Source organism: Dreissena polymorpha, chromosome 10 (assembly GCF_020536995.1).
Source record: "Dreissena polymorpha isolate Duluth1 chromosome 10, UMN_Dpol_1.0, whole genome shotgun sequence".
Taxonomy (NCBI): Eukaryota; Metazoa; Mollusca; class Bivalvia; order Myida; family Dreissenidae; genus Dreissena; species Dreissena polymorpha.
The window spans coordinates 68,041,691-68,113,779 of NC_068364.1; the positions used below are offsets into that span (position 1 = coordinate 68,041,691).

The 72,089-nt window shown below is 34.3% G+C and overlaps 3 protein-coding genes and 2 long non-coding RNA genes across 10 annotated transcripts; all 5 read left to right on the plus strand.

Annotated features, from left to right (window-relative positions):
- The first annotated feature begins 1,395 nt into the window (after nt 1-1,395).
- Nucleotides 1,396-16,117, plus strand: LOC127847602 (coadhesin-like). Its single transcript, XM_052379623.1, has 11 exons — nt 1,396-1,534; nt 1,712-1,756; nt 3,131-3,210; nt 3,559-3,627; nt 5,272-5,401; nt 5,629-5,751; nt 5,936-6,106; nt 6,312-6,488; nt 7,546-7,713; nt 7,819-7,980; nt 15,685-16,117. Exons 1-11 carry the CDS (start codon nt 1,525-1,527, stop codon nt 16,101-16,103), a joined length of 1,554 nt encoding a protein of 517 aa, XP_052235583.1. The 5' UTR covers nt 1,396-1,524; the 3' UTR covers nt 16,104-16,117.
- Nucleotides 16,118-26,951: 10,834 nt separating this feature from the next.
- LOC127847605 (thrombospondin-1-like) lies at nt 26,952-36,476 on the plus strand. Of its 4 annotated transcripts, none has more exons than XM_052379630.1 (10): nt 26,952-26,969; nt 28,294-28,338; nt 29,192-29,295; nt 29,744-29,812; nt 31,255-31,384; nt 32,688-32,810; nt 33,008-33,178; nt 33,385-33,561; nt 33,671-33,832; nt 36,046-36,476. In XM_052379630.1, the coding sequence occupies exons 4-10, from the start codon at nt 29,759-29,761 to the stop codon at nt 36,258-36,260; spliced, it is 1,032 nt and encodes a 343-aa protein (XP_052235590.1). In that variant the 5' UTR covers nt 26,952-26,969; nt 28,294-28,338; nt 29,192-29,295; nt 29,744-29,758; the 3' UTR covers nt 36,261-36,476. The 4 variants fall into 4 exon arrangements, with proteins under 4 accessions (XP_052235590.1, XP_052235589.1, XP_052235586.1 ...); XM_052379629.1 differs by lacking the exon at nt 26,952-26,969 and adding an exon at nt 27,956-27,974 and having other exon boundaries at nt 29,192-29,291; XM_052379626.1 differs by lacking the exon at nt 26,952-26,969 and adding an exon at nt 27,958-28,048.
- Nucleotides 36,477-46,046: 9,570 nt separating this feature from the next.
- On the plus strand, nt 46,047-52,399 carry LOC127847612 (uncharacterized). Of its 3 annotated transcripts, XR_008034072.1 has the most exons (7): nt 46,053-46,190; nt 47,681-47,760; nt 48,134-48,202; nt 50,370-50,499; nt 50,835-50,957; nt 51,404-51,616; nt 52,324-52,399. It is a non-coding gene; the product is annotated as an uncharacterized LOC127847612 (long non-coding RNA). The 3 variants fall into 3 exon arrangements; XR_008034073.1 differs by having other exon boundaries at nt 46,047-46,190; nt 50,841-50,957; nt 51,404-52,393; XR_008034071.1 differs by having other exon boundaries at nt 46,076-46,190; nt 51,404-52,393.
- Nucleotides 48,182-56,879, plus strand: LOC127849201 (coadhesin-like). Its single transcript, XM_052381919.1, has 5 exons — nt 48,182-48,202; nt 51,404-51,542; nt 52,369-52,473; nt 52,580-52,741; nt 56,450-56,879. Exons 1-5 carry the CDS (start codon nt 48,182-48,184, stop codon nt 56,860-56,862), a joined length of 840 nt encoding a protein of 279 aa, XP_052237879.1. The 3' UTR covers nt 56,863-56,879.
- Nucleotides 56,880-67,567: 10,688 nt separating this feature from the next.
- On the plus strand, nt 67,568-70,703 carry LOC127847616 (uncharacterized). Its single transcript, XR_008034077.1, has 3 exons — nt 67,568-68,538; nt 69,511-69,698; nt 70,112-70,703. It is a non-coding gene; the product is annotated as an uncharacterized LOC127847616 (long non-coding RNA).
- The last annotated feature ends 1,386 nt before the right edge of the window (nt 70,704-72,089 follow it).

Here is a 72,089-nt window from a genome sequence, read left to right on the forward strand (position 1 = left end):
GGGGCGTAGGAAGCTGCAAATACCTTGTAGCCCGCGATATAATTTGTCTCTAGAAAATGAAAAAATATGAATAAATAATGTTGAAAGAAAAATCTGAAGCGGGATCCGAATCCATCTTTTATCATATGAGCCTCGCTCTGGGATAACCTTTCTTTATGCAACTGGATTTTAGATAAGGAGAGTTTTCACAGCGCGAGGCTCTTATACATGTGCATCTTTGAGATAAGGTCTGGGGAACAAGTCAGGGGCGTAGGAAGCTGCAAATACCCTGTAGCCCGCGATATAATGTATCTCTGGAAAATGAAAATATGTAAATAAATAATGCTAGAAATTTATTAAAATCTGAGACGGTTAGGGGTATGGGTTATACACTCGAAACTAGCAAGAAAAAAATAAAACATTCATGAGTTTTATAGACATATACAGTATATATGGTTGGTGACTTTTGAGATCATTTGATATCAAACGAGTTGTATATGGCCTGTTTAGGAGGAGAGTCAGATATACTCTATAAATGTTGCTATGTTAATAAATTATTAATTATGGTTTTTGTTGATCATACTGGGCCAAACAATATGGAAATATCAGCCATAATTCAACCTTTTCCCACATTTTCAAGTCCAGTCAGTAAATAAAACAGGAGTTCTGACATACACTCTGGTCCCAACATAATGTAGTTTTCTGTGCGGACTTGGATCACTCAGAAAAAATTTGAAAGAATTGACAAGTTGAATGCCTGATAAAAATTTGTAAATTAAAAGGGCTTTGTCAATAGTGCGCAAACTATCAGAACTAAAATGTAGCATATTTCTGAAATATCATTGTTGTGTGTTTGTGATTGGTTTAAAGAGAACTAACCCGCAAGTAAGAAGCGTATGCCGATAAGGCAATTAAGTTGGTTCAAACCCTTCTTAATTCCAGAATAACGCATAACAGGCGCTTACACAAGTTTATTCTCACTAGAACAAGACACATAGATCGCTCGTTCTTGTGCAAACGTTATTGTGCATCGGTAATATTCGATACTTGTTGTTTCAAAGAACATCTATACAGAAGCACAGAAGTTGCAGTACGTTCTTACAAAACTAATAATGTACCACAGTGCGATATACGAAACGGTAATAAGCAGCATTCATTTATGGTAAATCAGAGATAAGAAATTGTCATCAAACAACTTTAAATTGTCATCTGGCAAAATCTGTGGTCTGAAATATAAATTTGCTACGAGGTACCATTTGCTGCAATGATTGCTTAAGAGTCCACACTCATTTGAGTAAAAACAAAATAAATATTTCATCTCATACAACATTTGGTTAATACAAACTGACCTAACTGTAATTTGTTTTTCAAATTTTGCAATTGAAAGTCACGTTTGATAAGGTCAATCGTGACTTTGCTTCGCTTATTTTGTCTTCGGCAAACCAGATGACACAGTATCCACGGCATTTTGCGATATTCCTACAACCGTTGTGGCTATATATTGCGTGTCATTGTAAAACTGTCTGAACCAGCGTCAACACGAAAATGCAGATCTGTAAGTCACGTTGAAATCAATATATTTGCACTTTGTTAATTCTTCCTGTAAAGTTAAATTTAATATTCGAATGATTTTCGCAAGTACATATGTCATATTAACTGCCATAGTATTGAATGTAATGAATTCGCATTATAGTTAACACATATGAGTTTTCGAATGTGTTCACATTTACAGGTCTCTTCATTATTGCGGGAATACTGTGTTTAATTGGAGTATCAGGTATGTTAACTAGTCTTATGAAAGACAAATACATTTCTTCGGTGACTTACATAAGCAGCAACAATGTCATTAGAAACGTTTAGAAAAAAAGCTGTCAACGTAACTGAAACTTGAGTGTCCCCAAAAACACTGTCCCTTGGTGATCGATGCTCGTTATAAGTTTGATCATTCATTATCGATTCCCCACATTTCGCCTATTAAATAACTAAATAATATTAGTTTCCTTTCAATTTTCCATTAAAAGAATTGTTGTTTTTTTCAGGCGTTTGAATCTTCATAAGTTTATTTAAATATTTGTTAAGGTTTTTGTTTCAGCCACGCTAGAATGAAATCTATCTGTTTGTTCACTTTCCGATTTGGAGCATGCTATGTCGCTGATCTGTACGGTTTGTGTAGGTACAGCTTGCCTACCAGGGAGAGTTGGTTGCTTCCGCGAACCCAAGAAGTATCAAATCTCTGACGTTGGTCTTTCCTAAACCGAATCTACCTTCTGTCCCTGACCTGTCATGGTTGGCGTCTGGTCCATCCTTTGCGTTCTAGTCGCCCTGAACGTAGAAGATGTATGTCTTTCGGACATTAGATATGATGCGCTCTTACTCGTCTTAAAAATTGTTCACACTCCTCGTCTTTGTAGAGAGGTTTTGGTGCTTAAATAGATGATTATGGTATTGTCGGGCCGAGAGATGCATGGAGATGAACCTGCCAGAGACTGGGGCGCAACAGATTACTCTATGGACTTCTTCCTTCCTAGGGATGAACGTTACTCTCGTTGCGATGACTAGAATCGTCCCTGCTGAAACATAGCCACCTGAGTTTGTCTTGTTTGATGATATCCCGTTCCTATCGCTGTTCCCTGGGTTGCCCATTTGTTCGATGTCTAAGCTCCAGTAGCTAACTTGTCCTAGCTACCCTGGCTGTGGAATGCAAAGTCGTTGATATTCTTGGCATTGACGGATGCTTGGCTTCAGTCTTTGGCTTCGGCTTGTATTATGTTGTGATGTCCTCATCATATTTTTTCAATTTCTTTTGTCAATGTTGGCGGCATCCGTCTCCCTCGAAGACCTTGCAGCTATTCGTTCAAAACGTGCAAGCCCCCACGTGAATTTTGGCGCCCGCAGAAGCAATTACCAGGGCATGGTTGGGTAAAAGTCCCTTAACAAGACTTGATAGTTCATGTCAGGTGAAAATCAATGTATAAGTCCTCCATAGGGAGCTGTTTCAAGAAATCTATGTCTAACCCAATCTCAGACAACAACGCCAAACATTATTTCTTTTAAGATAAAACTGTCTTACTCGGGTGAGTGATTTCCAAACGAAAGTCTATAAATGGACACACATTCACGCGATTATAAACGATTCTTACATTTATTTCAGAGTGCCTTGAATGCTTCAATTGTCGGAATATCGCTGATCAGCATTCTTGCACAAACACTGTTCAATGTTCAAGTACTGAGGTAAGTTTCATTCGATTTATTAACCAAAACGGTAAGCAACTGATAAATGATTTTTAATGAACGGTAGTTCAGAGTTAAAGGTTAATTTCACTGTTTTTAAACTCTAAGTTACGTATATTAATTCACTGATATTTTCCAAAAACTTATAGCATTTAAAATAACAAAAACGGTGTTTATTCTTGTTAAATGCTTTGTAATAATAACATCGATTATGTATGATATTAGAGCTAAACAGATCACAAAAATCATATGTTTACAAACCATACTACGACTTGATTTAACACATCAATCAAAAATAAACAAGTTTATTATGAAATAAATTTCATTTAATATTATTCGTGTTAATAGTCCTGCTATTTGCAAACGCTTCATTCCGGCAACGAAGTACGTTACAACATGGGCTGTCAGAACAATCAGGTAATAACTTTAATAACAATCCACTCGTTTGTTTCAATCTCATTGTCCGTTCCGGCCATGGTGTTTAAACATTTATTTGTTTTAATAGTTATGTTATATTTTCGTTTACATTTAGACCGCAAATGACATTAAAAATAAAGATTTTTGAAGACATTTGCATAGATTTTTTTTAATTGAGAAAAATCTTCAAGAGTAGCTATTGAAAACATGTATTTATACCCCCACGTGCAACTTTGACCGAGACATGTGACAGTTTAACAGTTGATCTTGTAATATGATTAAAACGGTAGCGATTTGAATATTGTGCATTTAGTAATTACTTATTTGTGAAATTGTTATTTTGCAATTACTATATGCATGGTTAAGTTATATGATGAACTAGCCTAATTGTAAACAAAAATGTGCTATAATCTGGCTTTTACCGCCTAGTATGAAATAGAACGTACAAATCTGCTAACGGCGGTCTTTTCCGCACCGAATCGATAATTGTCTTGTTCAAGAGACGACAAGTTTTATTTGTTGATAAATTCATAGTCAAATTTCATGTTGAGATTGACAAGTTATATTTAAGATTAAAGTCTTCATCTTAAAATCAATGTTCCGCCGTGAACTTAAAGGTAGTAGATCTAATATAGTTCTTGCCGAAGATAATTTATCACAAATAAGTTAACATATGTGACAAGTAATTTTAAAACAATTCTATTTCAAATCAAGACTGATAGCCGAAAAGTCCATTTTCAACAGTTAAGTCCTTTTAGCCTAACCGTTTGATAATGAATTCAGCAATTATACCTTTGAGCTCGACACAATCCTACTTATGCTAGCACGGATAAATTATTTTTAGTCAGTTATTTCTTTTAAATGAATATAGCCGAATATACTCCGTATTTTAACAATAAAAATGATTGTCTGTCATTTGATTTCAATGTCATATATTGACCTTGACGGAAGACACATGGTTTTTTATCATGCGACACACCGCCTCATAGAGGTAAACACAATATAACGCTGATAGTCTTTATTGGACGCTAAAGTACCGTATGTTTACAAATGACCTCAAGGTCTGAGATTTAACTTGAATTAACAACGTTGTTTTTATGCGTGGCACTGTGTCTATTAGAGGTTTAACGTTTTCTGAAAGATATTCTGACACTTTGGAAGTTCACCTCAAGATAAGTTTCAGGACAAACGGACGGACCAAAAGTCATAATGACCTATTCTTAAATGACAATATAGCTCCCACCTATTAGTCAACAGAAAGACGATCGGCGTCGCACTTAATATTCCAATGCCACAGTCTTAAGAAGCTATACAAGAAGATAAAAATGATCGCTAACAAACGGGTCGATCTGATTATAAATAATATAATATGCGTATCATAGTGTAACTATGGTACATTGAAAGTAGGTGAATAACATTGGATATCTGACACGTCTAGTAATTCGACTTTTACGTGCATAACGACATTTAACAACTTTTTCGAAAAGAAAACAATCTTCTTGAGACGTTGATGAAAAGGTGCGATTAAAATACATTCTTAATGAAAAGAAACGAAACTTATTAAATAAACGTTAGATTCTTATAAAGCATATATCATCAAACTTATTCACGTTTCCAAACTCTTATGAACTTTTACATTTGTAGCTGTGCAGTTCAGTAGCTGTTGACCCCAACGGTATCATTGGTCGCTCCATCCAGAAGAGACAGCAGTACGTTTGTCATGAATGTTGCAGCAATAACCACTGCAATGAACAGCTATGTGCCCACAGAAAACGTATGCATAATAAAGGCGCATAAATAGTTACCTGTAAAAGCAACGTGTTGTCCAACTTATATAAAATATAAGCGCAACGAATTCATTATTATTATGTGTTAAGTACTCAATTCACTTAAAAATTATGAGACCGTTTTTACACATTGATTCTTTATACATATTACCTCGAAGAGTCTAATGAAAATAGTATACAAGTCATAATATATAGTTTGGACATGTTATTTTAGCAACATCGTGCATTGACGACGCAACATTTGACTGTGCCCATATGAACTCTATCCTCAACATCTGTGCAGATATTCAGCACGCAAAAATCATTTGTCCAAAGTTTTGCGGACTCTGTCAGCTCGGTAAAAATATTTTATGACAAAAAACATTCAAAAGAAACATTTGTTCGATAATAAAGATCTACACAGCGTTATGTATATATTTATATATAAATATAGATATTCCACATTATTTTGAACTGTTAAATATATTTTTATATTTTAATAAAATTAAAAAAAATGATCTTATACTAAAATATCATTTCAGTTGATGGCAACTGGGAAGACTGGGGTGAGTGGTCATCGTGTAGCGTTTCGTGTAGTAACGGAACTAAAACCCGCACACGTACCTGCTCGAACCCGCCCCCTTCCAACAATGGACTTAACTGCACCGGGCCGAATATTGAGTCAAAGATGTGTGCGAACCAACTTTGTCCGGGTATGAATATACTGAAGTATTGTTTAAAGTCAATTTTTCATTATCGATTCCATCATGTTTACAATTCAGTGTTAGTTAATCATTTGGCGATCAATTGCGATGGGTATCTTGTATAAAACGTTTGAAACCATTTTTTTATTTCACACATTTACTGAAAACACTTGACAACTAAGGCATCTACTAGGAAAATATGTTATTTTCCAAGTACATGGCAACTGGTCAGATTGGTCCATGTGGTCAAGTTGCTCAGCTACTTGTGATGTGGGAGTTAGAAAGAAGACAAGGACGTGTACCAATCCTAAACCAGAGCGGTCCGGGGACTATTGCGTCGGTGAACCTAGTGAATATACAGGATGCTTTAATGAACCCTGCGGCGCCAGGAGTAAGTATAGGATTTCAGTTGTATTATAATGTAAACTTAGTGGGAAATATGAACCAATCAGCTAGTTTCAACTTGCATAAAACACAAGCTTCACTCTCCGAGGAATTGGCATTTAATGACAATACAGCATGTGAATAAAAAGTTTTTTCAAATTTGTAAGAATTGCTTCAAGATTTGTGAGGGCGTCTATCAAGATTCTATTGCGTTTGTCAACACACATTGTATGTAAAAATTTAAGATCCCTAGTTTATACGTAGGGAAAATATATTATTTTAATTTAAAATTGCTGATAAACTTTATGTAAGTTAATTTGATAACAATAAATCGGCATTTAGGAAATGATGGCATTTTTATGACAAGCCAAGCTGCAACGCTCCGAATATAGTAAATGGAAGAAGAGATTGGTCAGGAGATAGACCGTAAAATATTAATTAAAGTGGCGTTCAGGTGTTAAGTGAGAAAAATAATTAACAGTGTCAAATATGCTGGATATTGGTTTCTCGGTGTTTTGACAACGATTTCTAAAAGGTTACATACAGTAATTACATTACATACTTAATTTGAACACTAAACGAAGGATGGTCTACAGTTTGGTATTAACATTTTGTGTAAATAATTTAATGGTACTGAAAGCAAAGCAATACCACAGTAATTGATGACCCTTTACGCAATTTCTTGCATGTTTATGATACGACAGACTAATGTTTGCAATGTATCGCTGTGACTAAAGATTTGCAAGACCGTGAATACAACAATTTAACAGACAAACCTTACCATTCAAACACTAACTACATGTATATTACTACAGATAATACTTCAAACGAAAATTAATTTGCGCGCATGGTATAATTCATTATTATACGGCCTGTTATTATACCGGACATCATGTATACAATTCGATGAAGGTTAAACGTTCGACGTTGATTTTATGCAATCAATTGCGATTAATGTCTGATGTGAAAATAATTAAACCAAAATTTACGTAAATACATTATCTGATTACTTTGTGAAACTAAGGCATCTATGCTTCTATGCGCAACATATGTTCTTTTTCAAGTACACGGCAACTGGTCAGATTGGTCCCAGTGGTCAGGTTGTTCAGTGTCCTGTGATGTGGGACTCAGAAAGAGGGCAAGAACCTGTACTAATCCTAAACCAGACCGAAATGGAGACTATTGTGTCGGTGAATCAACCGAATATACAGTGTGCCCATGCAACATCAGCAGTAGGTATCTGATTTTAATTGTATTATGAACCAAACTTGATAAATAAGAAAACAAACACTATGTTAATCCGGTATAAACTTTAACCTTTTTAATGATTTATTTAGACGGTGGCTGGTCGAGTTGGGGTTCTTGGAACAGCTGTTCAGTCACATGTGGAGTTGGACTGAAGCTAAGGAACCGAACCTGTACCAACCCGAGCCCCACATTGTACGGCAAGGCATGTGAGGGAAACTCCGAGGCATTTGACGTTTGTGTCAGTACACCATGTGAGTAAAGAGAGTTTTATCAAAGTCAAAGAAATACGACACGACTTGTGAGTGCGACTAGCAAGATTCTGATGTGTGCGACAAAACACCTTTTAGGTTAATGCATTTGATCAAGTTTAAAGCTTAAATATATACTATTCATTTTTCAATTGCATAAATAATTCATGTAAGCTTAATTGATAATCATACATCAACACAAATTGAATTATGTCATTAGTGTGATAAGCTTATCCGCTTTGTACGAAAGCCTATTAGTACCGCTTATAAATATTTTTTTTAAGTTCGAAGTCGTAATAACGCGAAAAAATGCATTATTGCGCAAATAAACACACAATAACGCAAACAAACGCATTATAACTCTAATAAAGGCGTAATAACGCTAAAAAGGCGTAATAACGCCAAACTTAAAGGCGTAAAAACGCTAAAAAAAGCGTAATAACGCTAAAAATGGCATTCTTTCGCTAAACAGGGCGTAATATTGCCAAACTAAAAGGCGTAAAAACGCTAAAAAAGGTGTTATAACGCCAAGCTAAAAGGCGTACACACGCCATTAAAGTGTTATAGCCCAGACTAAAAGGCGTTATAACGCAGACTAAAAGGCGTACACACGCCATTAAAGGCGTTACAACGCAGACTAATAGGCGTACAAACGCTTAAAAAGGCGTAATATCGCCTTCAATACTAAATAAAGTGATGACTTCTTTGAAGACCTAAGTTCGAAACAAAACATAATGAATACAGTTTAGTTTATTGGATTTGAAAAGACAAGTTCAGTCTTTCTGGAAATTATCATTGAAAGCCAGAATAGGCAACCGATATTTGTATGGAATCCTGTACGTGCAATCCCCTATGAATGTGCTGATTTTATTCGTATAACACGACAGTAAGACGATGTTGTTAGTGTAACCATTCACATAGGAAGGCGACAGTACGTCAAGTGAAGTCAAATGATAAAATGTACACGTTTGAATAATTTTTTACCCATGACTGAGATATTCAAGTTTGAAAAGTGTTGCGTTAGAAAAGTCTCCAAGTGTACGTTTACGACAACTAATTTGTTAAGGATTAAATCGTCTATAACGATATGTGAAACTAAATATTGCGATCTGGAAAAAAACACGCTTTATTTTCTATGACGAATCTTTCTTTTTTGCCCACTGTTAATTAATTCAAATGTTTGTAATAATATGGTACCTTTGCAATGTTTTAACATATAATAGTATAGCTATGTTCCTGGATGAGTGATTTAGAAACATAAATAGTGTTTCTTTAATTGGGCGTAGCAGTGTTTAACATCGCGTTTGAAGTTACTGTAGATGACTTGCGATAATTAATGCAGCAGTAGCACTGAATACTTATCTAATAAGGAAAATGTTTGCACAAAAGACAGGGTCATTAATATCAATATAAGACAAGTTTAATCGAGCTTGCAGTAATACAGTTAGTGGTATATACGCGATAAAAAACCTTAATGCTATTGGGTTGTTTTGTTGTTTTTTGCAAAATTGTCAATAATTATTAATTTGTAAAATGCATTAAAATACTAAAGAGCACACATTTACATGCTGAAAATGTGTTTGTTAAGTATCATCCCTCAAGCAAAACTACTTTTCGAAGTTACGTGGTACACAGTTCTATTGTCCTTTTTTGCTAAATATGTACCATAACTGTGCATACGTACAAATGAACCAAAATTTCCAAACGAGCAAGTGTACAAGCTGGTTAATATATGTTTATACAGTTTCATCGCTCTAGCAGCATTATGTATCGTATTACGAACAACGTAAGTTCAAATTGTTTTTAACTGAAAATGAGTCATCTCTGGTAATGTTGAGCAAGAAATACCTTTGAAAAAAAATATTTTGCGCCTATGATTTTAAAAGTTTGAGTTTCAACTGTACGTTTTTAAATAAATAAATTGACTACAAAGATTAAATTGTTGTTAAACTGCAAACGGGCAAATCCTCATATTAGTCGGTGAATCAACCGAATATGCAGTGTGCCCATGCAACATCAGCAGTAGGTATCCGATTAACGTCTTAAACGCAATACTCGATATTACTACGATGCAAACGCACAATCACAATAATGGTAGCTCGATTGCAATAACGAAAACGCGAAACTACGACGGTACGATCACGATAATGCGATAGAACTTCGTGTTTTCACCATCTTACTATCGCATTGTCACCATAATAATGTCGTATCACGTTTTCATTATCGTACTGTCGTGTTATCATCATCGTATTGAGGTGATATTGCGTTTTTATTATCGTACTTTTGCGGTATCATCATCATTCTGATCTGTAATCGACATCGTACTGTCGCCTTCCGGCGTGGATGGTTACAATAACTACATCGTCACACTATTGAGTATTCCGTATAATACCAATCCTTTCATGGGGTTGACAATTAGCGGATTCTGTACGAATGTCGGTTGCCTATTCCTGCTTTCAGGAACAATTTCCAGAAAGACTGAAATTGTCTTTTCAAATCCAATAAACTCAAATGTACTCATAACGCTTTGGTTTGAATGTCTTCACAGAAGCCATCGCTTAATATAGACAATGTGCTCATGATGAGCTTTTGTGATCGCCTTTTGGCCGTCGTCCTTCGTGCGTCGTCCGTCGTGCGTTGTGCGGCGTCAACATTTGCCTTATTAACACTCTAGAGGCCACTTTTATTGTCCAATCTTCATGAAATATGGTCAGAAAATTGGTGTCAATAATATCTTGGATGAGTTCGAAAATGGTTACGTTTGCTTGAAAAACATGGCTGCCAAGGGGCGGGGCATTTTTCCTTATATTGCTATATATGGCTAAAGTAAAATCCTGTTAACACTGTAGAGGCCACATTTACTGTCCGATCTTCATGAAACTTGGTCAGAAGATTTATCCCGATGATATCTTGGAAGATTTCAAAACTTATGCCGGTTGGTTGAAAAACATGGCTGCCAGAGGGCGGGGCATTTTTCCTTATATGGCTATAGTAAAACCTTCTTAACACTCTAGAGGCCACATTTATTTTCCGATCTTCATGAAACTTGGTCAGAAGATTTGTCCCAATAATATCTTGTTATCTCAGGTGAACGACTTTGGGCCTTTCAGGCCCTCTTGTTAGCTAACCTGAGCACAACGTGCTCATGGTGAGCTTTTGTGATCGCCTTTTGTCCGTCGTGCGTCGTGCGTCGTGCGCCGTCAACATTTGCCTTGGTAACTCTCTAGAGGCCACATTTATTGTCCAATCTTCATGAAATTTGGTCAGTAGATTAGTCTTGATAATATCTTGGATGAGTTCGAAAATGGTTACCTTTGCTTGAAAAACATGGCTGCCAAGGGGCGGGGCATTTTTCCGTATATGGCTATATATGGCTATAGTAAAATGTTGTTAACACTCTAGAGACCACATTTATAGTCCGATCTTCATGAAAAACGGTAAGACGATTCATCCCAAATAAATCTTGGACGAGTTCAAAAATAATGCCGGTTGGTTGAAAAGCATGGCCACTACAGGGGGGGGGGGCATTTTTCCTTATATAGCTATAGTAAAACCTTGTTAACACTCTAGAGGTCACATTTATTTTCCGATCATCAAGACACTTGGTCAGAAGATTTGTCCCAATGATATCTTGGATGAGTTCGAAAACGGTGTTGGTTGCTTTAAAAACATGGAAACCAGATGCGGGTCATTTTTCCTTATATAGCTATATATGGCTTTAATAAAACCTTGTTAACATTCTAGAGGCCACATTTATTGTCCAATCTTCGTGAAATTTGGTCAGAAGATTGGACTCAATGATATTTTACATGAGTTCGAAAATAATTATGTTTGCTTGAAAAACGTGGCTTCCAAGAGGCGGGGCATTTTTCCTTATATGGCTATAGTAAAATCTTGTTAACACTCTAGAGGCCACATTGACTGTCAGATCTTCATGAAACTTGGTCAGAAGATTTGTCCCATAAATATATTGTTATCTCAGGTGAGCGACTTTGGGCCTTTCAGGCCCTCTCGTTTTATCGTTTGTACGCCCTTTTTGTGCGTTATTACGCCTTTTGAATCATTTGTATGTTTATGTTTGGCGTTATTACGCCCTTTTTTAGCGTGTGTACGCATTTAAGTCAGCGTTATAACGCCTTTAATGGCGTGTGTACGCCTTTTAGTTTGCGTTATAACGCCTTTTTAAGCGTTTGTACGCCTTTAAGTTTGGCGTTTTAACACCTTTTTAAGCGTTTTTACGCCTTTTAGTTTGGCATTATTACGCCTTTTTAGCGTAAGAATGTCATTTTTAGCGTTGTTACGCCGTTTTTAGCGTGTGTACGCCTTTATGTTTGGCGCTACTACGCCTTTTTTAACGTTAGTACGCCTTTATTAGCGTTATAATGCGTTTGTTTGCGTTATTACATGTTTATTTGCGTAGTAATGCCTTTTTTCGCGTTATTAGTACGACTTCATACTATTTTTAGTATTTTTAGTGGTACTATTAATAGGCTTTCGTAGCTTTTCTTCGCATACAGCGAAATTCTATAGAACTAGACCGGGGTTATATCGTGCGATACTAATTGAAATGTCTTAGAGTAGTAAGAAAAATAGTGATTGTGTTTAAACTGCCGGATATTGGTTATTTTCTCGATTTGTTGGTCAAGATTTTTCTAAGTTTAAGATTATTATAATATATATTTTATTCAAATATAAAAAGAATGATAATTCACAGTTGCGTGTTTACCTTCGTTAAAAATCATGTAGCTGTTCTAAGACCAGTTTAATAGTTATTTAGACGTTTTTACGCAATTGCTTGCCTGTTTCCCACTTGTAACGGTATAAAGTGTTCAGGCAGCTTTTGTTGATGGTACAGGTCTAGTTGTTTTGCACTCTGCCGGTTTTGTCTTATAGTATTCGGCTCACTGTGTCAACGTTTAATGTCGAATCGGCTGAACATGTCTTACTAAACGTACGTAGAATTATGCTAAATTTAACTCTTTTTATTGGAAACCCTTCGCGGTGTTATAGTTTGAAGCCGGATCAGCGCTTCGTATCTCACTTGACGTTATATTTTGTTAGAATGATGCTTAATTGAACTCTTCGCAGTGGTTATCTCTCATTGGTTAAGTGTAGCCACAAAAGTGTCGCATGGACAAATCTACAGAAACAGTGATGATTTCCCTATGGCTTACATACTTTATGCTTAACTACACAACACAAATTGTTAATCATTGTTTGCATATTAAAATGTATTATGTTTAAAGACAAGACTGAACGTTTTCTGTTTTGCTTAGTTAAGGTTTTTTTCACAAATGCAAAAATGTCAGTGAGTCATTCGGGCCTTATGGCGGGAAATTTCTTCAATATTTTATTGACTCTTGGTATAGGTCAATAAGATAAAAACTGTGTAAGATACCTACGCCACAAACATTTATCAATCAAATACGGGAGTCCGCTAAGCATTAACATACGCTAATGCATTTATTAAAATGCAGTAATACCAGCTCCTACAGCGCGAGATGGTCTTAAACACGAACACATTAAAAAGTCGCCTGCATGGTAGTTCTTCGTTAGAATTAAAGCAGTATTTAAGCGAGCGCATATTATTTTTTAAATAATTGAACGGCTAAATTGAATGTGGTGTGAAGTACAAAAAAATTCATTTAGCATCAACCTCGGCGCAGAGGCACTGGTTCCAAGCATGGCTCTATCATATCTACTTGCACACCACGTGAGGATTGTCTATTCCAATAGAGTTTTATCGTAAATGTTTCAAGTACGTTTTGTATCATTTTCGTTCACTGTTTTTACTTTTAACTATACATACAAAGAATAAGTATGTAAAATAATGCGGTTTGCATACAATAAGAAAATTAAGAAAAGAAAAAAAACCATAGAAATCCATCCATATCTTTTAGTGAATACGGTGGCTTGTTTGTTTCTGAAATGTGTACGAGTTAGCGTGTCGGTATCGGCTTTGTGCTTAGAAAAACAAACGGTAAAACTGTAAAAAAAAGCAGTCTACTTTAGTTTTACTGCAGTTAACTAAAAATGTATATAAGTCTACACAGAAACAAATAAATGTACACTTTTCATTTGCAAATTAAAATCCAGATTTGAAACGAGGCGAAATACGAGATAAAGACCACTTGCCGACGGTCTTTAGGTTTATCGGCCAACACTGTCATAGAAACGTATTTGTAGAGTCGCTTAGCAAACCTTTAATTAATATATGGAGAAATCACAATATATTAATATCCAAGATTATTGTCATAAATACAAGTCTTCGTTAGCCGTATACATGCTTAGAGAAGGGTCTACGATAGCGCTGTAAACTAAGTTCGTATCCAGTTAAATGTATGTAAATGAAATACGAGCCCTAAGAATTGTTTAGAAAATATCCGCACCATCAGTCATAAGTCTATGATTACATTAACGATCGTTTACATTAAAGAAATTAAAACCATATCTTTTTAAAGATAGTTATTGTTGCTTGTATCTTGGTATTAAAAAGCCAATTGTATGTGTCGAACTGGAAGTGATCTTTCAACGATATTGTTTATTTGCATTGAGAAAGATGGCCTCATGTTCGAATAATTTCACTGTATTGACTGGAATCATAAGTGCAAACGCGATTTTAATAGATTTCCGAAAATCTAACTGTTAAGCAATACACACATACAATTAAGATTACCGGTTATAGTATGTATACCATTATTTCTACCATAAAAGACGAAACAATACACAAAGACTTACATTCATTTAACTCAGTTTGAAGAATAGCCACATTTAAGGGTCCTCTTTCAGGAAATTGTAATAAAAAACTATTAATATAGTTGCGTCATTCGGCAATAATTATAAAAAAAATCAGCAAAACTTTTAGGTTTACTATACTTCTCTCGGATTCTATTTCGTAACGGTCAAATGGTTATTTTATTTAGTAAGCATATTTGTCATACTGTATGTACATGTATCGTGATACATATAGAATCCAATTATATTTATCGTAACAGCCATTTAGAAATATGTCATTATTGATTATTGTCTTATCACTTTGGTATAATATGTGGTGCGTCAATATCATTTACCTGGGATATATTTACTGTATTTTGCAAAAGTATCGATACAGTCTCTCATAGCACATAGATCTGAAATTAGGAAAATCATCTTGAAAACTATAATCATCGTCAGGAGCTGCAACAATTAATGTTGCGGCATTCAGTTGCAGCACTCTTTGTGCGACAAATATCGTTACAGATACGACAAAAGCGTCGGGAGGTTTTGCGACATTAAAAGTTTGTTCTTATATTGAGTATCAGCCGTGCCACATTCAACGTTGCCATTAACATCGCTTCGCACACCCTTAGAAAGTGCATATAATCCATAATTGCCGTAACTAATTGCGAACGATAGAATCAACCGCACTCTAAAAGTTGTTCGGAACAACTTACAAATGATTGAATTCCCATAGTTGCAATTGTTTACACATGAATTTTATAAAATGTATTTGATTATAAAAATTGTCTTTTGTATATGTTTAACGTATTATGTATTTAATTGAGATATCAAAATTGCACATTCTGATCAAATAAAAGTAGAAAAACGACATAATTGAATACATTGAAAATGTAATACTTCAAACGAGTATAGTGTGTTGTGACTAGTTGTTTGTATTAATTATACATACGTTTAACATAAAGATGCACTATCGATATTATATTACAGGCCATTTGCTAGCCTTCAACGCTCACGGACTAAATGCGTTGTCAAATAATGTTAATGCATTTCCAACTGTAATCGTCAACGAAGGGAATGCGTACAATTCCACCACTGGACACTTCACAGCTCCTGTAGACGGAATATACTACTTTACAGCCCAAATCTGCACTTATCCCGAAAACGGTGTTTACTTTTACTTGGAAAAAGGTAGTGAAAACATGAGCGTCATGGCACGTCTTACAGCTTCCTATCAGGCCGAACATTCTTACGTAGCATGTACATCAGCCTCCAGCTCTGTGAAGCTGACCAGGAATGAGCACGTGTGGGTGCTGTTCGAAAGTCAATACAATGCAACACAGATAGATGAAAGTGGTCAAAATGTTTGGAATGCATTTACAGGAACGTTGATTCAAGAGCTTTCATAAATTAATGAACTATTGTTTTTGGCTTTATTATACCAAAGTCCAGGTAGTATGTAGAATACATTCAGTCTGAATTCGATTAATCGTCACTAAAAACTACATCAGTAGTTACAAAGCCCAATAAATATGAAACCCCCTTTATGAACAACTTTAAATGGCCATAATTCTGAACATCAGTTTGCATAAAAAGATTAAACACAAAGATCGTAACACGATTTTTTACATAAGCAAAGGTTCTTACTTGCATTTATTTATCCGTATTCCCGTACTCATTCAATGTCATGTATTCATTGGATGTATTCAGATTTTGTAACAATATTAAAAATTGTATGTCAGCTTTGAATTTACGTGTTGGTGAATTTGCATCTGACAAAAATCAAATTGACGAACGCAAACTATGAACCAGTAGGATTATTGCGAGAAATTTATAAAAAGCGACAACTAATCATTTTGAAAGGTTTGATTGTAAAATACATTTATTTCTACCATGTCTATTTTATAACAAAGGCATGTAGACATTCAATTTGTTTTAAATGAACCTTCATCAAAGACTTTGCGGTTACCATTACTTTTGATGTCAGTTAAACATGTTCTTTATTAAATTGGAAAAAAGTCCTGTAAATTTCTTCGCTGCATACGTTTTTAAGTGCACAAGCAAGTTATGAAATATTTTACGGGTACGTTAAAGTCGACTATTATAATGTCTAAACATTATTTATTTGTACAAATGTATAAGCATAACTAATATTAAAAAATCAATATTTAAACTCGAAACTTTCACATCACATACATATATACATTAATTGGAATACATTCGTAAAAGTGAATGTATGCATATACCGACAATCATATTATCTCTTAATGTTATGCGTGATTCAAATCCGATATGTACAAACGTTTTCTTCAATATTTTAAACTAGATCTTTTTCTTCCAACAAACTATGTCAAAATTGGACGAGAAACGAGGTTATAGAATAGTAATGGTCAATGTTTTATTTCCAGCAATTAATTACCCGCCTGAATGAAATATATCGCTTTTCCGAAAAATATCAATAACAAAATAGGCCATATTTTTAAGGCATTAACATCTCGCTGAGACAGTACGGATGTATCATGTACATTTACCCTTCGGAAATGTTGGTTATTCCATTATGCGTATTATTAATTAAGCAACTGATCTGACCAGGAACTCAAAGAACAAAATCTACTACTGGTGATAGTTATATAGTAACTGTCATATAAATACAGTGATAAAACCATTTATAGTTCGACGAGCTGTTGTTAATGATTACGTAATTCTTGTACATGTGATGATTCATTTACCGATATATAGTTAATGAAGAAATTTTCGGCTCTACCATATCTTCCATATTAAATGTGTTTTTTTGCATGAATTGTAACTTGACTTTTCATTTGGCTGAAATGAAGTTTATGTTTTATTAAAGCGAGCATTCCAGGGCCATTTAAACTTATTGAATTGGCATATGGAGCGTATACTGTCTATGTATCTTGCAATATTGTTGAAATCGTTAATAAAAGATATATTTTAGCAATTAAAAAACGGCTCCATGCGCTTTCGAAAACATGTAAACGTCAAATTTACCCCACTACAATCAAGCAATCAAAAGCGCGCATCGATACTTATTGAATATTGGCTTGAGTAAACTCATTGTTGTTTGCAAATCATGCCGGTACAAATATGTGCTTTTGCATGAACAATTCATTAAAATAATATCATGGGTGTTTAAAACATAATCATACAAGTTATTCTCGTTATTAACTAAAGCAACCTAATCATAGAAAATTGGTTGGGTGATATTTTCGCTCATTTTGAAAGACGACCGTTTGTTAACGTCTGCTACATGTAATTATGAATGATTGCTATTTTTTGCATATAAAAATACAGAACCCTTAAATGTATGGAATGCTTTTGTTTATATATTTTATTCCAAAAAAAGTAAATATTTTCATTCACAAACAATATATATTGTCTCCAAAATTATTCACAAAGAAAACAATTTAATATCCTATCTCATTCATTTTAGAAGCATAGATTAATAGTATAAATTACTTCAAGGTTAAGGTTGTATTTTAATGGATAATGAATGCGATAGTTTCGTGTCTAAATTAATGTTTATAAATATTCTTTATTCGGTGTTATAGATACGTTATCCATTATATTGTCTTCATGTCTCTTCGATGTTTACACGTAAAATCTGTAAGTCAGAGGCATTAAAATATTTTATAGTAATATTGGTTATGCCCGAATGGTAGATAAACGTCCACAAATTTTATCCGGCATTCAACTCGGTCTCGGCAGATTCCAAACATCGATAACCTCAAGAAAAATCCTTTAAAGAGCATACAAGCTTAACATGTTTTTAATGTTCCCGATGCTACTTAAGGTTTTAAGATAAATGTGCTCGTTTTTGTATTTAGTGTGCAAATAATTTTAACTATCAAATAACACGCTATAAATAATGCATTGCTTGTTTCTGTGGATCATGTTGACATCAACTGTTTTCGTATCAGACTTGCATTAAACAGGACTCATTTAAGTCGATAGCGATTTCTGCGACTCGTTATTTAGTAAAACATCGTAACTAGAAACTTACACATATTACGTTTAAATAAATCTATCTCGTGATTCCAGTTTTACTTTAATATAACCGTGGTATTGTTCTTAAACCAGCATCGCTCAATAACTAAGGCACAGTGTACCTTCTTGAAAATATTTTGCTGTTAAGGTTCTTGAAAATCCATCAAAACAATACAAAATATGAAACATTTGTTCGCAGACAATTGAAAATAATTCAAGCCTATGCAAAACAACTATAGCCATTATCCAGCCTTAAATCAGTAAAAAACAAGATAAGTATTGATGCAAAGCATCAAAGGGCGTCGGGAATTTCAGTGTAAAAGTCACTCAATGAAGTTACATGGAACGAGTTTTTTTCTACTGTAAATTTATATATATTGGCCGATTATTTTAAACAAAATAGAAAAAGAAACTGTTATAACCATTATCAATGATTTTGTGTTATAACCCCCAAATAACCATTATCTATGATGTTGTGTTATAACCCCCGAATAACCATTATCTATGATTTTGTGTTGTAACCCCCAAATATTCCATAGTTCATTTTATTAACATTTGTTTTCTTTTTTTACTAGCATCCGTGTGCAATTTTCATTAATGGAACAGAACTGTGTAGGTTTTAAATAATCTGCTTCATCTCACAAAATGCGCATTGATAGTGTCACCTAAAAAATTCCATACCAAAGGGTCCATTCCACCTGGATAGTAATACGTGTCGCGCTTCGCGCTAATGAAGGAACGGAAAAAGTGTCACAAAACGCGCATTCACAGTGTCACCTAAAAAAGTCCATACCAAAGGGTCCATTCCACCTGGATAGTAATACGTGTCGCGCTTCGCGCTAATTAAGGAACGGAAAAAGTGTCACAAAACGCCCATTCACAGTGTCACCTAAAAAAGTCCATACCAAAGGGTCCATACCACCTGGATAGTAATACGTGTCGCGCTTCGCGCTCTATTTGTGGTTCTTAAAAAAAAATCCGAGACGTGCTTGACTCTATGGAAACGGGTTGCTGGGACACAGCTCCTCCTTGATAAGCGGCTGCTTTCTTTATCACAACTCATTGTTACAATCAATAATACGTGTCGCACTTCGCGCTCTATATGTGTTAGGGATAGTACTTAGGGTCTATGAAAGACAACCATAAACAACAACAAAAATACATGCAAAAAACATGTGTTGTTTGCATTTATTTGTTTATATAAAAACACGTGTATTTTTATAAGATATTTAAGAGATGTAAGAAATTTTAATTAACGTTGTCACCACGCGGCATCCATTAATTTTAATAAAAATGTGCAACGTTGTATTTAGGTCGCATTAAAACGCAGTATTTTTAAATTCTTTTAAAAAAAAATATAAATATATAATATATATATATATATATTAAAAATATAATATATATAAATAAAATAAATCATATATAAAAAAATGCTCGCTGCCTGGGAATCGAACAACTTCCGATCGCTAGGCGGACACCTCATCCACTACACCACTGCGACTGTTGAAAGTTTCAGACAAATATGTTGACTATTTATTTAAAGTTTCACCGGTTCGCGTATTTGCCAAGTTCCTGTGATCTTTGATTAGTGTCCAGTCCCTGTGTTCAGCTATTAATTAAAAGAATTAACTTTATGTCATAGGGTAAAAACTAAGATGTCCTTTTACTATATAAAACATATAGTAAAACACCTCTTCTATTAGTTACCTTTCAGTATTCATTTGTGTATTCAGTATTAATTATGTTTTAGATTTTAGTTCAACTTACTTTGCTTCTAGTGTAAGAAGAAAGATAGCACTCCTATGTAGTAGTAAGAATAGTAGTTTGTAACCAATCGTTTTGCACGAGTACTAATACTATTCACCGCACTACTTTGCTACTTTCCCGCACTTTGTCAGACACACAAAGACAACGAACACGTACTGATCGTGGCCGTACAGAAAGTACAGATCATCTTTATCTGCACATTCAAATCCATTTTGTAGGGTTTTATAATAAACCTACAGGTAAATATTGTTAATACATGTCTATATAATTGCTCAAATTGTGTATTTGTATTTTGTATTTTATCATGTGAATGATGTTAGAGTTTCTCGCTCATCATACCGCCTATTTTATAATGCACTGTGATTGCCTTTTGTATGATGATTATTATTATCATTCTTATTCTTATTCTCATTATTATTATTATTATTATTATTATTATTATTATTATTATTATTATTATTATTATTATTATTATTATTATTATTATTATTATGTCATAAGAATGATAATTATAAAGATGATCTGTACTTTCTGTACGGCCACGATCAGTACGTGTTCGTTGTCTTTGTGGGTCTGACAAAGTGCGGGAAAGTAGCAAAGTAGTGCGGTGAATAGTATTAGTACTCGTGCAAAACGATTGGTTACAAACTACTAGTCTTACTACTACATAGGAGTGCTATCTTTCTTCTTACACTAGAAGCAAAGTAAGTTGAACTAAAATCTAAAACATAATTAATACTGAATACACAAATGAATACTGAAAGGTAACTAATAGAAGAGGTGTTTTACTATATATTTTATATAGTAAAAGGACATCTTAGTTTTTACCCTATGACATTTGCATTATTGGCAATAAATGTTGCAATAAATATCATAGGCACAAATTCAGTACTTATTTACACTAATTTACACAAACAATCACCACTATGCAAGATATTCTTAAAACAAATATATATATATATATATATATATATGTATATATATATATATTGATCCGTACAATAACTGCTCCTCCCATAAGCGAAAAAAACGCATTACATACTAGTCGCCGCACTCCAGTGCGACGCCAATAAAGGGTCTAACAATATGCACCAAGGCAGATAATACAAATCCAAATTGATGATATTTACTGCGAAATAAATCAAACAAAAACCGTCCTCACCAGCTCTTTGCTATAAAAACAATCTGAGACTTTTCCAACGCCCCACTTATCAAGTATATGAAATTCATAACATATAAATGTAAGTTCATGCGTGTGTGAAGTGTTAAGGGTTAAGGGTTCAATTTGAAATGTCTGAGTATAATTTTTCAATTGTAATGCTTTGAAGTCAGCATTATAACATAAGTTCTCAATTTTTTTATTATCTACGAACTGAGGCAGTGAAACGATTGGTATATTAATGTGAAAAGCTAACATTAAATTACCATCACTCACTTTAACTTGTTTTTTTATAGTTTTAACTGTAATTATTATTCATCATAAACAATAAAATAACAAAGAAAATAGCAAAATCTGTTTGCGAGATATAGAACATCAGTATCAACACAGGGAATGATAGCGAGATATAGAACATCAGTATCAACACAGGGAATGATAGCGAGATATAGAACATCAGTATCAACACAGGGAATGATAGCGAGATATAGAACATCAGTATCAACACAGGGAATGATAGCGAGATATAGAACATCAGTATCAACACAGGGAATGATAGCGAGATATAGAACATCAGTATCAACACAGGGAATGATAGCGAGATATAGAACATCAGTATCAACACAGGGAATGATAGCGAGATATAGAACATCAGTATCAACACAGGGAATGATAGCGAGATATAGAACATCAGTATCAACACAGGGAATGATAGCGAGATATAGAACATCAGTATCAACACAGGGAATGATAAATAATGCGCTTCTTACACATGCTTATTTTCGTTTAGAGGTTATCATTATTACAGATTGTATACAACATTAATCCAAATGTACGGCCATATATATATGCTGATATAAAACAAAGCATAGACTTTGAACAAAAGCAAATACACTCAGCGGGACGAAGACATTTGAGGCACACTTTGTGTAATACATACAGGCCTAGCACAGTAACTCTTTCGTGAGAAAGAACACATGCAATGCTTATTTATATATAAACAAGCTATAGACAACTTTATCCTGACACAAGCACATAGACAAACATACGTGTCAGTATTTGTGTAACAAAAAGAACTATGTAAAACACAAGTATGATTTAAAATATGCAGATATTATTTAGCTTTAGGAGATAGTCATTACGAGGAGCTTAACATTCATACAGTATGGTTCAAATTCACAAGCTACTTGTTTTTCGGCAAAGCTGTTAAACCCAGCTTTTCACCTTAGATGATCTTTGTAAGCGTCCAATGAATTTGGACATTAAATATCCCGTCGGTAGGCTTGAAACTTTTCGAAATAAAAACTTTGCAACCTACAATCAATGTGCATATTTAAATTCATATGTTATTCGATTTACTTTCTATTTTGGGGCAGTTCATGATATGAAAAGGGATTCTGCAGTGCGTTTTGCAACGATGTTATCTGCGTGTTCAGCAAGAAACAATTTTATCTCTAATGAAAAGGCTTAAGAGATAAAACAGTTTCCCACTCAACTCACGACGTTAATACAGTTTGTGTGTGACACTTTATATTAAGAAGATTGCCAGCGCCAAAGCGTTTGTACTTTAAGGCTGTGTTCTCATATTGAGTTATGACTACCATATTACATTCTGTTCGCTCGTTTATTTTAGATCATATAATTATTGTTGTTCCCTATCCTGATAAACTCTTGGAAAACAATCAAATCGTTTTCGAAATTGAACGTTAAATTCGTAAATGCATGCAGCTTCAAACAAGCCGTCGTTCCAGCAGTGGAATCGTTACCTCGCTTTAGTGCATTGCATTCCAGCTTGCAAGGTATCAAGGTCAGTTCGCGGTCAATAACAGAATCGTTATGTAAACGCTTTCTCGTCAAATAGGTGACCAGAAAGATCGTAAATGAAGATATTCGGCGTTATTATTATGGTAGATTCTTCATGTTTTTCAACAATTACATGATAAGTACCAGATCCGAATACTTTAATTAGAAATATTCCACCACATATACCAATTTATTAAGCATGAGCGCGATGATGCACGACACTATAAATACTATAAGCAATCGAATCAAATAACATTGTCCGACAAACCACTCAAAAAAGTCGAAAAAAGCGCGTATTGACATCTCAAATATGTACGAATGATTCGTGTGTGCCGATTGACTAGTATGCTATCATTTATTTTCATTCCTTTTGTGTTTTTTCTATTCTGTATATATAGTTATATGATCAATAATATCTATTAAACCGAAATAGGCCATGAAATCTGGCGGAATTAAATTGCTTGTGATGCAGCTGAAAACTGCGCAGAAAAGGACATTCGCCATCTTTGATTTCATTGAAATAACTGTTGGTCTTTCATCAACATCAAACCCAATCAACGCAGTATTTCTTTTTTCTATTCTGTATCTATATATATATATGATCAATAATATATAATAAAGCGAAATAAGCTACGAAATCTGGCGCATTTAAATTCATTGTGATGCAGCTAAGAACTGCGCAGAAAAGGACGTTCGCTTTCTTTGATTTCATTGAAATAACTGTTGGTCTTTCATCAACGCCAAACACAATCAACGCCGTTTATTTATTGTAATGATATTTCTTGTTTTATTTTAAAGGGATCTTTTCACGGTTCGGTTAATTGACAAAATTGAAAAAAAGTTGTTAAAGATTCGCAAATTTTCGTTTTAGTTATGATACTTGTGAGGAAACAGTAATACTGAACATTTACCATGGTCTAATATAGCCATTTAATTAATATTTTGACGATTTAAAAACCTGAAAACTATAAAGCGTTGCAACGCGAAATGATTGAATAATTTGGAAACTTCTGGTGTTGTCGGTTAATTTTGTGAAACTGCGGAAGAAACTACAGAACTTCCGCAAAAATAGTTCTGTACATCAAACGTTAGACTCTCTCGTAGATATTAAAAAAACAACAACACAAGAACACGAAATTCCGCAACAAATGATAAGAGAGGATCGAGTGTTCGAGAAATCGAACCATTTTGTTGTTTAATATAATACGTTCCCCTAACTGTGGTATGAAAAGCAATATTAAAAATAACCTATGATGCCATAATGGTTTTTCTCTCAACACGGAGATTATGTTGCATCTTTCAACAATATTTAGGAAGGCTGCGGTTAAACGTCTGCCCGATATATAAGTGTTGTATCCTTTAACGAGTGTAAATTTAATCTAATAAAAGAGGTTATGCATATCCATTTGCTTGGTTGATAACTAAATAAGGTAGAAAGAATTAAAATAATGGATATAACCGGTGGTGTTCATTAAAACTCTAAATGTGTTTAAAACACAGCATGTGCTGTTATGGAAAATGTAACATAGTTATTATATGTTTATAATGTTGAGGACGTGTTGTTTACCAGTTTTTAAAAATACCACATACTAATTACATCTATGGTTAAAATCACAAATTATTAATATCCTGATATTTTATGCATGATCAATAGGTTTTTAGTAACAGCATCGCTTGTTTGTTTTAAGCTCAAGAACATTGCACAATATACAACATGTTCTTGTTTTGATTCTATCAGAACATTTTACACATGTCCGGCAGCGTTTTGATGTGTTCTTAAATTGTACTGTGACTAATGGGACAGTAAAGATAACGCCAGAAAACTCACGATTTCGTGCATTAGACTATGATTAAAATGGATCTTTCTTGTCTTATTAGACTTGACTTTTGTTGAAAATGTTTCACCGAGGCGGCCATGTTAAGCGGTAGATTTGTCATATTTAGATCACGTGATCCCCCCATTGGAGTATTCATGTTCTCGCAGAAGATCCAAATCGGATTCTTATCCGGAAATTAGGGCACTTCATTACATGTTTGTTTCAAAACGTAAAATTGACATCTTTAAGCATCCTGCGTCATTTATTGCGGTTGAACATTAACGACCACATGTACCTCACAGAAGGCTGAAGGAATACGTCCGATTATGGCTCGTTGTTCTGGTTCAGACTGGAGCTTATCTAGCATGATGTTCTGCCCCTTACCCTCCGTCCCAACACCAGGTTGTGTCCTAGTATACACTTATCATAAGACACGATCATTAAAGTTGCTAGTTTGACCTCTTACAAGCGGCGAAACACAATCTTTATTGCGACACTTATTTCCAAACAAATATGAGAATGCATCAGTTAAGAAATGACAATTACTTGTAAACCTTAAATCCGATAGAACAAAGCGCATTCAGTTTCATTTTCCAAATTTGTCAATGGCTTCAAATTATCTCATTTATATAACGAACATTCTCATTTTACTTTTTAAATTACAATATATATCAACCAATACACGTGTCAAATTGATGCATCGTTTATTTGTGCTGTGTTACCCAAACTAACTATTGAGTCAAGTATTTAACAAACATGGTATTCATGTAACTATATGGACAGATACAAACTATTTGGTGGTCAAATACAAGCTCATTGTGCGTTTAAAGATATATGGGACTTTTTTTAATTTGTAAATATAAATAGTATTAAGTGTATAAGCATTAATAAATAACCGGTAATTGTTTTCTTCTTTAATATGTTGTGAGTAATTATCATGAAACACATCGTATTAAGTATATTCCCATATTGACAGGTTATTTGCATATGTGAATGCTGAAAACGTTACAACGCCAAGTGAAATAAGTGTTGTTTGCATTGATAGCGTTAACTCTTAATAGGTAGCTTTCATTTTGCAAAGGACTGAACATAAAACCAGCACACTACATTGAAGTCAGTACCCCATATCATCCAACAAACGCAATTTAAACGTATGTTTTAAGCTTTAATACAGTTGTGTACAAGACAGATCAGGTGTGTTTTTGTTATTAAGCAAAGCGCACATTGTATTATATATGATATTAGACTAATGGTACTCATTTTATTTAACAATAACTATGTCAACTTTAAAATGTTTGTGGCGAAACCCGGATCCATCGATTAGTGTGTGTGTACTTAAGAGATAACGTCTAGGAAACAAGTCAGATTTGTAGCGTCCTATGTCTTAAAGGCTGTGGCATACACGTGTATCTGATTATTTGTTTTTAATAACACAGGCAGGGAATTTACAATAACAATTACTTTAGAGACCTTGGATATCTGTAGTTTTCGTTGAAGCCGTCTTTCAAAAACAAATTCCACAACTTGTGTTGTTGCAGATTTGATCTGTTCTCGACATTGATTGATCAACAAAATAAGTCTGAATTGTAAAATAATGACTTGCCAACGCAATGTATGTTGTATATGCCCACGATAAAATGGCATGATGATACATTCCAATTAGAAATCGCCTTGTGGAGCATTTCTGACCAGAAACCACCCAAACTCCAAGGAAAACATCTGAACACGTGAGTGGAGTTTGTGCGAGCACTTCATCGCTTTAACAATAGGAATTTGGTATTTTGGAACACCTCCTTGGCGTTGAACTTAAGAGATATATTAATTTATCGGCGAGGCGTTTACGATCAACTCTATGATTTCTTGATTTATGTAGCCGGAAAATTGAACACACATTTAACTTGGTAAATTCTATTAATTTAGGTATTTCAAACTTACTGATTTTGGTAAACGTATACCAAAAGCGTTTGCGCCAGTCGTATGATTTAACAACTTGAGGCAATATTGTCAATACAAATGAGTTGTTTTTAAATGATTTACTTTGTTCAAACCACACAAACGGATACATCAGGATTGGCCCTTCAATTATCTTAATGCATTATTATAGAATGTCAATTCAACGGTAATATTTAAAATAACTATTTTCTCTGGCCTGTAGGCAATACCAGACACGAATGTTTGCAGGTTTAAAAAGCAAAAACACGGTAATCCACCGGAACGACCAATATACCCGCCAGAAAGAAAACATTTGTCGAAACGGTAAATGAAGGTCCTTATGCATTGCAAACCCGTCATTACAACAGACCATCAAATGAGAGGTGCCTTAAAACAGAAACTTAATAACTATTTGGAACTTGCAATTCTCTTGCAACCACATTATTGTACTAGTTGGCATTCCCTTCCATAGTAAAGAAAACAAACCGCTGCGTAATACATGTATATATTGTACAGCGCTTTGACAGATATTCCGACTGCACGTTGAACTGTCCACTGACCGCGGGTCAGAAACATTTGGTACGAGTTCACACTCGCTATGAGTGAATACAAAATCAAAAAGTGCATCTCATACAAAATTAGATTTCTATCAGCCGACCGCCATTGTTATTTGGCCTTTCGAATTTTGAAATTAAAATCCTAGGAGTGTTAAGGTCAGTCGTGACTTTGCTTAGTTTATTGCGTAATCAACAAACAAGATGGCACAGTTTACACGGCAATTGCGCAATTGCGAAATTACGGTAACCTTTGTTGCTATAAATTGCGTTCTATTTTTAAACTTTCTGAAACAGCGTAAACACGAGAATGAATATCTGTAAGTCACGTTTAAATAAATAAAAATATGTATTTATTAATTTATTATTTAATTCATTAATTAATCAATCTGTATTTATTATTTTCGTTTTTATTTATTTATTTGCACTTGGTCTATATTGTCTTTATTGATTTTCATATGAATGGTTTTAATGAACTATGAACATAGCAACCAAGCATACATGACAATCCAAGTAGTAAGAGCTACGTTAGGAACCGATTTATCAATTGTGTCCACATTTACAGGTTACTTGATTACTGCGGGAATACTGTCTGCAATTGGAGTATCAGGTATGTTATGATTCATAAATTGTAAGGCAAGTGTAACAAATAAACATGCTTAATAAAAATAGTTTCGAAAGTAAATAAAACGTGTTGTTTATCACCACTTGCATTAAGATCGAGTCATGCTGAATAATATATAATACGCTTTTTGAAGAGTGTCTATTCATGATATATGAATTTATTTGAATCAATACGACGAATTTCGACGAATTATTACAGTTATGTCGCAACAGTTTACGTAAAAGAATGGTGACAACATAAACATTGCATAACATCTGCTGGATAAGTAATGGCTTAATAAAACAAAGCGACATCATGTTTAACTATGAATGACTTACATGCTAATTAAATGCGTTTTCCTATACAATTCCGTGCGCTATTTTGAGGTTATTTGTCGCCACCTAGAATTAATTCTTGATTTGCAAGGTCGTTTACAACTGAAATATCATTGTTACACACTCATTATAGAAAATATAAGAACAAATTTTTGTATAAGCAGACTTTCCAATAGGAGAATTATGGCATCGAGTGTCACGTTTTAGAATAAATTAAATACTTGTTCTTCATATTAATGAGTATAGCATTCTGATAATACCATATATAATAAGACTTGAACACGAATATCAATAGTTCTAGAATATATATCGATAACATTTTGTTATTTTCACTTTTCGTTTACTGCTTATTTTAACCATTGTGTAAATGTTTATCTCAAACAGTTAGCATCATACATTTAACCGTTATTTTTTTGCATTCCCTAAAACATACAATTTGTCAAATTATTTTCCCTTTTATATATCTCAAGAAATCTATGCATTATCTCATCGTAGAAAACTTTGCCGAACAACGTCTCTTTCAGCTTCAAACCATTTCCCCTTGGTGAATAGTCTTTACGTTACGCGGGACACAACATTCGTACAGAAGGACGTCCAAGCATATATAAACGCACACACACTTACGTGGGTACAGAAATGATAATTGTACATTTATTTCAGAATGCCTTGAATGCTTCAATTGTCTTAACATCGCTTATCATCTGATTTGTACAAACACAAGTCAATGTTCAAATAGTGAGGTTAGTGCCATTCGATTTATTGACAAGATTGTCTTAATATGTCAACTGTTAATCGTTGATAGTATATGGTTGTACAGAGGTACACAATAATTCCGAATAACGTTTATTAATCCACTGTAATTTTCCCAAAGTGAATCGTATATAAAATGAAAGGAGCTTGTATGCAGTGGTCTCGCTGTCATACTTGCATCAATTTAGTATATCAAGTTACATTTGCATTTAGGGAAACGGATTATTAAAACTTTTATAGTACGACTTTTTGAGCAAAGCGATCAATAATTAAAGCAGATAATATAAAATTAACATTATTCAATATATTATTCTTTGTTTTAATAGTCCTGTTATTTGCAAATGCTCCATTCCGGCAACGAAGTGCGTTACAACATGGGCTGTCAGAACAATCAGGTAACTGTCATTACGATTAACTTGTTCGTGTCAACTCCGTTTTCTAGCTTTGCTAAAAAAATTGTACCATATCTTTTGAATTGTTTAAATGTTCATATTCTGTTATTTTTTATTGGGTTTGTCCATTATGTATAAAATGACAATTTTTTGAGTAATTTGCACAGTTTTCATTAAAATGAAAAACTATTTTTAACTTAAGCGTTTCATAACATTGATTAATACACCATCATGCCAGATTATACACTGACATATTGTCTTTTCAATAAAGGTTACATTTTGATAGTTAACATTCAAGTACAATTTTCACGGCAGCGATTCTTGTACGTGCAAAAACGTCCAGAGTAGTTTCACTGTCGGAAATAATTTAAAATCCTAAAATGCATGATAAAGTAATATGACGGACAAGTATTACTTAAAATTAATCTGCTGTTAACATTGCAGTTCCGCTTTGACCTTAAAGGTTGTCGTATTATTCTTGCCGATGTCAAACAATCACATAAATGTGAACATGTGTGCCATGTTATTTCAAAATCATTTCATACAAAGTAACAACGTTATAGAGCCGAAAAGCTCTTTTATAGACAATAGTCCTTTAAAACTCAACATCTAATCTTGATCATAATGGTATCCATGTTGTGTTTGTGCGCGAAACAGCCGCTTAAATTATATAGCATTATTTTGAAACCATATAATACATTATCAATCTATAGGGGCAGAAAAATTGAAACTAACAAGGAAGCACGGCTATATGCCGTCTGATATAGAAAACACGTGTTGCTGTTTTTAAAATTAAAAACTATTCTCATATGAACATTTGCGCAATGAAATTTAGAAATCCTTCAACACATCCACGTTTACCATTAAACAGTGTTTTATATTTCTATATTTTTTTATTTTATATTTTTAACATAGACCTCAAGGTTTGAACTTGACGTCTACTAAATATAAATATATTTGTCAAATAATTATGGCTGTTGAATGAAAATAGGGAATTTTCATTAAGGATAAGGATATTGAGCGACGCTAACATTGATTCCAACATAGCCATTGAAAAACAATAGGCTTTGCTATTAATATGTCTATGACAAAAAATAAAGAAACTACAAGATGATTGCTATGGTGACTTGTCGAACGGATACTATTCTATTCAATTTTTACGTAAAAGTCTAACTGTGCACCGGAATTCAAAATCAGAGAGATGAACAACATTTGGATATATAAAGAGAAATCTGTGACGTGTAGAACTTCAACGTTCATGTGCATATAGATGATATTAACGGTTGCAACAATGAATACCATATACTGGCCATTTTGAAGGAAAGATTTAATAACATAAATTCGCAATGAAAAGCAACAACAATTCAGATATAAACAATAGATGTTTATCAATCATGCATTCCCCACCCCTTCCCAAACTTATATGAAATGTTTTTCTGGTGTAGTTGTGCAGTTCAGTAGCTGTTGACCCCAACGGTATCATTGGTCGTTCTATCAAGACCAGACAGCAGTATTCTTGCCATGAATGCTGTAGCAATAACCGTTGCAATGTGCATCTATGTGTTCACAGTAAACGTATGTATAGTATAGGCGCATATGTAGTTACCTATAAAAGCAGCACGTTGGCTTACTGTATGAAATAGTATATTATTGCATAAACTCTATCTATATTGCCCTCTGGCGGCGTGCAGAAACTTGGCAAAAGGAGGGCTTGAACGGGAGAAATCGTATATTAACAAGGCGACGCACGTGCCGTTCAAGCCCAGTTATGTGTTTTTCATATCCATAAACTGGTCCACGCGCAGTTACTTTCCATTTTTCATTGGATTCAATGAAGTTATTATGAACTTTGTAAATAACTCTAGCCTTCGACGACTTTCCAAGCATAAATAGGGAACTGAATAAGCACCAGATTCCTTATGCATGCAGGGATAAAGACAATGAATATTTCAATCCACTCCCTTGACAACAGCTTTATTTATTGGCAACGTCAATGAAGTTGGTTATTTACTCAACACTTTTAAAAGACTATGCTGTAAATGTAAATGTGTATTTACCTTCAACGTTCCTGCTGTATGCTTGAAATACTACAGTGACAATATGTGGGCAGTATTTATTTTTAGAAAATTTAGTTGGAACGAAATAAGATAGACCTGTACGAATAAAACATCAAAGAAAACAATGACTTATTCTAAGAATATATTTATCCGTCACGACCAGTAAATTCCAAAATAATTCCTCATTTTTAATTTTGCGCGGCTGCATTTCAACTTTGCATTAATCCACTGTTTAAACACATTTTAAATCGAAAACTTCCTATCTGAAGGTAAAGCCTCGTCATTTATGATGATGACCGAGTGAGGCATATGTAAAACACAAATTTGAACTTTATGACGTCATATGAAATAATTGAATTATTTGTCGATGTCGAATCAACAAGACATATTATTCTCAATGTTATTTTAATTTATTTTGGTATGCATGATTTGTTTATGCAACAATAGCGAAAATACACATTTTCTCGGACATGATCATCTGCGGGCGCACTCGGGCAGGAACGGATTTTTCGAGCGCCCGCAGATGATCATGCCCTCGAAAACGTGTATTATCCCTATAATGTTTATCTAGAAGCTTTACTCTATGAAGTAAAAAATAAAATGTTGCGCAACGAATTAATTGTTGCTTTTTTGGACTTAATTTACTGAGCTGGTATAGGACCGTTTTAGCATAAATATCAGCTTAATATTTGATAGTCAATTGGGAATAGTTTGCAAATAATGAACAAAAGGTTCACTGTAAGATGCAATAAAAGTTAACAATTACTTCGTAAATTTCCGTACATGTTTAAACAAAAACATAGATTTAGCATTTATTTCAGCAACATCGTGCATTGACGACGCAACACTAGACTGTGCCCGTCTTAACTCCATCCTCAACGTTTGTGCTGATGTTCATCACGCCAAAACCATTTGTCCAAAGTTTTGCGGACTCTGTCAGCTCGGCAAGAATATTTAATACAAAAAAAATTCATGAAAAACTTGTATTGATAATATAAATCTACAAAACGCATATTTTAATATGTTTGTGTATTACTGACTATATTGATAGTGAGATGTAATTACATTATGTTTTGTTATGTTGAAATATAAATTAACATTTTAAGGAAATACAATACAATTATACTACAAATCGTTACAGTTGATGGCAACTGGGCAGCTTCGGGCGCCTGGAGTACATGCAGCCTAACATGCAATAACGGGACTCAGATCCGGACAAGAATCTGTACAAACCCGGCCCCTGCCAACAATGGACTCAACTGTTCTGGGCCAGGTGTTGAGTCGAAAATATGCACGAATCAGCTTTGTCCTGGTATGAACATGCTGAAGCATTTTTTTTTTTTATTTTGAAAATGAATTCCATCATTTTGCTATTAAATGTTTGGTTAACATCCGACATTGAGTTTATGGCGATAGTTTTAGTGTCTTATCAAACACTTTTAAAATGACATATTACATTGATACCTTATCTGAAACATTGTGTAAGGCATCTAATTGAAAAATATGTTTTTTTCATAGTACACGGAAACTGGTCAGATTGGTCTATATGGTCAAATTGCTCAGCTACTTGTGGTGTGGGAGTACGACAGAAGACACGAACGTATACCAATCCTAAACCAGACCGGTCGGGGAATGATTGCGTCGGTGAATCTATCGAATATACAGTGTGCCCAAATAAACCCTGCAGCGTCATTGGTAAGTTTTCTATTTCAATTGTTGTATAATAATGGAAATTAAGTGGGAAATCTAATACCACAACTAGTTCAATCAAGTATAAATTTCAAACTTCACATGTTTTACTTAGACGGTGGCTGGTCTACTTGGGAATCATGGCAGAGTTGTTCAGTAACTTGTGGAGTGGGTCAGAAGTTGAGGAGCAGGACATGCACCAATCCGAGTCCCACATTGTTCGGCAAGACTTGTGGAGGAAACTCTGAGGCATTTGCAGTGTGTGCGAATACAGCATGTGAGTAAAATAAAATATGATCAAATGTATTTAAAGTACACATTTGTAAAAGACTTGTGAGAGCAACATTAAAGATTCTGCTGGTCGTGCCAACATACCACGTAAGTCATTAAGTATGATCAGGTGTATACAAAGCTGATATATATTGCATATACATGTGTAGTATTTGTTACCAAACGTTGGTGTGTAGTTAAGCATTGAGGTTGTACGCCATTGGGAAACAAAACTTATTTCTGTATCTGTTCAAACGACACACATACATATATTTTGGTTCTGCAACGTGTACAATTAAACGCATCGTTATCAGATTTGTGCTTAGAATAACTAACTATTATATTATCGAAATGTCAACATCGGAACCTAATTTAATGTGAATGTCTGTTTGCAACAAAAATGTATTTTTCTCTTAATCAAACGTTTAACATGTAAAATATTCATTTGCATATTATAATCTAAATTTGAAAAGAGTAAAAATGCGATATAAAGACAATATGCCGATATGTTATGTTAATCGGCCATCGAAGTTATCAGTAAGACATATAACATTTATATCTCCAAGCTTGTTTATGAACAAAACTAATCGCCGAAGAGTCTCCGATAAGATTATAAACAACGTTCGTATTCATTTAAATGTAATACACCTAACAATTATTCAGAAAAAACAAACATGTACACGATATTATTCATAACTCTTTCATTGTATTACTAATCGTTTTCAACAACAAAAAGCAACTAACATCAACGAAGTATATATTTATTTAAATATAAATCGTCTTTGTACCTTGGCTTTAAACACATAAGTGTATTTGAGTTTGTACAACGGAAGTGACTGACCAGTGGTTGTTTATTTGCATTGAGATGGATAGTCTCATATAATCGTTATATAATCTATACTAGTATTACTAGCTTAAACGACGTAAACATACACATTCTGACCTTCGTTTAACTCAGTCTGAAGAATAGCAACATGTAAAGACCTATTTAAGGGCATTTTGTGAACGACTTATTAACAAGGTAAACAAAAAGTATATAAGAAAACTTTTCATTTTAAATAAACCCCAAGCATTCTTTTTCGTTTCGCTCGATATATAAATGGTACATTAATTAAGTCAACTGATCTTCAATAATGTATGCTCATGTTTCGTTATATAATTACAAAAACCTAACTTTAATGATAACAACACAGTATGAACACAAACGTTATAATCAAATTTCATAACGTATAATGTACAAAAACTCTAAAACTTAATTTGTATTAAACAAATTGACTTGCATTAAATATAATATAAGCTACACTTACGTTTGTGGTATGGGATGCGCTTTGCTCGGCTCTTCTTAGCGCTGTTGTTTTCTGTGAATACAATTTTAAACTAACTTATCTGTTTGCGCAATGAGGATTTGCGATGTTAAGCGTTGGTTCTGAACCACCAGCCATGCGACATTCCACTTTGCTGTAAACATCGCTGCACAAAACCTTAGAAAATGCCGATCATCCATAAATGTCATATCTAATTAATTAAGGACGCCGGAATCAACAGTACAATACTTAGTGCTAATATAAAATGTATGAATGTAGAATTTGACCTTCATTGTAGTATTAGTTTTTATGAATCACAAGTAAGAAAACGCACACTGGCACAAAACATTCTGACGCCAAACTGGCGCCGTTATGAAGCACAATCAATCTTTATTGTCAAATAAAGATGAATTCCGTATATAATTATACATATGTTTCCTCGTAAATTAATAACACAAATATTTAAAACTTAATCCTGGAACAAGTGTTTTTAGATTAAAAATGAAAGAAACTGTTGTATTCAATATAATAATGCAGTACAAAATAATAATCATGAGTTCCCACTATTCTTATGGTCCGTTTCTTTTAATACGTTGTGTCCCTCTCGCCATTATTAATGAGATGTGCTATCATGGACAGCTTTCACACCTGCTCTGTGTATTAACTTTAAAATATTTTATCAGGAAGCATTTTATATTAGTATGTTATATTTTGCTATTTATTTACATTCGTTTTTCTTTTATTGAGAAGCACAAACTGCACATTATCCCAAACTCCAAAACTAGACATAATTAACAACATTTAATATGTTACCTCTCTAGCAAGTAGAGAGTGTGGTTATAGTTTATTATATTATTTTCCTATTATATAATAAAAACGTCTAACAAAGAAAAACGCTATCGATATTATATTACAGGTCATGTAGTAGCTTTCAACGCGCACGGACTCCACGTGTTGTCAAATCTTGTCAATGCATTTCAAACTGTGATCTTCAACGAAGGGAGTGCATACGATGCCAGCACAGGACACTTCACAGCTCCTGTTGACGGGATATACTACTTTACTTCCCAAATCTGCGTTCAGGCAAACACAGCCATCTGGTTTTACATAAAAAAGGCAGTGCAAGCATGAGCGGGGCGATACATTTGACAGCTTCATTTCAATATAATTATGGCAACGTGGCATGTTCATCTGCATCCAGCTCTGTGAACTGACCAGGAATGAGCACGTGTGGGTGAAGATGCAATCCCAGTACACATCAACAGAAATATATGAATCGGCTACATCGATTTGGAATACATTTACTGGAACGTTGACCCAACAGCTTTAATAAAGTCGTGAATTATTTATGGTTTGTTTGTTCCGAGACAGTCCAAGTAGTATTTAGGATATAGAGAATACTAGGTAAGCGTTGAATACAGAGAAGTTTATGTTGCGAGGCCTAGAACGCCGGAAGCGCGAGCTTACAAATGTAACCATGCGTAGTGATATACATGTATTTGTTCTGGTACGCAAAATAGTCTTTAAAAAATTAACACACAAACTGTAAAACAAGTAAAAATATCACCATATGCCGACATTCAATTTTACGCAGTATGCGAATTTTAACACATTACGACCGCGAAAAGAAGATTTTACTTTACTATAATTTATTTTATTTTCGAAAGAAAATGATCAAAATCCAATATGGCGGCGATTGCTCCTGACAAAATGCTGTCGATGTCAACATACGTGTACACCATCGACGACCTAGTTCTGGCTACCATAACTTTAAAGGTCGCTTTTTATGATTTTTGACTGGCGCGACTTAGTACAGGTCTGTCAATAATAAATAAACTGTACGCTGAAGTTTCTTTAGCTATCGAAGACCTTGACAATTTTGACGAGTAAACAGACAATTGCAGCGACTGACACTTTATTTGACAAAATATACAGGGCAATACGTTTTCCGACTTCGGACGACGAATTTAAGGACGCGCAGAACGTGTTTTTTTATATAATGTTATGGGTATGCCGTGTGTGATCCGATGCATCAATGGCGCCCAATGTTAAAAATCATTTCCCCGAGAACAGGTAACGACAAAAGTACAAACAAAAATCAAAACACGTAAGAACTAGTATCTTACCTTTAATTATCCTTTAAAATCCATCTAATAATCCATTTAACTCAATAATTGACGATTTTGCATCTAGGGTCTTTAGTAAATATTTTAGCATAGTTAAATAAAGACCCTTATGCCATTCTATCACTTAATTCAGATGAGTTTATGAACGCGATAAACTTTCATCTTCGTCACACGCTACGTCATGTACTCTACATTACTGCTGTTCAAATGAACCGGAGCAGTTTAATTAATAATAGCCGTTGGTAAACTCGGTTGCATTTGCAGATTTCTGCATACAAACATAATTATGTTTAAACTTGCACAATGTTTTATTTATCTATGGTAAATGCCCTTATTGTACGAGAAAATAATTTAATATATAAATACACAAAGAATGGAAAACATTCCAGTACACAACAGATAAATGAGTAGAAAATATCCGTGTACAAAATGGGGCGTTCCCAATTCCAGTGTAGTGCTATTTTTACCATCTTATACTTTACACAGCTCTATGCCTAAAGTGAATTAAATAGGAAAGCAAACATAGCAGATTATTCATGAACTGTGCGATATGTGTATGGCTTGTTGTACATTCTTAATATTTAAGTTAAATGTCAAAAGTATATGCTTTGGTTATTAACAATGCACATTACACGAAATAAGGAAAATGTGATCAATTGACAATTCAGATATGTCGACATGTATACAGTACATGTAGAAAACATGTGAAATAAGTCGCGTTTATAATAAATCGTCAAAAAAATGGGGAAAATGACGCAATAAGTATGTCATTTTATGACGCCATCAATCAGCTGATTCATTATACGGATGGCAAAAAATTATGTCATATGACTAGATTTAAAGGTTGAAGGTCGAATAATTTTAAAGCTTATGTTGTGTCGACTTTGTTTCTTATGAAAATCATTCAGTGGTAAAGTAAATATAAATAAAAAAATAACAAAACAAAAATCGTGTAATTTTATATTTTATTTCAACATTTCTTTTGGTGAATATGTCATATATATATTTTTCTGAAAAATATGCACATTTTCTTCTAATGGGTGACCTTAAAATTCGATCAATGAACCAAACAATATCGACCTAATTTTAGCGCATATCGCATGACGTCATTTAAAAAGTAGTCCGTGCACGCGACAGGTATATTCCACAGAGTTGAATACAAGCAAGTATATTCCACAACGTGTTATACCGTCAATGTCGCGGTGAAAATGGGATAAAAATAGAGCCTGGTACCCGACCCATCGTATTAACACGAAGTCATAAGTATCAACATACACAAAATGTGAAACGTCTTTTATTTAACACTTGAATTCATCATAATTTTAAAGAAGAAAAAATCACTTTGAATACAACATTTTCATTCTATCATGTTAACAAGATATTTTCAGAATTGTTGCTTTATATTGTATGTTTTTATATCCAACACGTAACGCGATCACCTGTATTTTTTTATATGTATTACAAGTGTTTATAAATAACAAAAAAAAAACTCAGATAGCAACTGAATGGTGGGTGCTCTACATGCATCAGACAAAAATCAAGGCGATGAACTTAAATATGTATGGTTTATGCGATATTTCAGTGTAAATGCATTATAAAATATGGTCCCAATTCGACTAGTTCTTGATTCCTTATTCCAACAGAATAAGTAACTGTTGCTTTGTAACTAAATGACCTAATCCAAAAGAAAACATGCCGCTCAAACTTTGCTGGCTGTTTGCGCTATATATATTGGCCAAACACTCACCATTTCAATATATGAATGCATATCATAATCACGTCAAAACATATAATGAAGCATATTCGTCATAATTGCTGTAAGTTAGAGAGTGTATTGCGAAGATCTACCAATATTACTTTATTTTAGCCGTTTATTTAATCATTTGTGTTAATGTAAATACTTTAAAATTATACAGCAGTTGTCTTCTTGTAACAAATGCATCAAGTTTGCATTCACTAAATATAGAAATGTGTCCCAATTTGATTTTCTTCTAATTTTCTCGCTACATAAAGTATCAAATGAAAACCAGAATTGGCGTTGACAGTTGCTACGGAGAAAAAATTATTTCGGCTAATCAAATAGAGGTTTGGCAAATTTCTGTATTAATGTTCAATTATATTCTTTGCATAGCAAAGGCGGTAAGAACGCAAAAATTATAACAAATGCAGACTATTTCGTTTCCTTTCATGCCTTTCATGCCGACGGACCAAACATTTAGGTTAATCTCAATGCATTTTCAACAGTGACTTCTAAAATGCCAGCGCTTTAAACTGCGCAGCTCCTTTAGACGGCATATACCATTTTACTGCCCACTTATGTTCTTTCCCCAGACTCATTCTTTACTTTTACATTGGAATAAGCAAAAGAAGCATGAACAGAAAGACTCGTCTGGCGGCTTCATATCAATACAGTATTATTGGCCTCCAGCTAAGTGAAACTTAACATGAATAAGCACGTATTTGTGCAGTTTAATACATATCGGTTCATGTTTATAAAAAATAACTGTTGAAATATGTTTACTGGAACGCTGATCAAAGAGCCTTTTTATGGATGGTATTTTTTCTCTTAAAGTGAAAATAGTTTGTATAAAACATATAGTCTTTTAAAGATCCATCCTATCAAAACACTAAGTTAGTAGTTGCAACATCCAATAGATGAAACATTCTTCTGAACATACCAGTTTTAATACGAAGAATTTGAGGATTGTAATAACTTATTTTAATGTCCTGTATGCGTTATATGTGTTCCTACATTGTAACAATCATAATAATTTCAAGTCAGATTTCAAATGAGAGAGACAAGTGTAAATTCGTAAAAATGGTGTTGGGGTACGACCGTTTCCGGTAAATGTTTCATAATCGGCCAAAAGTTCCGATGTTGAAGCCTCGCCGTACATGTTACACTACGAGCATGATCTGCTTATATAAGAACTTTTTTTGTAACGAGCGATGTCATTGGATGTCGTTTCTCAACATTACAATAAAAATGTTTTTTTGAAAAGGTGTTGGTTATTTGCTTCGTTATTCTTTGGTAAATGGCGTCTCTCAGGAGAAATCTAAGATTTTCGAAAGAACGAACGACTCCCTTCAACTCGGTGATAGACAAATCAGTGAAAAACACATTAAAATCGGAATTGCTATACACACACGTCACTATAAATCAGAAAGCAATATAGTTTAGTTTCCAGATGGTGAAGGAAGATCGCCTTGTCTCGCAAGACAAGTAACAGGCGAAACAAATCGTGAACTTCGTTGACGGTCGGTTTATCTCGTGGCTAATAGTTTATTGAAATTAAGTTAACAACACTGGAAAAGCCCTTCTATAATTAAAAGGAAATACATGGAGCTAAAATGATGATTCCCCTCATAGTTTATGATGTTCGTGTTCAATTAGTCGGCATAATTGTCCTACCCTCGGAATCATTCTTCACCACACCACATGATAAATAAATCTGTAGAAAAATACATATTGCACTTGACGGGAAAAAGCGTAGGGGAGTTACATAAACTGTTTGTTTCATATTTGGTTACGCACATTCTTAATATCCGCTCGCATTGCTTGTTAAAAAAACGCTTTGTTTCGTAAAAGGTATCCTATATCGACACCCGATCATCGCTCACAAGGTATTTTGTATTTGATACTTTCGTTTCAACACCATGAAGTTGTTATATCAGTTATATGCCATGGTCTGAAAGAATACACGGATTCTAACGCTCAACGCACGATTTAGAGTTTAGATAATACACTAGCTTTTGATATTTTCTAATATGATTTGTGCTAACACGCGCTTGAACTACTTAGCTCGAAGCGTGATGACGCGATGAAATGGATATCCTTTAAACAAGGTGAAGGATCACGTGACTTTGTAAGGTCCTCCCTTTTAACTTTAATGGATGTAAACAAGACAGTATGTTGTGCATCGTATCAAATAACTTTTTCATTTTTTTTAAGAATTTTAACTAGTGCGTAAAAGACAGATTTGTATGTTGCTTATGGCAATGTGAAATACATCAAAATTAAATTATTTAAGAAACCTTTGTACTAAAATTCAATTTCGTCCGCATCGGTCTGGAGATTTCCGCCACACTCCGGATCTTTCCTTCACAGCCCGGAATGACCACTCACACGCCGCCATTGTCCCCCACAGTTCGGAATTATCTGACACAATTCATAACGCTTTTCTTAAATGTACATTAAAAAACTTTAATTAAACAATATCAAATATAATTTAATGTATTTGCAGGGACCTATACTACTACTACTACTACTACTACTACTACTACTACTACTACTACTACTACTACTACTACTACTACTACTACTACTACTACTACAACTACTACTTCTACTACTACTACTACTACTACACTACGACTGTTGCTGCTGCTGCTGTTGCTGCTACTACTACAACTACTACTACTTCTACTATTACTACTACTACTACTTTTATTATTACTGCTACTTCTACTACTACTACTTCTACTACTACTTCTACTACTACTACTGCTACTACTACTACTACTACTTCTACCACTACTACTGCTACTACTACTACTACTACTACTACTTCTACTACTACTACTACTACTACTACTACTGCTGCTACTACTACTACTACTACTACTACTACTACTACTACTACTACTACTACTACTACTACTACTACTACTACTACTACTACTACTACTACTACTACTACTATACTACTACTACTACTACTACTACTACTACTACTACTACTACTACTACTACAACTACTACTACTTCTACTACTACTCCTACTACTACTACTACTGCTGCTGCTACTACTGCTGCTGCTGCTGCTGCTGCTCCTACTACTACTACTAGGCTGCCTATTGTAATCACAATATGATTTTTTATGTGAAAGTTCTTGTGAAATCGTTTGAACATAAAAAACTCGTCATATTATTATAACATTATTAGCCTCCTTATCTTTAGTTTGTAAGTCTTCAAGCGATTTACAGAGACTGTGTTTATTAAATTTAGGTAAATGTGGTTAGGTTCAAAGGATTTTTATTGTTAAAATATATCTTAATCATGGCCATAAATAATACGTTGGTTTTCCATTCATTTAGAGCAGTAAATTTCTGCATTTTCTTTGCTGCACCACTTCGTACAATATTTCTATGAAGATGTTTCAATTTCCTTTACTCGGTTATCACAATCGATTGGAATAAGAATTCTATACTAAGGGACTCTGCGCATTTAATTTCTAAGGTTTTTATTTTGAATAAAATTAAGATCTCCAGTAATAAAATGACCAAAAGTAACTGGACTGTATACATATTTTGAACTAGATCAGTCACATGATGTAGGATAATTTTTTCTATTAATTATTATCTGTGGAAATAGCATTAAATTAAACACGAAACTTCTAACAGGTTTACTATATTTGTAGCAAATAAGTTGTGATTCAGTATTGCGGAGAAGAAGGCGGACGGTATCAACCGACGTACATTTGTATCATTAAATATTTTAGGAAGGTTACTTAAATCAAGACCTGTGTAGCAAAACTCAATTTTAATAAAAATTGTAAACTTCTAAAATGTTTAAGATAATAGTTAGTGTAAGATTCACAACCACATTCATACAGTGGGTCAAATTGAAGTACTATAAGTTAACATTCCCTATCAATATGCGCCAATTAAGAAGAAACAAAAAGAAAGCAAAGTGCACTTTATGTTAACCCCCAGTGTGTAATAATAACAAGAACAAAAACATTCAACAATCAGTTAAATTAACGTCCGTGCATTGTATCTTTTTAACAGGTATTTTTGTAAAAAGTGTTAATGTGTTCTTAAAATGTACGATGAATATTAGGACAGTAAAGATAACGCGAGAAAGCTCACGATTTCGTGCACAAGACTATGAATAGAATTGATCTATATTATCTGATTACGTTTGACTTTCGTTGAAAATGTATTCACCGTGTTTAGTGGTGTATTGGTCATATTCAGATCACCTTATTCCTCCCTTTTTGAGTATTCATGTTGTAGTTGTCCTTGAAGATCCAAAACGGAATTCTATCTGAAAATTAAGGAATTTCATGTTTTGTTTCAAAACGTCCTTTTGTAAAATTTACATCTTAAAGCGTCATGCGTCGTTTGTCGCAATTAAACAAGGTAAAACATTAACGACAACAAAAATTTTATACTTCCGGGAGGGTTTGAAGAATACGTCAGATTATGATGCCAATATGAGTGTCATAATTTCTCAATAATTTTCATAAATTCGTGGAGACGCTAGACAATGCATGTTCCAACTTTAGACATTATTTAACGATTGAAGCGCTTCATACTCAATATAGATGTCTCGATATTTCACTTATATTGTGTTAATCATTGACAGTCTTATCGAAAAGTGAGAGAGTGTTACATCGGCTCTAGACATAAGTAACACATGACAGTCATAATTTTTCAGGGACCTTTATGTGGAGTGAGTAATGCATGCATTATTTGACACGCCTCGTTGTTTTAAAGGAATAGGACGCGAGCTATCGATTAAGGGGCAAAAACTCAAAAATATTGTTGGAAAGTCTGTAGAAGAATTATTCGGGTTGACAAACGGACTCGAAATATTGCTCGGTTTTCGACCGACTGTGAGTTAACGGCTGGACAGATTTTTTTAAAGTGAACTTTTTTTGAAAGGTTGTCCAATTGTCCATAGGGGTTCAATGGATGCTTTTGATTAAAGCTACTTTTGACATTTTTGCGGCCCGCGAAGACAGGTCTATGATAAATTCTAGTTAATGACCTTGTTATGATTCCAATATCAGAGGGTGGGGATTTTTTCTTCATGGCTCTTTGTCATTTTTTTCTCATTTAACATAATTTTATATATTTATTTGAATATATTGGGCTCCTAAAAAAACAAATAAAAAAAATACTATCCAGGGTACGTTACTTCCACCTGTGCCTTAAATCAGATAGAAAAAAGTGCCTTCAGTGTCATTTGCCAAATGTGTCAACGGCTTCACATTATTTCATGTATTTATTGAAAATTCTGATTTGCTACATGTTTTTCTTTTTTAATTACGACATATATCAACCGATGCACGTGTCAAATTTTAGCATCGTTTATTTGTGCTGTGTAACCGAAGCCAACTATTGAGTAAAGTATTTTAACAAACACGGTATTCATGTTACTATGTGGACAGATACAAACAATTATGTGATCTAATACAAGCTTATTTTATTGTGCGTTTAAAGATATATGTGACTTCTTTAATGTGTAAATAAAAATAGCATTAAGTGTGTTGACTTATTAAATTACCGGTTATTGATTTGTTTTTATTTAATATGTTGTGAGTATTTATTATAAAACACACCTCATTAAGTAGATTCATATATTGACAGGTTATTTGCATATGTGATTGTTAAAAACGTTTAAACGCCGAATGAAATAAGTGTTGTTTGCATTGAAAGTGGAATAGTTGACTATAGGTAGGCAGCTTTCGTTTTGCAAACGACTGAAAATAAAAGCAGCACACTGCATTGAAGTCAGAATTCCATTTCATCCAGCACACGCAATTCAAACCTATGTTTTAAGCTTTAATACAGTTTTGTACAAGAAAGATCATGTGTGTTGTTTTTGTTAGGCAAAGAGCACATCGTATTACCCGGTATATGTGATATTAGATTAATGGTACTCATTTTATTTAACAATAACTATGTCAACTTTAAAATATTAGTGGCCCGAAACCCGTATCCATCAAGACCTTGGGTATTGGTAGTTTTCGTTGAAGCCGCATTTTGGAAAACGAATTCCGCAACTGTTGTTGCTGAAGATATGTTCTGTTCTCGGCATAGATTGCTCAACAAAATAAGTCTGAATTGTAAAAAAATGAATTGCCAGCGCAATGTATGTTGTATATTCCCACGATATTATGACATAATTATATATTCAAATTAGAAATCGCTTTATGGAGCATGTCTGACCAGAAACCATCCAAACTCCAAGGAAAACATCTGAACACGTGAGTGGAGGTTATGCTTGCACATCAGCCTTTTAACAACAGGAGTTTGGTATTTTGGGCACACTTCCCTTGCGTTTAAACTAAGAGATATATTTATTTTTTGGCGAGCCGTATACGATCAATTCTGGATTTCTTGATTTATGTAGCGGGAAAATTTAACGCACATTAATTTGGTAAATTCTATTAATTTAGATATTGCAAACCTACTGAGAATGGGTTCGTATACCAATAACTGTTGTCTGCATTTTAAGGACTTCAATTGAGGTAGAGAGTATACATTGGTGCCGACATTTGATGCCACCGGCTTTGGCGTCAATCGTAGGATTTAACGGCTGCAGGCAATATTGTCAATGCAAAAGAGTTGTATTTAGATGATTAACTTTGTTCATAACACACACGGATCCATCAGGATTGGCCATTTAATTATTCAAATGCATTATCAAAGATTGTCAATTTAAATGTAAGAGTTAAAATAGCCTTTTTACTTGGCGTATAGGCGACACGAATGGTTGAAGATTTGAAGAGCACACACACGGCAATCATCCGGAACGTCCAATATACCTGCCAGAATGAGAACATTTGCCGAACCGGCAAATACAGGTACTTATGACTTGCAAACCCGTCATTACGACAGGCCATCACATGAGAGGTGCCTACAAAACATAACCTTAAAAAACTATTTTGAAACTTGCAGTTCTCTTTTAGCGACAATAATGGACTGGCTGACATTCCCTTCCAGCATTTATTTATTTTCTTATTTATTTGCACTAGAATGTATATACCGATTGTCAAACTATTAATTAAATTGAATTCTGATTATAGATATAATACTACAATGTAAGTTGTAAAAGCTACGATGCGAAGCGATTAATCAAATTTGTCCACATTTACAGGTCTTTTGATTATTGCGGGAATACTGTGTGCAAGCGGAATATCAGGTATGTTATGATTCATAAAATGCATGTAAAAATTATCAAACAAACATGTTAAATAAAGGAAAGAATTGCGAGAGTAAGAAAAAAGTGTTTTGATATAACCTACGCGTATTGAAAATTGACTATTGAATTTATAAGAACGAATACATTTCGAAGAATAACAACATTTATTTTATGCTTCCGATGGTTTATAGAGAAATATAAGTGAATTAAAACTGATGTTTCACTGTTTCAAACAGTGAATAATAACAGTAAAAATTGCCGATAATTTCATTTGTTTGACCGGAACTATTTTTAGATCTCTGTGGGTTTCGCGTTGTGACCTCTCCCCCCCCCCCCCCCAAAAAAAAAATGTTAACAAGGGTATCACTCTGCCATTAATTGTTTGTTAAACCTGTGGATGAGCTTCCCTTGAACATACATGTAATAACATTTCGGGGTGCCAAACGGGCAATTAAATTGTTCGGAATGGCAAAAATTCAAAATTAATTATTTGTAAGCATAACATAAAAAGAAAATTTGTTGGATTTGTTGGAATATCGATTTTAAATCACTTTTGATCATATAAAAATATATGTTCACCCATGGCTGCGCCACTCGTGAAAATATCATTTTCTATGATCACTCGTTAATTAAAAAAGATATTCCACCAAATCCAACAATTATCATCTATTTATGTCGCTACAAATGTTGTTCAATCTATAACAAATGGTGTTTAATATATACAATGAATAACATCTGCTGGAGAAGTTATGGCTTAATCGCACAAAGCGACAAAATATTTAACTATGAATGGCTCATACGCTTATTAAATTCGTTTTAATATACACGTCCTTTCGCTATATGTAAGAAGGAAACTGCCTTTTAAAGATTATTTGTTAACACATATAATTATTTCTTAGTTTGGAAAGTGTGTTACAATTTAAATATAATTTTTACATATCATTAGGAAATACAAGAACAGAGAATACCATGTTAATTAGCCTACTTTCCGATCCATGAATTTCAGCGTCGAGTGTAAGGTTTTAAGGATAATACAATACGTTTTTTTCCTATTTTTTAGCATTCTACAAATAGAATATGTAATACAAATTGTATTTAAATATATTCAGATCTAGAATATATGTCGATAACATGTTGTTGTTTTTACTCTACGTTTACTGCTTATTTTAACCATTATTTAAATGTTTATCACAAACAGTTAGCACCAAACCTTTAACCGTTATTGCAACTCTCCATTGCCTAATATATATGAAATTCGTGAAACTATATTTGACTATATCATATATCTCAAGAAATCTATGTCTTATCACATTTAAGAAAACTACGCCAAACAACGTCTCTTATAGCTTCAAACCCTTTCCCTTAGCGAATGCTTTTTGCGTTACGCGGGACACAACATTAGTACAGAAGGACGTCAAAAATATATATATACGCACACACTTTTACGTCGTAATATTCATGATTATTAACCTTTTGTTCATTTATTTCAGAATGCCTTGAATGCTTCAATTGTCTAAATATCACTGAACCACGGACGTGTACAAACACGTCTCAATGTTCAAATAGTGAGGTTAGTGTCATTCCATTCATTGACAAGATAGTCTGAATGTGCAAACTGTTAATGGTTGTTAATATATAGTTGTAAAGAGGCGCGTAATACGTTCTCTGTTTTAACATTCTGAATTACGTGTATTACATCACTAATATCCTTTAAAAATCCATGGTATATAAAATGAAAGGAGTTTGCATTCGTTGTCAAAGCTTTCTCTGTCTTACTAACATCAAATAAGCCTGTCAATTTACATATAGAGTCATGATAACGGGCAATTTAAACGCTGTTTATATATCATACTACGACATTTTTGAGCAAGACGATCAATGATAAAGTAGGAAAACTGTTACAAAATTAAAATTATTTAATATAATATGCTCTGTGTTTATAGTCCTGTTATTTGCAAACGCTCCACTCCGGCAATGAAGTACATTACGACATGGGCTGTCAGAACAATCAGGTAACTGTCATTACGATCGTTTGTTTCAATTATGTTTACCTGCTTTGTTATTTTAGAAAACTTATTGCAACATATCTGCTTGATTGTTTAAAGATCTATAGACACTACCGCTCGATTGGTCATTGTCGGCTCGGGTACTGCTTACATGTACCCCGGGTACTTTTAAGTATACTTACATGTACCCCGGGTACGGTAAATATACTTAATCGTACGCGGTCGATATAAGATTGTACCCGATTTGTATTCTCGCCCAAAATCCGATGTCGTAAAACGCGCTACCGATTATCTTAAACAAACTTCTCTTTAAAAAACTGCATCAATATGCTATTTGAGTATGAGTTTCTATAATATAGTGGCCATTTTACAGAAAATGGACATAAATGTGAATAAAATTGATATAAAAAATAGCCGACAACGACCGATTTAGCGTTCAATTTCCCGGGTACGTTTTGTATATTTACCGTACCCGGGGTACATGTTAGTATACTTAAGAGTACCCGAGGTACATGCAAGTAGTACCCGAGCCGACAATTATCAATCGAGCGACACTGCCCAATACTATTTAGCTATATAACAACTTCCAACAACAAAAAGTGACATACGAAGGTTAATCACAATAGGAAGAACCTAGAACAAGTATTATTGGTGTAAAAAGGTTAAAATCCAAACATTTTGCAACGTTTGAGTATCTTATAATCGTTTCACGTTGTCATCCTGTTTCGTTTTATGGATGATCTCTAGTCAGGATCGGATTCATTCGGTTCGGGTTAATTTGCATAATTTTGAGTGCACTTGCCTTTGCTTTCCATTAGGTCCACGCGCTATTATAATATATAACTGGCAAAGTAAAAATCATGGAAAAAGAACATTCTGTCATCGAACAAGTTCTAATCAGCTTTTTATTGCCATAAATACACTTTTATTTTTTTCACGCTTACTTTTCTTATTTCCCTCATGCTGAATCGCTTAGTGCAGGATGTCCTCGTTTGAGCTCCTCTATTGAAAAAAAGATAAGTCATGAGATTTCCCGTGAACGTATGGTACATGTCTCTTTCGCGCGATACACGAAATCATATAGCTGTCACTTGTGGAAATATTTGCTTCGTATCCTTCAATACAATGTCATATTAAAAAGTTGAAATTACAATTCTTGCCGATTTCAAACAAATCAGTATATGTGAACATTGTGTGATTTTATTTCAAAATCATTTCATAGAACGTAGTAGGTTTATAGAGCCGAAAAGCGCTTTTATGGAAATAAATTCCGTTTAACGTCAACGTTTAATTTTGTTCATAAAGTCATCGATAGTTTTCTTGCGGCGACACTCCCGCTTAAATGGTATAATACACTATTTTTAAATCATTGAATCCATTATCAATATATAAAGCGAAAACGTCGCAAATAACAATACAGCACGATTGTATTAACTCTGATCTCAAAGTCAGACCTTAACCTCGAACTTCAACCCAATCTTTTTATGAGGAGACACACTCTCATTAAGGTTATAATTTCGAAAAGCCATTTAGATATCCTTCAAAACATCAACTTTTACCACTTTAAAGTTTTTTTTTAACTTATTCTTTATTTTGTCATTAAAAACCTCAATAGTTGACCTCTAAGTCTACTAAATGTGAATAATTTTGTCAAATTATTGAGAAGTCACTCATGAAAATGGAAAATTTTATAAGTTTCAGGACAAATGGACATACCAACCGACAGACTGACCGATGCAAAATGTTATTTCAATATAGCCTCCACTCTTTAAGCGTACAATCGGCTTTGCAATTGATATTGCTACGAAATTATCTAACGAAACTATAAGAACACCAAGCTGATCGCTAACGTGACTTTGAGACCTGACGGTATTCTACAAAATTTGCGTGTGATAGCGTAAATATGCAACGTTAATGGAAAGACAGTAGGATAGTGACGTTGTGATATGCAATAGGACTTCTAAGACGTCAAGTACTTCAATGTACATATGAATGCTTAACAACGTTTTCAAAATGAATACCGAGTACTGGAACCGTTGATGGAAGGTGAAATTTAAATACATCTTTGCAGTGAAAAAGTTGCCACAATTGAAATATATAGAGATGCTTATAAAACATGCATGCCCGACCCCACCACAGTCCCAAAACATACATAAAATGTTTACATTTGCAGTTGTGCAGCTCAATGGCCGTTGGCCCCAACGGTATCATTGGTCGCTCTATAAGGACCAGACAGCAGTACTCTTGTTTTGAATGTTGCAGCAGTAACCGTTGCAACGAGAATCTATGTGCACATAGAAAACGTATGTATCCTTACCCATAAAAGCAACGCATATTCAAACTTTAATGAAATATTAATATTGTGTCTTGCAGCTAAAATCTGCCTCATTGTAAATCATAAGGTGCGCAACGAATGAATTGTGTTTATTTGTGTTTTGAGCCTAATTTAGTTAAAACTATACGACACTGTCAAACTCAAACACTAGCTTAATAAGTATTTGCAGCTGAAATATGCCTCTAAAGTGAACTCAGAATTAATCCCAAATATTAACATCTAACGGGTTATCGTACAGTAAAAGAAATGTTCACCCATATGTTTTTATGTTTAATGTTGTATATATTGAACATGTAATTTAAGCAACAGCTTGAATCGACGACGAAACACTTGACTGTGCCCGTCTGAACTCCATTTTTGAAGTCTGTGGTGATGTTCATCACGCCAAAACTACTTGTCATAAGTTTTGCGGACTCTGTGATCTCGGTAAGAATTAGTTTGCCCCAAAACATCCATAAAAATATTTTTTTCATAAGATAGATATACAATTATACATCGCATATTAAATTATGCTTTCATAATGAGTATATTTATTATGAGATACATTTAACTTTGTATTAAAGTGAAGAAATATATATTTTAACATTTTTTTAATATAATTATACTATGTGCATTATTTTATGCTTTCTGATGGTTTATAGAGAAATATCAGTGAATGAAAACTGACAATTCACTGTTTCAATCAGTGAAAATTAACAGTGAACATTATCGATAATATTTACTGTTTTACTGTGAAATTACGTCGTTTGTTATGAAATGACGTCATTATTCCAGCGAAATTCTCCAGCTAAACTCATTTACTATATAAATAAACGGTAAAAAGTATGAAACAAAAAGAAAATTCAAAAAATATGTTCTATATCTATCTACAGTTGATGGAAACTGCGGAAACTGGGGAGAGTGGACTTCATGCTCCGTATCGTGTAGTAACGGAGCGAAAACCCGCACAAGGACCTGTTCAAACTCGTCTCCTTCCAACAATGGACTTAACTGCACTGGGGCTGATGTTGAGTAAAAACCGTGTTCGAACCAGCTTTGTCCGGGTATGAATATGTTCAAGCACATTGAACCCTGCAGCGCCATTGGTAAGTATCAATTGTATTATAATGCAAAGTTCGTCGAAAAAGAATCAACTAGTTTTTTTATAATGTATAAATCAGAAGCTTCATACCCGTAGGTAATATCAGTTTGTGTTAATACAATATGTGAGTTAAAGGTGTATTTAATAAAGTACGACAAGACGTGAGAGGGGCAATCACGATTCTACTGTGTGTGTCAACGCACCATGTAGGTAAATACGTATAATACAGTTTATACGAGAGAATATATTTTTAAATCACTGCGTTTGTTGATGTCAGTTTACGTGATAACAATAAATTAATAACAGGCGATTGATAGCATTATTGTGATAAGTCAAGATGCCACGCTCCTTTTATATTGAATGGCTGTAAAGGTAATCAGTATTGTGGTGTGCGGAAATTTAGTAAAAACTTACATAAAAGTGTCAACAATGCTGGTTTTTTGATAGTTTCTCGACGTTTTGGAACCGATTTCTAATTGCTGCAAATCACTGCATGTGCGTGCAGTGTAAACTGCGTTATTAATCGGGCATTTGTTATTTCGGGCATGATGTTCACAATTCAATGTTGGTTAAACAAGCGATGTTGAGTTAATTGGTAAAAATTGCGATGTCTTATATGTAACACTGTTTTAACCAAACTTCACATTGATACATTATCTGACATCATTTCGTATCTAAGGAATCTAGTTGAAAAATATGTTATTTTTCAAGCACACGGGAACTGGTCAGATTGGTCCATGTGGTCTGATTGCTCAGTTACTTGTGATGTGGGACTTCTTAAACCAGACCGAACCGGCAACAATTGCGTCGGTGAATCAAGCGAATATACAGTGTGCCTTAATGAACCCTGCGGCGCCAGGAGTAAGTATCCGATTTCAATCGTATTAAAAAGGCAGATTGAGTAGGAAATATGAACCAATCAACTTGCTTTATACAAGTTAAACACATATTTCATATTTTTAATAAGATGGTGGCTGGTCGAGTTGGGGTTCGTGGCAAAGCTGTTCAGTAACATGTGGAGGGGGACTGAAGCTAAGGAACAGGACTTGTACCAACCCGACACCGACACTATACGGCAAGACTTGTGTTGGAAACTCCGAGGCATATGCAGTTTGTGCCAAGACAGCCTATGAGTAAATAAAATATGTTCAAATTTATTAATAGTACAGTACTACAGGACGTGTGCTTAATATTTTAATCAACTCAAAAGAAGTATATACTTCACACCCTATTGATTTTGCAAGTTTACGATTCAAAATAAAGAATGCGTTTACTTATAAACTGCTATAATTAGATCGAAGAGCTATCTCACCAGCGTCATTTTAATGTATTACTGTTTAAGACCTAATCGCGATGTAGTTTATTACCGGTATTACTTCGCGTTAATAAATGAATACATGAATGTTCACTTTAAGCGGACTCCCCTAATTAATTTACGAAGGTGTTTTGGCGTAGCTGTCTAACTAACGTTTTATCATTCATTGATCTTCACCAAGATCCAAAAACACGTTGGAGAAATTTTCCCCCAGTTGGCCTGAACGAATAACTGGCATGTTCACATTAAAAACAAATAATTAAACAAATTAAACACAAAATCGTTTTTTTTCTTCTGAATTTTAATCTGGAACACGTGTTACTAAACTTTGCTGTGTAGTATAGCATAAAGGATGTAAGGCAATTGGAATAGACACTATTTCTGCGGATTCGTTCATACGACACATGTGCATGTTTATGGTTCGAAACGTTCATGAGTAGACGTGTCGGTACCGGCTATGTGCTTAGAATAACTTACGGTATTATTGTCGAAATGTCAACATGGGATCCTTATTTATTGTTATTTTCAAGTTCGCAAAATTATGTGTATGGGTCTTCAAAGAAACGTATAAAATGTCATATATTCGTTTGCAAATTAAAATCCCGATTTGAAACGAGGCAAAATGCGAAATAAAGACCATATACCAATACCGATGAATTATGTTGATTGGCTATCGCTGTAATATATGAGTAATGACCCAGTCTCGTAAAACATTCAGATAATATCGGGAGTGATCAATCAAAGTGACACATATCATTTGTATCTCGTATCTTGTTTTCATAAATACTTGTCTTCACTAGGCGTTTACATTCTCGGAGCAGGGTTAACATCAACGACATATATGTTGTTTTATGTATTTCTTGTTTGTTTGTATTTTGGCATTTAGAAGCGAAGCGTATGTGTGTTGGTAAAACGGAAAGTGATGGTCCAGAGGTAGTTCATTTGCATTGAGATTGTCAGTCCCATATTCGAATCCTGCCACTGTATTGCCAGAATCAAGTGTACAATCGCCAATAGTATTCATGTTCGAAAATACTTAAACACTTGCACTGACCTTCGTTTTACTCCGTTTGAAGAATAGTCAAATTTAAAGGACCGCTTTCAGGCAAGTTTGTGAATGACACATTATAAGGAAACCTTTTAATTTTATTAAACATGTTTCTAGCATTCTATTTCTTAACGATCAATCCATAATTATCCCCACGCTTTTGTGGTTATCTCCGCCGTCCGTCTGTCTGTCTGTCTGTCTGTCTGTCTGTCTGTCTGTCCGTCCCGGCCGCTATCTCCTCCTACACTATAAGCACTAGAACCTTGAAACTTACACACAAGGTAGCTATGAGCATATGTGAGGCCCTGCACTATTTGGAATTTTGATCTAACCCCTGGGTCAAAAGTTATGGGGGTTGGGGTGGGGCCACGTCAGAGATTTTCACTCATTTTTATGCCCCCAGTATGGTGCATTGGCAATAACTTTTGCAATATTGAAGATAGCAACTTGATATTTGGCATGCATGTATATCTCATAAAGCTCCACAATTTGAGTGGTAAAAGGTCAAGGTCAAGGTTATGCTTCAAGTTTAAAGGTCAAGAAAACAAATCCATGGGAAGTTATAAGCTTTAAAGTGAGGTAAGTAATGAACCTGCCGAATGATATAAAATATTTTTAATAAATCAAAGCGGCGCAGGAGGGGGCATTGTGTTTCTGACAAAATCAAAGGTAAAAAAACAAATCCAAGGAAAGTAATAAGCTTTAAAGGGAGGTAAGTAATGAACCTGCCAAATGATAAAAAAAAAAATCAAAGCGGCGCATGAGAGGGCATTGTGTTTTTGACAAACACATCTCTTGTTATATGTTATTTTACATTTAACTTTTTCATTTCTACACCGATTCACTTTCAATTGATACAGAACATCTCTTATGACAATACAGTCAATCTCAAGTATGCATGGCCCCATTACCAATCCTGGGATGCCCAGTGGGTCAAACATGCGGCGTGGGGATACGCGTCGGCCTCTGCCGCGCCATTTCTTGTTGTAGTTTGAATTTAGTCAACATATCTTCGTTATTGTATGTAAATGTATCGTCAAAAAATCATAAAATTACCAAAGCCTGACTTTAACATAACAAATAACACATAATAAACATTGTTATTAACGTAATACAAAAATAAACTACACATATAAAGTAATGTCACGGTGTATTAAAATTATAAAAGTAAATTTTCATTATACACATTAATAAACAATAATTTTTTATAACTGGCACTGATGTTTGGGATACTGGATGGGTCGGGCTCGGAACTTCTGAGCGTTGTTGCTTTCTGTGCGAACAATTTAAAACTGCCTGAACACAGGCCTTTGTGTGTTGATTTTAGAACGAATATCGGAAAAAATAAATGTTGGAAAAAATGGTCCACTTAAGGTTGAAGTAGAATTGAATTCAATTAACGGTTTGATTGTCACAGTCATTTTTGAAAAAGGATTTTTATAAATATGGTATTAACATTTTAAATAATTATTGTTGTTAGCAACAAATGTATGAATGTCAAATCGACCTCAACTTTAGTTTAACCCTTTCCGTGCGGGAACCGAATTTTAAAGGCCTTTGCAAACAGTTTGGATCCAGATGAGACGCCACAGAACGTGGCGTCTCATCAGGATCCAAACTGTTTGCTATTATGATAGTATTTTTTGAAAAAAATAGAAGAAAATGCTAATTTTAGAAATTCTGCAGACGACATTTTAGCAGACGTCAAATTTCCCAGCATGCAAAGGGTTAAGATCTTGAGATTTCCATAGTTAGAAAACGCGTAAAAATCCTGACGTTATTTCTTGCCCTTATGTAGCGCACTCAATTGTTATTAACAACTTTAGTTGAATTCCTTGTAAAAAGAATGCACATGTAGTTGTTGTTGTTTGTTTGTTTCAAAAATAAAAAATAAAATACTTATTAGCGCTTATGTTATTCGATTCCATTCTTCATAGTTTGAATTCGGGGATAACATTGTTAACCGTAAATGAATATCTTGCGAAAAGATTTCAACATTGAATTACTTTTAATAAGTAATTTACTGTTAAAGAATAATTTAATAAAACAAAATGCATGAAATTATATCAATCGATATAATAATGCAATACCAAATATAAAACAAAGCGCCGGATTTCAATCTATCTGTCATAATGTTCTTAGGACAAATTGTGTCCATCAGGATCAGTTGTGCAATCATGACCAATTATCTCACCAGTACCGTGTTTTAACTTCTATATAGTTTATCAGGTTGCAAATGTAAAAAAGTATTTTATGTTTTGTTATTTATTTGTTTAAAGCCAACGCCTTCAAATGAGTAATCGAAATGGCATGTTTTCATTCATCAAAATGTCTATTACAAGGATTTATGAACTACATATTAACTGTCATCGATAAACGATTAGAATTTGTGGTGACATTTTAGTTTATTTATATACACTAGATTAAAAAAGATCCGTTTAACATTGTAATACACTATTCATATAATATTACAGGCCATGTTGTAGCCTTCAACGCTCACGGATTCCATGAGTTGTCAAATTATACCAATGCGTTTCCTTCTGTGATCTTCAACGAAGGCAATGCCTACAACCCCAGCACTGGGCACTTCACAGCTCCTGTTGACGGGATATATTACTTTACTACCCAAATGTGCTGTCAGGCCAATAGCGGTCTTAACTTTTACTTGGAAAAAGTCAGTGAAAACATAAGCGCCATGACGCGTCTTACAGCTACCGGGCAGACAGAAAATGCCTATGCTGCATGTACATCTGCATCCAGCTCTGTGAAACTGACCAGGAATGAGCACGTGTGGGTGAAGATGGAAGGCCAGATCACAACATCACAATTCTATGAAGATTCAACTACTTGGATTTGTTTTACTGGAATGTTGACCCAAGAGCTTTAATAAAGTCGTGAATTTTATATGGCGCGTTTTTCCCGAGAAAGCCCAAGTAGTATTTAGGATTAATATAGCCTGGTACCCGACCCATCGTTTTAACACGAAGTCATAAGTATAAACACACACATAATGTGCCACGTCGTTCATTAAACACTTTTATTTACCATTATTTTAAAGAAAAAAAAAGACTTTAAATACAACTATTTAATGCAATCGTGTTAACAAGATATTTTCAGAAATGTTGCTTTACATTGTATGTGTTGATATCCAACACACCATGCAATCATCTGTATTTTTTACATGTATAACAAGTGTTCATAAATAACAAATCATAAATCTAATGGCAACTGAATGGTGGGTGCTCTACCTGCATCTGAAAAACATCAAGGCGATGAACTTTAATGATGCATCTGTAGGGTTTATGCGATATTTCAGTTTAAATGCATCGTAAAATATGGTCCCTATTCAACTAGTTCTCTACTTCTTATTCAGACCGAATAAGCAACTGTTGCTTTGTCACTAAATGACCTAATGCCGACGGACCAAACGTTTTGGTAAATCTCAATGCATTTTCAACAGTGACCTCCAAAATGCATGCGCTCGACACTACGCGGCTCCTGTGGATGGCAAATACCATTTTACTGTCCACTTATGTTCCTACCCCGGACTCAGTCTTTACGTTTACATTGAAGTAAGCATTTAACAATTAGATACGTATTTCCACGCTTGTGTAGTCCCTGCGAGTTACTCGCAGGCGGTTCTGGTTTTATGCTGTTTGCACATAGCCATTTTCACTTTGCGTCTGAGTGAGAAAGGGATAAGCAAAGGAAGTATTAACAGAAAGACTCGTCTGACGGCTTCATATCAATACAGTTATATTGGCCTCCATCTCAGGGAAGCTTAACAAGAATAAGCACATGTTTGTGCAGCTTAAAACATATCGGTTCATGTTTATGAAAAAAATAACTGTTGAAATATGTTGACTGGAACGGTGATCAAAGAGCTTTAATGAATTCGTGGCCTGTTTATGGATAGTTTTTTCCCTAAAAGTCAAAATAGTTTGTATGAATCATATAGTCTTGTATAGACCCATCGTTATCAAAACACAACGTCAGTAGTTGCAACACCCAATAGATAAAACCTTATTCTTAACACACCAGTTTTATTACGAAGATCCATTTCGAGCATTGTAATATCTGTCCTGCATGCGTTATATGTATTCTTACTTTGTAACAATAATAATAATTCAAATTGATTTCGAATCGGAGAGAGACGTGTATATTCGTAATAAATGATCCGATGTTGAAGCCTCGCCGTATATGTTACACTACGAGAATCATCCGCTTTTAAAAGAACTTATTTGTAACGAACGATGTCGTTTCTCAACATTCCAATCAAAATTGTTTTTTGTTTTTTTCTTCAGAATTTAGTTAGTTATTTGCTTCGTTATTCTTTGGAAAATGGCGCCGTACAGAAGAAAACGAAGATTTTCGAAAGAAAGAACGACTCTCAATAAATCTCGTTGATAGACACATCAGTGAAAATCGCATTAAAATCGGAACTGCAATACACAAATTTCAATATGAATCCGAAAGAAATGTAATTTCCAGATGGTGAAGGAAGATCGCCTTGCCTGGTAAGACAAGTAAAATGCGAACAAAAATCGTAAACTTCATTGACGGTCGGTTTGATCTAGTGTTTAAGTATTGTTTATTGAAATTCAGTTAACAACACTGCACAATCGCTAACTATAATTGAGAGGAAATTCGTGGAGCTGCAATGAAACATTGCCAGCATATTGTACAGTGATCGAAGAAAAATGTCGCGTAGGATGAAACTGACCCCTAATTTATGCTCTTAAATTTGCAAACTTAGTAGTAGAAAGTATAATAAGTAAACAAAGGTTGTTTTGTGTTAAAATTAAATGACGCGTTTATTTCTATGTCTGGTTTAACATGTTCGTGTAAAATTAGTGAGCATAATTGTCGTCCCCTCGGGCATGATTCTCCACCACAGCCCCTAGTAAATAAATCCGTAGAAAAATACATTTTGCACACGAAGAGGAAAATTGTAGAGATGTTACATCAACTGGATTTTTCATATTTGGTTAAGCACATACATAATATCCGCTCGTATTTCTTGTTAAAAGAATGCTTTGTTTCGTAAGGTATCCTATTTCGACTGTCAATCATCGCTCACAGGGTATTTTGTACTTGATACTTACGTTTCAACACCATGGAGTTGTATATATCGGTAAAATGCGATTGTCTGGAGAAAAAAAACACGGAGTCTAGCGCTCAACACACGATTTATTGTTTATATAATGCATGAGATTTTGATATTTTGACTATTTGACTATTTTATTATAAATCACAATGTCAATAAGAATGTTACAACAAAACTAAAATAGTTATTGATTGTTAATCATACAGAATCATAATGTTAAGCATACAAAATCCTAATGTTAATCAAACAGAGTCTTAAAAGATTACACAGTTTGTCATAAAAAATGGACACATATACACTCTGTTCTACACGCGCTTGTTCTACTCAGCTCGAAGCGTGATGACGCGATTAAATATATATGTCTTAAAAGGCATGGTATAAAGAATGTTTTGCATTTCCATTTGGTATCGCACTCATAACAGCGTCGCAGCCACGCTGAAGAACGGCGAATGAGCAGCCTCGCTTTCGACAGACACATGACAATCATTGTAATTACGCCGAATAATATCACACGCCTCATAGACATATACATGTACATGTTTGCACTTTTGTGTAACTACAGCCATAAATAAGACCAAAAAAACAAAAGAACTGAAACTGCAGTTTGCACGCCTTAAGCGTTATAATTTGTAATAATAATCCACTTGACGCAATTTACTTGATTGCCATAACGCGTCAGGTCGCCGATGTTCAAATGCCACATATGAAAGTGTCCTGTGTACTCCATAAAAATGTAAACCCACAATACCAAATTATACGAACATAACTGGTTACGGTGGACAGACAATTATTGATACTAAAATACCTGATGCGGTTTTTTTCGTGTAAAAAACATGGTTTGTATTGATTTCTAAGAGAAATTCTTGGTACCGTGCGCGGTTAACATAAAAATAAAACCCGAATAGGTTTAAATTTGCCTTTAGTTACGCTTCTGAAGAATTTTGATCCACCAATCCTCAGTTATGTGCCCTTGAACATACATTACAGATAAGCGGGGTTTTGTTTGAGTTTGTGTTAAAGCTCTAGATGAAGGATCATTTCAATAAAATCCTATACAACGCAAAACTAATATATTACTATTAACAAGATAACAATTGATGCAAAGCATCAAAGGGCGTCGGGAATTTCAGTGTAAAAGGCACTCAATGAAGTTACATGGAACGATTTTTTTTCTAATGTAAATATTAATATATTGGCCGATTATTTTAAACAAAATAGAAAAAGATACGTCTGGTATAACCATTATCTAGGATTTTGTGGTATAACTCTCAAATACCCATTATCTATGATGTTGTGTTATAAACCCCAAATAACCATTCCATTATCTATGATTTTGTGTTGTAATCCTCAAATATTTCATAGTTTGTTTTATTTACATCGGTTTCCTTTTTTTACTGACATCCGTGTGCAGTTTTCATTAATGGGACAGAACTGTGTAGGTTTTAAATAATCTGCTTCATCTTGTAAGCGTAATTTCATATTTTTCTCAACTTCAAGGGGAGATGATTCTGAACTTAATCTTACGTTGCTCATTTACGATAGGGGTTGAGTACTCGTTGATATGAAAACACTGTAAAAGTTTTAATGTGTTTACGAACCCCCCACCTCTCACACATATATTTCATGGGCATAATAAAAACAAAATATGGTTACAATAAAACAGCATATTTATTTAAACTAAAATGTCTTCATCAAAACAAAAAGTTAACATAGAACACAAATAAAAATTATTTGATTCTACTGGGGCTCGAACCTTAGGCCTCTCACATGTGAAGCGAGCGTGTAACAACTACACAACGGAACCGCTTGAAAAATCACCTTCTAACTAAGATATTAATAAGTGACTGTTGTGTAACGGTTATCAATAAAGCAATAAACCGGTTCGCGTATTTGCCCAGTCCCTGTGATCTGTTATTATTGCCCAGTCCCTGTGAGCAGTTATTAATCAAAAGAATTCGCTTTGCATAATTGGCAATAAATGTTGTAGTAAATGTAATAGGAACAACTGCAGTATTTTTTACACTAATTTACACATAAAATCACCACTATGCAAGATATTCTGACAACACAAATATATACATTGATTCGTAAAATAACTTCTCCCATAAGCGAAAAAAAAACGTATTACATACGAGTCGCCGCACTTCAGTGCAACGCCAATAATACTTATTTCACCAAAATCTTGACTGTCAATGTATTGACAAGACGTCATTTCACCAAAACAACATCACTCGATTAGCATGTCAAAAATATTAAGTGTGTGAGTTTCGAAATGATATCCTGCCAAGCATGGGGCTGTATTATAGATAGTGTCCCAAAACTCCTGTTTATTTCACTTACTTTAACTTTTACCATTTAAAGGGACCTTTTCACAGATTTGGCATGTATTGAAGTTTGTCATTAAATGCTTTATATTGATAAATGTAAACATTGGATCTAATAACCTCCAGTTAAAAAAAAACAAGGATACGATTTAAAAAAAAAGAAAAAGTAACCCTCAACTGGACTCGAGCCACTGACCACTGGAGTTAAAGTCTGTCGCTTAGACCACTCGGTCATTCGTGCTCATACAATGGGTGGAGTATTTTAAACTTTATATAAGCAATCCTCGTTAGTATCACAAAATATAACGACAGCAACAGAACTCTCCAAATTATTAAATCGTTTCGCGTTTCAACGCTTTATACATTTTCAGGGTTTTAAATCGTCAAAAGTTGCATATAATGGATATTTTAGAGCATGGTAAATGTTCAGTATTACCGTTTCTTCACAAATATCATAACTAACAACGAAAATGTGCGAATCTGAAACATTTTTGTTTAATTTTGTCAATAAACCAAACGTGAAAATGCCCCTTTAAACTTTAATTGCATTGTATTATGAAATGTTAATTAATGTGATAATGGTTTTATTTACATTACATTATTATTGTATTTAATCATTTTGCGGAATTTTACACTTCAAGCTCAAATTATTAAGCGAAATCATACACACGGAAACACTTTTACCGTCTCCCAAACACTTATATAGCACGATTTATTTCCATTAATCTGAAATCACAACATTGGAGGTAAGCTAAAGAAAATCACCAACAAATGCTGTTTAGTACACTGATTAACACTTCATATTCGAGTACAATTTTAATAGAGTATTTCAATTTTACCAAAGATAGATAAAAATATATAATTTTGCTATATTGGACATTTGTTGAAGCGTCTATTTTTGTATATATATTGAATACATATTAGACGTTAAATGTTACGTTATCAAACGCGACATGTTATCAAAGCTATCACAGGAATTTAAGATAAGGAAGTTTTGGACTTCTCACGACGTTGTGCTTTTTTAAAGACCCATGTCATTTACGTTAAAATGTTGTTTAGAAATGCATAAGAACTAGTTAATATCATCTCAATAACTCAAGCGTTATTTGTATCGTTTGTGTTGTTGTACGAGAACGCAAACCGACATTGTCCTACTCGACAATAAATCGTAGATCACTGGGCGCGCAGAGCTGGTAAAAGAAATGCCAATTTTACAGGGATGACATTAAACTGCAGCCATTTAAGTGAGATATAATTATCAGTCAACGCTAGATAGTGATGCACCATTGAAATATATGTTTAAATAAATATGACATAGATGTAATTATTGAATAATATCAAATACAAAAATGTGCAGAAAAGGGAACAGGAACGGATTTACCGGGGGGGGGGGGGAACACGAGGGGCACGTGCCCCCCCCCCCCACAGCCGCTAAAGCCTTCTTTTTTTGTGTGAAACCAACTTGGCCAGATGTTCCGATTTTCCCGATTTTCGACAGAGGGGTGCCCCTACCAACCAAACTGTCTATTATCCACAGAGAGGGGGGCGGCACCTGTTGTACGTTAACACTCCATTATCACAGTAGCAACAATCTCTTAAGTACGATATGCGCTCTTTTCGGCAGTAGATCTTAAACGTCTGCATAACAGTGAGCGTCGGTCGTTTACATTAAATAAGCGTCTTGATGATCTCGAACATTGTTTTGATGGCAATTATACCAATTAACACACACACACACACACACACACACACACACACACACACACACACACACACACACACACACACACACACACACACACACACACACACACACACACACACACACACACACACACACACACACACACACACACACACACACACACACACACACACACACACACACACACACACACACACACACACACACACACACACACACACACACACACACACACACACACACACACACACACACACACACACACACACACACACACACACACACACACACACACACACACACACACACACACACACACACACACACACACACACAGAAACACGTTTCCGAACATTTAATTGATGACATTCATGTGTTTGTATTTCCTTTTATCCCACTTTTACAGCGAATTCGGTTGTTTAAAGCCCCGTTGATTAAATATCATCTATAATCAACGGCAGGAAATGACGTCAATATTTCGACGAAATGACGTCATAAATCCAGCACAATTATCCAGTCAAACTAATTTTGTTAAAACAAAAAGGTTTACAAAATAAAAAGTGGGATAAATAGAATAATAGATTAGTGTTGATTATAGATCAGGTTTATCATGTTCGGCACGAAAACGAAAAAGCACTCGCCAAGGCTCGTGCTTTTTTTTTTCTAAGTCTCGCATGATAAACCTGATCTATAATCAACACTAACCTATTATTCTCTATTTCCAACAGTCACCACAACTGCAAAGTTGTATCCGCCTTTTTTCAATTTGTTGGGTGCATCAGGACGTTGAGGACGTTGATAATATGGAAATTGTTCATGTTATCATATTAGTTTGAACCTATTTATTTTAGCTCGATTGCATAGAAAGTAATTCCTACTTATTTGAAATGCTCTCGAGTCCGTTTCCTGGGCCTAGAACCAGTACTTGGTGTCTATATGGGAGATCGAAAGAACGCTCCCACAGCGGGGATCGAACCCGTGACCTCCCGGTCGCAAGGCGGACACCATATCCATTACACCACGGCGACCTTGGATATGTTATCATATTACCTCACGTTCCTGTGTTGCATTGTTATTGTGACCGAGTTTGTTATGTACGCGTCTATGTTCTATCAAAACGCGAATGCCAATGACGAAACATAAAACTTTTGAACTGTTTATATTACAATATCTCATTATTTACGACTGTTTGATGTTTATAAATGTATACATATTTCGTTCATATAGCATTACAAAACAGAACAGTATCTTGTAATCAACCGTACAACCTAAATGTTGCATTTGCTCACACATGAATAATTTATTGAATTGAAGGTTCCAGTCAGGTTTTCATGGACTTTTTATTTGATTAATGACATTTATATTCGATTTCTGTAAAAGCAGTTTGAGGATAACAAGAACATGCGTTGTCTCATCGGGAATTATTTTATATAACTTTACAGCTAAGTTTTATTTTAAATTCATGAAGTTTTTTCATCATATACAACATCGATTTACATACTAGCAGATAATTCAATTTTGTTGAGCAGGTTCATATGTTACTATATTGAATATTTCTATCCGCATTCTTTCAACACGTGGTTTGTACCTCGGCATACAGATAGAGATCAGTTGTAGAATCTCCATCTTGCATTGTCGGAACCAGAACACGTACAAGCACGGATCAGCCGAGGCATTGAACAAATGAAAAAGGTTTACAAAGATGTTCACTTGAGCACGATTGTTTGTAATAAATCTGACCACAAAAACAATGACCACCAGCATTATTGACAGTGTTATTGATATTATGTAAGACAAAACTAACGCAGTTGATCGCCCAGATCTTCCTAACAGTTCTTGAAGTCCGCCTGGTCCGCCGTTTATTGTTTTCAAGGTTTTAATTCTGATGATTATAAATATGTAAGCTGTGTACGAAACACACATTACAATGACACAAAGTGCGCCGGCGTGGTACATCATGTGCGTAATACAAGAATCCGAAAATTCGTAGGAAAAGGGGTCACAGAAATAACTGTTGCTTGTAGAAATATAGGAAACAAATATGATCCAAATGAAGAGAGATACATTTCTTGCCCTGCTGTATGTAATATAACGGATGTAGATCCTATTGTCGGCAAACAGAATAAGGCGGTCTAGGCTCATAAGGGTCAATGTTATAAATTTGACCGGAAATAATATTCCAGGTGCCGCCTTAAGAAAGCTTCTGTAGGTAGCATTGTATAAACTTTGTTCAATCATGAAACACAGCGATGTCAGCACGTGACAAAATATTAGAAAGAGCGAATGAAACCTGCACAGTCTCGGCGTGCGCTTTGCTCGGTGAATGGCGTAGAACGCTACCGTGTTAATAAAGAGCGGCACTGCGTTTGCTATTGCAAACGGAATATCACTTTGAAACCTGATGCCCGAAGAACTGACGTTCTTAAAAGTCAAGAAAGCTTCAGCTGTATTAACTGTTTCATTATGTTCAAGCATTGTTGGAACTTGTGTATGCTAGCATCATTCGAAACACATTATAAACAGATCACTGACGTTAGGCAAAATATTGTTTTCTAGAAGATAATCATCCATTTCAAGCATTTTTTTGAAAATGTAATTTTTGTTCAAAAAAATTAACATAATAACACTGTGTTAATTTTCAGTACCAGGCATCCATATTTTTTCCATACACCGTGCACTATACCACACATCTACTGTTTTTAATCTTAGAAAACATGTTGTAGAAAAACCTCCATTTAATATTTTAATGTCTAAAGCTAGATCCACCGAAATAAAAATGATTCATCAAAGTTGAGATATGCCATTTCTTATCAATCTTCTTTGACATTTCAAATTGTAACTGTAACCGTGTTCGTCTGTAACAAAATATATATCAATCGTAACTAAGTATACAAAAGGTTGTTAAGCAACGCATTGCGAAATAAATTTGTTCATCATCTGATATCGCGGTTTATTGTTTAGTCGCGCTGCTCATATTTGTTTAGGCGTTAAATGTACTTGTGAACAAAATTGTGAGCCTTAATTATGTTTCACATGTTACGTTATACACAGAACAAACAGAACAGAATCGAACATGTGTTTTATTGTGACTTGAACAATGTACATCGTCAGTATAACAAAACAAACAAAGCATGATTAAGAAGATTCATGTCACGTTAATCATATCATTTCAGTACCTGCGGTTTACCTGTAAATACGGTATACCTGGTCTTTATTATAAAACATATAACATTTGATTATGATATACATACACATTGTGTTATTCAAAATGTTTAAGTATGAGTCTTTGTTTTACGAGGATGAACTTACATGTAACAATGAGTTTCGTTTATTTCATGCGTATTTAATAAAAAGAGAAATTTTAATTAATTTGGATTTGTTATCAATGCCCAACATTTCCAAAAAAATAAACATTGATGGGCGTTGGGCATATTTTTTGCGTATCTCATCTAAAAATGGACATATAAGCATAAAGTGATATTCATCTTCAATATCACGTGAATTACAAAATAAACAATAACGCTGATCCCTATTCTATTTCTACCATATCTACCGTTGTGTATTCTTAGTGGGTGAACCGATAGTCTTAGCCTACAGAAAAAAACATTTTTAGAGTGCTAGGTAGTAAATCGAGGTATGATTCGTAATGGAATTGTTTTTGAAAAGTACATAATTAGTCAGAACATGGTTTGCCTGCATGCTCGGGGTCCATTCCTGAATAAAAAATTTAATGATACGTTGTTTAAAAATACATATAAATGATTTAAAATCGACATTTTCAGCATCTTCAAAAATGAAAGAAAAACCATGATAGAATAAACAGTATTAAATTGACGATATAAACTGTTTGAATAAAATGCTAAATTGACGGTTAAATTGTATATCATTTACGGAGAGTCAAAATAATGAATTGTATTAAATTACAATTTTTTGTAAGCTTTTTTAGACTAGTATATATTTTATAGGTTTTTAAGAAATTGATTGAGCTGTGTATAAAACATTACAAAGACTTTCAACACTGCTATGAACCTAAGTACGTTCCGTATGCTGCATTCGATGCATTTGTGATGTGATATATAAGCAAATATTAAGTTTTGTTGATGCTTAAACGAATATAACTTTTAGAAAAAAGAAACGCATCAGGTGTTTGCAACTTTTAGCTTATTTTTTTTCCGTTATTTCATTTATTTTATTAATCAGCCTCAGACTTATTTTAAATTGATTGACAATGTTGCAAGTTTATATCGGATACATTGGTGAGTGCTACGATACTTTAATATCGCGAATTCATAACAAAACATAACAGTCATGCACGTATGTATCGGATTTCGGTATCGATGACGCGATTAAGAGGCTCGTATGCTCGTAAAAAAACAACACCCTCTTGGCCGCGTTAAGATGAACCCGATAAATAGAGAATATATGGTTGGTGACTTTTGATATCATGTGATATAAGACGAGTCTGATATGGCGTAGGAAAAGGCGAGGCTTGCCGAGCCTTTTCACACGCCATATCGGACGAGTCTTATATCACATGATATCAAAAGTCACCAACCATATATTCTATTTATTATGCCACATTTTAAAGTAAATAAGAAAATATTCACAAAACAAACAAAAACAAACAACCGCTAAATTCATTGATAAATATGCAAATTAGTAGCAACCTGATTACATCCGCTAGCGTCTATGCATATATATTTACACATAAAAAAATAGTTCGAAAGTAAGCAACAATCAATCAAATTTAAACGCACATAATACAAAAACTAAAGCGAGAAATCGAAACTTAAAAGAACAATTTCTGCACTAAAAACACAATACCATATATATTTTACAATAACACATTCGACATGTACTTCCAAGAGTACACACCAACCGCTATTTTCAAAGCGAATGTGTAGAGTGAAAATTTCAAACAATAAATACAATAATCAAATGGAACGGGATTTAAACGTAGTGTGCAATTTGGAAGTGATAAGAGTGATTTATTTTTCAACTTGTCCATCTCCGTAATATACGTTTAGTTGTGAGATATTCACAGTTTTCCCAAAAAAACAGGCATGCCTTCACGTGCGAAATCAAAGTGGGTGGGGAACGTGTATTTCGAGTCGCTGGAACTTCATAATGAAGCTGCTTTTGTGCAATATTCAGCGACGTTACCAGCTGTGTGTTAGACGAAACGAAAATGCTTTGGTTTTGCATCGTGTTTTGAGACTGTCAGGGTGACATGATGGATTAATTGCTGTTTGACTGACAATAAATGAACATGTTTGTGTTTGGAGATTGCTGAGGTTAATATCTTCACAATTGGGAAATCACAACATAAGTTGACTGCCAGTTTGACCACTGATCTGCATAATATCAGCGGGAGAGCATGCTGAATCCCGCAGCTTCTGCACCATATGTTTCCTGGCCGAGTGGTTGGTAAGTTTCATTGTTATGTATGCATGCTTAAACACACATGTTTCATTATTTGTGCCATTTTTTACACCCATTCTCATGCTGATGAACCAATGATCAGTGCCAGTTGTTCTACTGTCGCGAACTGTTTATTCAAAATTGTGGAAAAATGAGTTGCGCACTGTTCGAAATTGTGAAAAAATGAGACACGCACTGTACCAAAATTTGAAAAAATGAGTCGCGCACTGTTCAAAATTGTGGGACAATTTTGTGGGGCACTGTTCATTCAAAATTAAAAAAAAATAAGTCACAAACTCTTAAATTGTGAAAACACATGAGTTGCGCATTGTTCAAAATTTGTAAAAATGAGTTGCGCACTGTTCAAAATTTGGAAAAAAAAGGAGTCGCGCACTGTTTATTCAACATGGTGGAAAAATGAGTCGCGCACTGTTCACAATTTTAAAAAATGAGTTGCACACTGTTCAAAATTGTGAACAAATTGAGTCACGCACTGTTCATAAAAAAATTCACTGTTGAAAACTGTGAACAAATGAGTTGCGCGCTGTGCAATTTTTTTGAAAACATGTGTCGAAAACTGTTCAAAATTGTGTCGCCCACAGATCAACATTGTGAAAAATGAGTTGCAAACTTTTTTTAAATTGTGAAAATTTGAGTCCCGAACTTTTTTAAATTGTGAAAATTTGAGTCGCAAATTTCTCAAATTAGGAAAACAAACACATATTCCCTTAATAAGCAAAAATAGCCCCGAGTCCATAATAAAAATATTTTAAGTTAAAAGAAATTCTTAATTATTTTTATATAAAGTGGAGTTTATACATTTTCATTTTGTATTAATAATGTTGTGTCTATTAAAGTTGCAATTTGTTCAAGTTGTGCCATAAAAATGTTATTAAAACACTCTATTTTGAAATGTTATCTCCTGTTGGATTTGTTTTATTTTATTATAAATATGAAATGTTTTTCTTTTAATGGCAGAAAGTTGCGACCACACATTCCATGGGTGATGATATCTACCAAAATTCTTGGCGGCACAGTTCTACCCTTGTCAGTTGCACTTCTCCGAGTTTTTCTCTGCCTCTCAACCAACTCGAGATATCCCCCCCCCCCCCAACTGCATCCCGGCACAGCTTCACATCAACCCATCTAATTAATTTGTCGGAAAGGTAATACTTTTTTGTCGACAAATTTATTTTTGAGAGTATTTATGTAATTGTTTTATCTGAACATGTCATAAATCTATATGTCACTATATTTATAAAGTTTCAATTTTAATGCAAATTATATATCTGGATTTTTATTTTTAACCCTTTGCATGCTGGGAAATTTGTCGTCTGCTAAAATGTCGTCTGCTGAATTTGTAAAATAAGCATTTTCTTCATTTTTTCAACGATTACTATCAGAATAGCAAACAGTTTGGATCCAGATGAGATGCCACGTTTTGTGGCGTCTCATCTGGATCCAAACTGTTTGCAAAGGCCTTCAAAATTCGGTTCAAGCACTGAAAGGGTAAAAGCAGTTATGCAATGAATGTTTGATGATGTTTTTTCTTCTAAAGGAATCTTTATTTTATTTTCAGGTTGACCACACAAATTTCCTGTTTGGTTGTGGAGATAGAATCATTTTTTGTGTGAAAGTTTGATTTCAGACACTTAAAAATAATGAAATTGTCATGTATTATTAGGCATGGCAGGCATTAGCAAAGCATCTCAATCAAGTATTAATTATTATACTTTGTCAATGTTAATTCTTTGTGTACGCTATTCACCTGTTTGCCTTGCTTTTTATAAGAATGACACAAAAAAGGAAAGCATTTGTAAAGTATTAGTTAATTTTTTTTATATAATCTTAGACGAGATGTTTAGTGAATATTTGTCAGAAATTCTTCTTTAACTTGATCAAATCTGTCATATTTTATTTAAAACGTGTTAAGTATATTTGTGTTACGTTTTAAATGTTTATCATTACTGTTTTAAATTGTGTTCATCTGCAGCCAATGAATGGTAGGCTAGCGGTGCACATTTGTATTTGTTTAATTTTTTTCGATTGATTAATGCTCATTTAATTTATATTTCCCTATAGATATATACTAAATAAAGTGTTAGTTTTGTTTAAAAAAAACAACTTATTGTTTATTAATGTTATAACTTCTGAATAAAATATGAATCGCTGTTTGTTTCCATTTAAATCAAAGGAGCGACATACCACGCCTACAAAAAAGTAGTTCTCAGAATGGGCGGGGCTAAAACATGGAACGCTAAAAAAAATCATTGAGTAAACCAAATATGGGCGGAGTTTGAAAACGGATATTGATGGGCGGAGCTTAAAAATGTTATCGGATGGGTATCCGATAACACTTTAAAATATCATGTCAGCGTCTCCAACGTAAATGCGCTGTCGTGGCATAATAAATACCAGGTCGAGTCGCACGTTATCAAACGGACGGATTTCAAGTTTGAAATGTTTTGTTATTCACACGCATACATCGTGTCATGAAAGTGAGCAAGATCACACTGTATATTAAATAGATAATACTATAATGAATTGTATGCCTTAATAGTATAACTACATACCGTTACGGTCTGATTCTTTCCATTCCCGAGAATGCCAACAAGCAGCGTATCCTCGTTTTCAAGTCGGATCACGTTTGGTGCCAGGACATATTGGTAGTTCCTTAAATGAACATACACTATCTACGCATGCAGGTATATCAAATCTTATCGTGTTATATGTTGGAGAAAAATAATACAGATTTCTAAATGTCAAAGTAAACACGAATGCAAAGAATTTGCGCTTTCGTAGAATAAATTTAGGAGCCAAGGTATGGTGCTTACAAAGTTTTACATTTAATAACCAAATTGAAAGTAGTGACGCAAAAGGGTGCTTCATGTACGCTTGCAGGTGTTCCTGTATGCTGCATCTGTTTAAATTGGAAATATTATAACACATCAATACTTATCTTGTAACACATGGTCAACATAATACTGAAATAAATAATTGTTACCATCAAATCCTCTTTAAGTATACTATTTTACAACCTGAATTACAAACACTGCTGACACTTAATATGAGTCGTGTTCTGAGAAAACTTGGCATAATACATGTGCGTAAATTGTCGTCCTAGAATAGCCTGTGCAGTCTGCACAGGCTAATCAAGGACGACACTTCCCGCCTTAATTGGATTTTTGCTAACAAGAGGTTTCATTTAAACGAAAAATATCATAAAAGCGGAAAGCGTCGCCCCTGATTAGCCTGTGCGAACTGCACAGGTTAATCTGGGACGCCATTTTACGCACATGCATTATGCCCAGTTTTCTCAGAACGCTACTAATAATCCTGGTAAACAGCGTATATAAGAAGCAAAGTAAAGGATCACTTTTTATAGTATGTGTAATTTGAAGTTCATCCCTATCTAGATTCAGCCAGCGTCACGAGTCAATGATTAATCAATACATAAAAATGAAATAAAAAACGCACATTATTTTCGATGGCCTACGGCTCTCATATACAAGCATATCACTCTAGTGACCCGCAAAATAGTCGCACTTTAAAGGTCA

Coding starts and splice junctions, on each gene's coding strand:
- LOC127847602 (XM_052379623.1), top strand. Junction 1,757..3,130: donor GTGTTTAATTGGAGTATCAG/GTATGTTAACTA, acceptor CATTTATTTCAG/AGTGCCTTGAATGCTTCAAT. Junction 6,489..7,545: donor TGAACCCTGCGGCGCCAGGA/GTAAGTATAGGA, acceptor TTCTTTTTCAAG/TACACGGCAACTGGTCAGAT.
- LOC127849201 (XM_052381919.1), top strand. CDS start 48,182: ATGGGCTGTCAGAACAATCAG. Junction 51,543..52,368: donor TGCACTGGGGCTGATGTTGA/GTAAAAACCGTG, acceptor CTGATTGCTCAG/TTACTTGTGATGTGGGACTT. Junction 52,742..56,449: donor AGTTTGTGCCAAGACAGCCT/ATGAGTAAATAA, acceptor ATAATATTACAG/GCCATGTTGTAGCCTTCAAC.
- LOC127847605 (XM_052379626.1), top strand. Junction 31,385..32,687: donor TCTATGTGTTCACAGTAAAC/GTATGTATAGTA, acceptor CATTTATTTCAG/CAACATCGTGCATTGACGAC. Junction 32,811..33,007: donor TTGCGGACTCTGTCAGCTCG/GCAAGAATATTT, acceptor AAATCGTTACAG/TTGATGGCAACTGGGCAGCT.